Consider the following 71,173-nt stretch of genomic DNA (forward strand, 5'->3'; position numbering starts at 1 on the left):
ACACCGAACTGCAGTATTCGTTTATTTTTATAGGTTACATCGTCAATATGCAAATATAATCACATTTCCTGTTACGCAGGTCCTGATGTCTGTCTGCATGCAAGCTGTGTGTGTGTGTGTGTCACAGAGTATGTGTGTTGCAGGTCAATTTCTAAGAATAATATAATGCAAGTCAACTTCTGCGGATATGTATTTCTGTGCTGGTCTCTTGTCAGTGTCACAGGGTCAGCTTCCTGTTTCTACAGAAAACTGTCTGGTGAAATATGTATAACATAACTTTTGAAGCATAAGCAAATAAAACAATAAAAACTCCCTAACACAAAGGTTCCCAGCTCTCTCAAAAATGCCTCCAGAATCAACCCCTTTTTTGCATTACTGCTTAAAGCTAACTAGTATACAAGTAACTGGTATACTTAACTGGTAAGATAAGAAAGTTACCATTAAGAAAGTGCACTTTTGTAAGTGGAGGAACATTAACTGGACAAATCAGAGTTTTGACTTGATAATGGACCCCCCAGGTCTGTTTGATGGCCATATTAGGCCCATATATACACTAAAAGGAGATAATATACTTTTGGAGTCCAAATGTTGTATATGAATTATCAGTTCATTCCCGCAATAAATTTTTTGTAATTAAGGTAATACGCACACACACACACAAATCGGTGTTATGGTCTCAGTGATGGAGAAAACAGAAGAAAGGAGGAGGTATTCTTTATTACCTCTAAATGGTACCATTTGTGTGTGTGCATGTAATCATTCTGTCTGTAAACATGATAGCTCGAAAAGTTTTGAATAAATTCTGATAAAACTTTATAGAGGTGTAGGGCAGAGTCATGTAGACAATCCATTAAAATTTGTTTTACATCCATCAATGTTTTTAAGGTCAAGCTAACGATTTATTGGTTGAAAATCGACATTGTCAACAAATAGAAAGTACAGTGTAGGCATTTAAAATATCATCACATTTGACCCTTGACCTTTAGTTCAGGATCAATAAATTGATCTGAAGGTCAACCTGATAATAATGATATATGGAGCTATTTAAGACTGCTTTTTACTACCATTGTTTGCATTGACAGCTTAAAATTATTTAGTACATGATAAATGACGATTCTATGCATCATGTTATTTTACAATGACATTATAGTTGATGTATGACATCAAATTACGGTAAGAAGTTATAACTGTTTCAGTAAATAATAATTTGACAATGTTAAAAACAGAATAAACTTGTGATGAAAAGCTTTTTTGACTTGATATTTATTACTGGACATTTAAACAAATTAACTTAACAATGAAATAAGTGTTACACATTCACTACATCCACATAAATAACAAATAATTGTAATCAAAATTATGTGAAGTATATTAAAATGGGTTAGAACAGGCAAAATAACAAAAGCCTGCATTTTGTGCTTGTTTTAACTGGACTACAAACTTTTTTAAAAGTATATTTGATTACAACGCTCCTCCCTTAAAAGGAAATTCTTCCCAGAGAGCGAGCTAGCTTGGCAGATGTTTGTGCTCTCCAGGTGCTGGATGTTTTCTCAAGTCTTCAGAGTCTGACATTGATGTAACTGCTAATTTCTAAATTTTGAGATAATGTTGCGTCTTCTTCTCTTTTTCATGTAGCAACATAACTGAGATCAACGAGATTAATAATGGATTGCATTTATATAGCGCTTTTCTAGGCACCTAAAGCGCTTTACAATTCCACTATTCATTCACTCACTGGTGCAGGCAAACCACAGTTGCAGCCACAGCTGCCCTGGGGCAGACTGACAGAAGCGAGGGTGCCATATCATGCCATCAGCCCCTCTGACCAACACCAGTAGGCGGTAGGGTAAAGCGTCTTGCCCAAGGACACAACTACCAGGACAAAGAGAGCTGGGGGATCGAACCGGCAACGTTCCGGTTACAGATGAACTTCCCAATCCCCTGAACCACGGTCGCCCATAGACAAGACTTCTAAAAATCATGCAAAACCACAGATCTGTGTGACAGGGAAGTTTGACAAAAATGTTTTGTCACAAGTAACAGTCAGGAATTATGAAATATATTTTACATACTTTTACAAAACCCTCTTTAACTGCCCTTTTAGAACTTTCAGAATGTCTACTGTACATAAAAGAAATGGTTTAGGTGCACAAAATACAAATGGAGGCATTAAAAGGTATTCCTGTATAAAACATAATGGCAACATTAATGACCTTAACCTTCAAGCTCAGTTGCTTTAGTGTTATTGATCCATTCTGTGAGAATCCCAGCATGTTAGCAAACCACTTAATTGCTTTGAGACATTTGCATCGAGATATTTCATTTCAAACCACAAAGGGCAGAGAATAACCAGAGTCACACTTATTGTCTGGGAAAAGAAAAGTGAAAGGTTTGCCACCAGTATTAGGATATATGGAGAACTGTGCCGGAGAACAACACACAGCAATCCATGAAGTTTTCAAGAAGCATACATTTTCACTTTGCGACTTTCTAAGAACTCACAGACATTTCAATGTCAGTAGTGAATTTATGTATCTTTGCTAGCTATTCAACTGCAATAATATCACAGTCATGGCTGATAATCATCTAATGGCAGAAATCCCAGATCCGGATCACCAGGAACATTTCATCAGTTGTGGTTTGCCCACATGCCAGTAAACCCTCATCCTGTTCCTCCTCCTCCTCCCTTCTTTCCAGCCACAAACCAAACTACTGCTTGTTGTATTTGAGACAGTTATGTTATTACTCACGTTACATTCACATTATTGCCCAATGTCATGAAATACTTTTTTTTTCTAAATTTTCACAGGTTTTTCATATTTGTATGTTCCCCCCTATAATAGGGCTTTTTTGTACTTATTTCAAGCTCGCACCCTCCTGATTTTTCTACCATTGCCTTCACTATGTTCATTACCATCAGAAATATACTCTGGTTTCAACGTAAATATTTATCTTGGGCTCAAAAGCGGGGATCGGTTTCTTTATTGGGACTGCCGTTTTATAGTGTGCAATAACAAAAAGTGAATTTCTACCTCATCTGTGAGGCTCCACAGTGGGCTGCTTCAAGGAACAGCACACAAACATGAACTGAATGACAGCAAGCAAGCAGATGTTAATAAGCCTCAGGTAGAGGGCACAAGCTTGAAGGACAAAGACCACCCACAAATATATGACATTAAATAAGGTGACCTTAAAGGGATTGTGAAAGCTACTACAAAATGTGCAAACAATGCCACGGTATACTCTGTCAACGATGTTACAACATCTCACACAACAACTCATGTTGAGCAAGAGTCATTCATCTTTTATAGAGCGTGAACATACATACTTGCAATTGTTGGGATTCTTTCAGTCTGGACCAAAAAACACAGAATGAAACTGACTAACACTGGCACCCAAAAGCAGCTCCAGTGGTGTTTCCAGATAAGTGTTTTGAGATCCAGGCTCAGTATTTTCTCAGAATGACATTTCTGGATTCGTGTTAAGCAATAAACTTACTTAGCTCCCAAATTAAATCGAAGCTCCTTCAGTTTTTAGCAGCAGTCCAAACAGTCATCAATAAGCTCCTACAATCCAGCAAACCTCTCCTCAGTGTTATGCTAGCTCATGCAGCCCCCACTCTCAGCCAGCGTGACAGACGTTTCCCCTCGTTCTATGTGTCTCTAAGTCATTATCTCAGTGTGTTTGAAGAAACCAAAACAGTGCTCTTCCTTAAAAAAAAAAAAGATGAAAGGTTTTAGCCTGGGGCCCCAAATGCCATCAGCCCCTGTGAAATGCTGGGAGACTGAGGCTTTTTCTGGGGTATAATTTCAGCAAGGCATCAACATTCAGGCCCAGAGGTGAGCAAAGCTTGGACCCAGAGCTCCGGGAAACAACATGAAAGAGAAAAGGACGGCTGTGTGGGTTTAAGTTTGTGGTGTTCGATGGAAGAGCCAAGGAGATGATGGTGTCAGTATGAGCAGTCACGCACTGTCATTAACAGTGACTGCTCACAGAAAGGGACCGTTAGTCACAAGAGACGTGTGTGAGAGACGGTTTCAGTGTGACTGTAGTGATTAGAGACGAAGGCTTCAGTAAAAGGTCTGACAGGAGACTGAAGCGCAGGGCTTAAAGTGAGTTTCCAACTTAATTAATAGATAGAGGATAAAATGAACGGCAATAACAAATAAACACTACAATTTCTTATGTTTTTATACACACAAATGCAAAATCAGCGCCAATTAAACATAAAATGCCAAAATAAGGGGAACATCCCTGTATAAAAGCCCTTCATCACATGCCAAATAAATACCTTCTAAGATTTATTTTAGAAGAAACAACAAAGCTTTTCCACTCTTTATAGATAACACTCCCAGAGAAGTTGTCTGTGTTGTTACAGACCTGATTTAAAATAGCTGTTGTTTTCCAGGAGTGGATCCTTCCTCTTCAAACCAAATGCGGTGCCTCCAGTTTCCTACCAGCTTTGGCCCGATGCCATACTTAGCTTTCCATACCAGGAAACCAAACAGAGGGAAGTGGCAGCACAGATGCTGATGGGGAAGCTGCTAAGTGCTTGTATTTTCCAAGACAACTCAGGAAGATATAATTTACTTTCATTCCTAAAAAGTTGATTCTGTTCATCTGGACGTAGCGTTTCCTGATGAACAGAATCGACTTTTTGGGATTTCTTTATCTCCGTGATTGACCATGCATCAGGACAATGGACTTTCAGGTGTAGAGGATCTTGTGTTTTATGACCATGATAATGAGGATGTATGATGTTTTCTAATACTAAGGGGATAATCAAGACAACAACAAGAAATGCAGGTGATTTTAGAAAAGACCATCTTAAAAAAAATAGGATGACATTAATAAAGGATATCGTCACACATGGAATTATCGCTTCACTGTCACTTCAGCAATTAAGATGTTTTGTTCAATGATGGTTCAAATATATAAATGCACCTTCAGGAATATTTGGTTAAAGGCCCGTTACCAAGTTTCACATTGACCAGCTGATTTGGTACCCATCAACAACCATCTGCCATAATACTGTCTGGATATTTGACCACTTCTCTTGACTTTTCTTGACCTTGATCTGTCATGGACCTGGTTTTCAAGCAAAACCAAGAGTTTTCAGTAGGGTTGAGGTCTGGGCTTATTCCACTTAGGGCCATTCCAGAATTTTATCATTAGCCTGCATTCCAAAACTAGATTTGATATGTGTTTGGGACCATTGAGTTGGAACACCCAACTGTGTGCAAATTTCAACTGTCTAGCTGTTGTTGAGGAATTTGGAGACAGTCCGTCTACACTATTCCATCCACTTTGTCCAGTGATGACCATCATGCTACCACCACCATGCTGGTACAGCTGATGCAGTCTTCTTAAATTTGAAAGTTTCACCGTTTTACTCCTCCAAAGATACCTCTTGTCATTGTGGCCAATTACCTAGATATTTGTTCTTCTCCTGAAGGCATTTGGCTTGTTCATGTGGGGAGCTGAAAAGCAAAAAGGTGTTGATTTTGGAGGAGTCTTGGTCAGCACCGACTCAGTCAGTAGTGATGTAAAAGTCACTTTAGTCTGGACAATGACAATGGCATTCGAGATGTTTTCTGTTCATGGCAAGCTCGAGCCTTGGTGGCTCCTGGGTTTTTCCTAACTAATTTTCTTAACTAATTTCAGCTTTCTCCTAAGTACCATAAGTTATATCATTAGTTCTGCCATTTTTCTCAGTATCAATTTTCGTTGTTAAAAATTAAATGTACAATCAAAATAACTTATTCATTAAAAATTGTCAGTATTACTGAAATCTCTGTAGACTGTGCTGTTCTTGCATGATGAAGATCCACACTGCCACACAGGAGAAAATCACAAACCTAAAGTGGTTTTGGAGTGTATCGGGTGGATTGAAAACAGAGGGGAGATTAGCACTTTTTTCACAATTTTAAAATACTTTTAAATACAATTAGCACTCCTTTATCCCAGACTAGAAAAGATCAAGCACATGGAATTTTCCACCTCTGCCACAAATTCTGAGCATCCTACAATTAAATGTTGTTACTCTTGCTGAGTCATACAAATACCCAGGCATTTTTGTTCACAGTAGACTTTGATTCAGAGTTCATAAGGTTCATGAAAAGGTTTGATACACGTTGGAAAAACCTGCTATTCATTCCTTCTCTCAGGATTCTCTTTGTTTGTTTGTTTTTGAATTACTCATAAAATTATGAAACAGTTCCAGAAAGATTAAAGAGGTGGGGATGGCCCTACTTTTAACTGATAAACCTTTGAAACTGAGCCCATCTTGGGAGAAAACAAAAAAAGCATGACACAGCTCTCCTATTAATAATCAACTTGAAATATAATATTTAATGTTCTCAAGAAAATAACAGAAAGCCTATTGGCATCCAGTTAAATGCAATTTATTTATAGTGTGGTTTTCAGCGGTGGTGGAAATATGCTGTGTCAAGAAAGCCCCTGTGATAATGTCTTCAAACCACATTAAGTTCTTCTTTCATTTAAGTTTAAACTCATTAAAACTGGTTTCATATACCACGCACCTTTAAATGTCAACAACTTCAAACTGCCCTTGAATTGGAGATTTAGCCCCCACGTATAGGCTTAATCATCTCATGTTTTTATCATTCTTTCAACTGCATTTATTAACACATTGTTTACTCTGTTCTGCATTTCTTTGTCTGTTGTTTGTGTTTTTGTGACTCATTTTTGTTCTCAGGCCTTTCCTGACAAAGACATTAATCTCACTGATTAAAAAAAACATAGGATCAACGTAGGGATTTTGAAAGTACTCTAAAGGTTAATAAGTAAGAAATAACTTGTAAAAGCAAAGTATTCCCTCCGATAAAAATGTTTGTGTATAACAAAGTATATATATGTGGCAAACAACAACAACAAAGAGACAGGTTCTCAACTCACACCATAGCTGCCAGCAAGACCAGAGGGAAAACAGCTGGTTTACTTGGGAGGGCTGGTCGTAACTGGATTTACTGCTTTTTTTACACAATTAGCCAGAATTTACTGGTTAAGCACAAAAAACATAGTATTCAGCTAAATTTTATTATATAGGAGCAGTTCACAACAACAATCATCTGAAGGTTTTGCTGGAGTAATTTTCCACAACATTTACCTTTTGTTTGTTCAGTTCTAGCAAAAAAAAAGCCCAAACCGACAAGAATTTAACCGCCACCGTGTCACCATGTGAATGTATTTTCATATGATTGCAATTATGTGGGTCAAACCTTAGAGGGATTTCCCTACTTGGGAGTGACCTTCACAGGCTGTAATGAGAAAAGAAGACATGCCCTCTTTGGGTGACGATACATTTAAACAGGCAGAGTGGTAAAAAGAAAGACCCTTGGGGTGTTTAAATGCTAAACAGGCAAAAACAACCCTCCACGCTCCTCATCTTTTGATCTGCCACCTTTTTAAATGGAAAACAGGTCCAATTAATTCAGCATAATATAACCTAAGTCTGCCACCCAAAGACAGATTTAAAGGTTGCTGCTGTAACAGTCAAGTAGCCCCCAGTCAATTCACCATGACAGTTTTTCAGTTTTCTTTATTTATTCGTTCATTTTAAAAGATACAAAGGCCAAACACAAGGTCCTCTTAGAAACACAAGACTGGAATAATAAATTTTTTTTTTTTTTTAAAAGCTTCAAAACCAGCCAAAATTCAGAGGTCAACAGTCAGTAACTCATAATACATAAAACACATCAATATCATCAGTTTCTTTTTGATCAATCAGAAAAAAAAGCCAGAACAGGGGAACAAGATATCTATAACTTCAATGCTGATGACTATCTAGAAAAAATGTCACCAGTAAAGTGGAAACTTAAACTGAGCAACTATTAACCAATAAAACGCATGCAGACGTGGATAAGAGGGCTGCCTGCTGCCTGGAATCATCTACGCCGATAATAAATACTGTACAGTGTTTGACACCGACATCTATCCGCGACCTCTCAGTGGCACTGCTGTCCCCTCATGCATTTTTTAGGGATCCTGAATTAATATTTATTGTCATCAAAACTAACACAGTATAATATTGCACAAGCCCATAATTCATAATTCACGGGGTGGAAAGGTTTAGAATACTGTGACAGGGTGGCAGAAAGCTGATGATATGGAGGCTTGTGTCATGTCCAGTGGAAGCGTTAAAATCAGCTTTAATTTGGTATCTTATCAGCAGGGCTGCAGCTTTGAACTGGAGGCATAATGCTGGACCCAAAGTAAATGATCTGCTGCAAACATTAGCGTCTACCAATCCAGGCAGATCCCAGTACAAACGTACTGCGTATATGAATGTTAAACCCAAACCCCTTCCCCCCTACACACGCACACACACCACTTTCAAAACTCAGTTTAATCCAACAGACACTGAACTGCAAACTTGATTTCTCTGCTGCTTACCTCTACACATAACAGCAAAATCTATGTTTGTTCTTCAATGCACAGCACAGTTTTTTTTTTGGTTTTTAATACTTTCAAAACACGAACATAAAAGTGCCATAAAAAAGTGAAACTGTGTGAATATTTGGAGCAGATCTACCTTGACCTGAGACGACATCCGTTTAGTTTTAGGCTTGCATCTGGTAATACATATATTTACAGATTTAATACTGTTATTTCAGTAAAACATAAGTTGAGTAGGGGGTCCAGATCTGAGACTTTTATAACCAGAACACAAATGTGACTTTATAAAAGTAAAATATATCTGCTATAGCTAATAACACATGAAAGACTGCAATAACTGTAAAAAAACAAAAAACATTTTCTGAGTGATCTTAAATGTTTTGAAAAATTTTATCCCCTCTAATGACTGCAGCATGTGTTTGAATGATTTGCAAATAAAGAAAAAAGTGTTGTTTTTGTCTTTCATATATTAATTACCTCTTAATTATCTTAAACCTGCTGTCTTTTGTTTAAAATATCTGATCCCGGGTGTCTCCTCAGGTATTTTAGATCACAAGCGAAGTGACTCTATAGGTTTGTAATGATGGAGACTTAAACACATTTGATTCCTCTTTCTGTTCTGTGTGTCAGCACCAGTGCACCATATACTAGATTTTTATAAATACAACAACAACCTGAGGATGTGCTGGCAAAAAAATATGTGTGGATTGCATCTTTATTTGAAGCATCCAGGTCAAGAATTTACTGTTGTACAAAAAAGGAACACTATTCTGTTAGTGGCTGCTATACTAAAGCTTGGAACTAGATATTAAATAGATATTAAACATCTTAAAGCAGCCCTGAAAAGGAACAAAAGGTAACAAACCAAGAATTTAACTCTTTAAACCACTGGTGAGAAAGACTAGTACTACTCTAAGACTGACCTTGAGATTTCCAGTCTCACATATTTTTTTTTTTGCCAAGCAAAATAAAATATTACAAGCTTTTAGTTTGTTGTGAGTAAATTTGGTTGTTTTTTCAAATAAAAATACATTAAAAAAAATCTGGTTATTTGCCAATATGTTAATCATATATTAATTATTAGATATTATGTTCAGATTAAGTTTTGTCCATAACCCTCAGTGTAACTTCAAAAGATAATATATATTCTGTGTTTCTTCAGGGGAGCTCAAGGGTTCATTTAAAGGATATGTGCAAGCTGTTTTAATGGAGCGTATATACATCACCAGCTGTGGGTCTCGGAGGTTCCATGTTCCACAAAGAACAGATTTAAGATCAGAGTCCAGGTAGCACCAACTGGTACAGCAGCAGTCGTGTTACCCCTGACCTCAAACACGGGGATTAGGGACACAATAATTTTATTTATATTTTGCCAATAGATTGGATCATATCTGTCCATAGATCTGCTTCCTGAAAAGATCCCAGATTTGGTTCAGGTGGAAAAGATGAATGATCAGTTCAGGAAACAAAAACAGAGGGCACACGTGGACTTCTGGTAACACTGGTTAGGGGCAACAACTCCCACCTCCGGCCAGCCAGGGTTTAGGTCATGGTGTGCTACTCTGGTGTTTGCTGCCCTCTAGGGCTGAGAGCAAGGCAGTGCAGGTGTGGCTCAACAGGGAGAAAGAAAGGAGGGAATTAAGAGGGAAGGGAGGAAAGCAAAGAGAGAGGAAGGAGGTAGAGAAAAGGAGGTAGGGGGGGGGGGGGCAACGCTACTCGTCACAGCCCAGAAGCTCCATTCGCAGGGTGATGTGGTCATGCCACTCCCACGGCAGGATGCGGACATATCGGGCGTAGAACGGCGGCTCAAAGATGTTCTTTTTGTGAACGTTGTTGTCGCTGTTGCCTGGGAAAATCTGAAGAGAAGAAAGTGATTAATTAACACAACAGTTTCACATGTTGTTGCAACAGTAAAACCGCCTTAATTTACTGTGTAAAGTTATTAAGATCCATTAAGATATTTTAGTTGCAAAAGTAAAAAGGAACATGGGATCTAAAACCATTGTCAACATAAAACACAAAATTCAAAATGAGATCATAAAGTCATAAATGTTTTATTGATTAAATCAGAGCCACGCCTCAGTGTGACCTAATCTGGCTGTATACTGCCTGCATCTGCAGATCAATTGATTTTTTGGATGTAATGGAAATGAATACACACAGAAGACTAATCAGTCCCAGTGACAGCATAACTGGCTCCAGATGCAGACAAGTACATCAAATACAGATTTCGTTGTTATTCAGTTTTTTGCTTTATTTAATTATTTACCGATTACAAAAAACACACGGTTAAAGTAAGAGCTGTTTGGGTACCATGACTGGAAGGTACACAAGATTGGGCAGATGGTTTTAATGTTGTGGCCAGTCTAGGTGTGTTAAGTTTTACTCAGTAATTAGAAGAACATTTAAATTCATTTTGTTCCCCTGTGCTGTTGGACCGACCTTGTCTGTCTTTGTGGTCTCGTCCTTAACTATGGTCCACAACTGTCCATCATCACTGTGGGCGACTTTGAAGGCTGTGACAAACTGGACAGAGCCAAAGTCTTTGGCTCCCTGTGTGATGATTCCTGTGATCCTCTTGGTAGACTGAAGGTCAACCTGAGGTCATAGACAAAAGAAAAGAACCTTTACATGAGTAGAATGCATTAAATAAAAACCAGTGTGCAACTCTGGCCAGTCTTCTCCCACCTGTATCCACTCAGATCGGTTGTTGGTAGCAGCAGTCCAGGCGTTGGTCTTGCCCTGTTTGTCCAGCCGGGCGTAGTGAGGGTGCCAGGTGAAGGCCTCAATGCCCCAGGTGCGGAAGGTGCTGGAGGCTGTAATCTGGCGATCAGACACCAATCTGGACTTCATGCCCATTGGCTCTGAACAACCTGAAGCGTTTGAATACACTGTGGAGGTGAGACCAGGCAGAGAAGAAGAGACAAAGGAAAGAGAGAAAAGAGGAATGGAAAGAAAGAAAGAAAGAAAGAAAGAAAGAAAGAAAGAAAGAAAGAAAGAAAGCATGATAGACAGAGGACGGAGAGGAAGCAGCCCAAGGCCAGCCAGTGATGCAAAGCGACAGACAAATGAGCAAGGACAAAATGTGGGTGTTTCTCAACTCTTTGTTGCGGCTGGCTGGAATCATTTATATTTCATAATGTATTGACCTAACCCTTAGACCAACTACATTTCTTCTACAAGACAGTCTTGCTATTTAGCTGCCATTTTAGGCTAACAACATTGGGCTTTTGTCTAAATGAATGTTTTAATTTCATGGGGACATAAAATCATATACTTGGAGTGCCTGGCTCAGCTCACCAGAGCACTGCCATGTTTGTTCACACCAAGGATAAAGCAAGCTAAAAAACCCCACTACATACACTTGCCTTCATCTTCATTATGAATACTATTAGTTATGCCCACCAACCCGCAGTTTAAAATTACATGAGCTTCAACTCTGAGCATGCAACAAGATGAATGGCTTATTAGTTTTTTGGTTTTGCTGGGCCCAAAGATTTCTACTTTTCTTTGTTCTATAACGTCTCTGCTCTTACCCAATCACACCTGAGGCTGACAAACACCCACTGGATGAGGAGAACATTAGGTTTTACAGTGACTGGAGGTCCACAGTATTCTTACTTTATGTAATTTTACATGTGCAGAATAAAGACCTTAAAAAAAAAGAAAAATGCGTGGAGCTCAGTGTAATATTTAAAGGCTGTAACAGACTTTTAATGAGTGATGGGTTAGTGGAACAGCTGAGCATGCATGTTAAATGAACAGGGGTCAAAGCTGCATGAAAAATATTTAGCACAAGCACCTGAATATTAAAACAGCATCTTTACAGTTGAGCTGATTCACTCAACAGCGTTGAAGCAAGTCAGTGAATGTAAAACAAACAGTGCTAGATTAGGTAATGAGCATTTTGCATTAAAGTGAATGTGAAAGTATTAGTATGTTGTAAAGTGATTAAACCAAAAACACATGCTGGTCGGGATCTCGTGTTACACAACTGTGGAATCATGCAGAAACTGAAGTTCAGTGGAAGAAGAACACACACTGATAAGAGACAACAAAGAGAAACAGATGTCTGACAGTGCAACGAGGCCAGCAAGACTGAAGGAACTACATGATAATGATAAAAGGAAAAGAAAGATGAATATGCTTCTACTGAAATACAGAAGACTTCAAAGAACCACATGTTACATCAGCCTCCTGGGGTGACAACATTGGGACGATGAATATGATGAGTCTTTTACCAATTAGCATCCAATATGTTGCGGTATATATAATCATATGGTTTTAATAAATTCTTTAGGGAACATCTTAGACTCAGACAGCACACAGCTGCGTTCAGAGCTGGCAAAGAGTATTACCCTGCGCATGACATCGTTTGATCATAATTAACCGCTCAATGCAAAACTGAAATAATTAGTGACAAAACATAGGAGATAAATGCCAGCAGAAAAAAGGCTGTTGGATTTCCCTTCCTGAAAACTTCCTCCCACATTAAGCCTGCATGTTAAAAAGCTTCTTTCAGTCACTAACAAACCTCAATAAACTGAGAACCTAACATGTGTGCGCGGCATGTGTACAGCGGATGTTTTCTTTGTGAATTTACCGTTGAGTTCACAGCCCACCAGCTCCATGCGCAGAGTGCAAGCCTTACGACACACAACGGGAATGATGCGGATGTACTGGGCAATGATCGGGGGGTCAAAAATGTTAGTCTTGGTGCCGTCATTGTCCATGTTCCCCACAAAAATCTAGGAGAGAGGTGGGAGCAAGCAAACTGTGTCAACTGCACCATCAGGTGAGTGTTAGCAACCATTGTTAGTAGCTTTGTGACCTATCTTGAATAAACTTCTGCTTTCAAGCTGATGCAGTCAAAAGTGTGGCATTATAGTAACCGTAGAGTATTACCAGATTTATCTGTGTGATGTGTGATATATTATTTATTTGTAAAGGAAAGTCTTTTATCACTGTGGAATCTGTCTTGTTTGGAACAGTTACTGCAATTCTAACATAAAGCAATGGAAACCAGACTTTTCAACTAGAATACTGTGTGCTTTATTCTTCTGTTGCCTTACATAGTCTTTTCTCTGTCCATCTGTTCTGTACATGGTGTATGTCCTGCCGTCCAGGCTGGAGGCCACCTTGAAGGCCTTGATAAACTCAGCTGTGCCCATGCGACTGGCGCCCTGTGTCACAATTCCTGTGAAGCGCATCTTTCTTTGCATGTTGATCTGGAAATGTAGAAATGGATGATGGTAAGATGAGTCTCCCTTCCCTTTAAATCAAATAGTTTTCAAAATCTCAAAAACATAAGAGGTAAAATGAAGCAGTCCAAACAAAAAGCTCTGCATACTGTGAGAATATGTTAAAAGTTTATGATTGAAATGCATTTGTTCTAAATCTCGATGATTCCAGACCCTAATTTCTCACCAGCCTTTATTTATTATTGTCAGTCTACATGGTCAGTGTTGTGATATTTTGATACCATGGTAGCATTTACAGGATATTGTTTTATTGTGATATTATACAGAAAAGAGTTACTCAATAAGGCCCATTTAATAGTTGTTTTTCTCTTTCTCTGTGACCCAAGAATTAATGTGTAAGACTCACAGGCTGGTACCCCAAGGTCGAAAACACCACAGAGACGAGACCACTTCCTTACTCCCATCCTCCCTTTTTCTTTATCTCTTAGAAAAAGGCTCGTTAAAGGCCAGGTGGTTTGTTTCAGAATTCACTAATGAAAGAACTCTGTATTCTATGTCTAGGAGTGTATTTTGCTGGGATGATCATAAATTGTAGCTGAACTGATAAACTACACACAGGATACTTCTTTGCTCACAAGGCAGGAAGACGTTTCCTTATTTGGTCTGTACCGGTTTGAACTGAGAACTTGCTGACACACGAACCTTTTTTTCTCTATATAAGCTGTTATGTACTAAATAAACCTTTGAGTCGATTTGGGAAGACAACCTGAAGCAGTCTGTGTTTCCTTGTTCTCCCAAGCTGCTCCCGACGTCGTAACTAACCCAGCTGAATGGCATACCTGAGTGTTACTTTAAATAATTAGGAATCTTAGAAGGAAAGGACAGAACTCTGCTTATCGCTCGTGCCTTGGAGGGAAAACCGGGATGGACATTTTTTTCCTTCAGTCAGTTTTCTAACTGCCTGCGTTACACTCATAATCTACTGTATAACTATTCTCACTTGTATCCATGGGTTCTTGTCATGTGCAGCAGCACTCCAGGCATTAACCAGTCCCTTGTTGTGGAGGCGGGCAAGCTCAGAGCCCCAGCGCTGCAGGCCCAGTAGGCTGTAGCGGACTGATGAGGCTGAGATCTGTGACTCGGCAATGCCCCCTCCCTCCATGCCGAGAAGAGAAATACAGCCTGAAGAAAGAGCCTGGAGTTAGGTTAAAGTTTATTTCCATTTCATTTCTGTTTCTGAGATATGGAGCTGAATAAACATTATGTCACAATGCAGTCTTCACGTTCTTCACGTGGTGCGAAGCCTATGAGATAGTTTTACTTTTACTACGCCTCACTCCCCAGTATCATACCAGTCTTGGGGTCTGATATGTCAGCAGTGCTGCTGCCCTGCGTGGCTACCTGCTGATTCAACTCCTTCACAACCCCAGCATCCACCTGTACTAGTAATCAACCTAATTTATATAGGTGACATGTCTGTGTTGGTAATGTAATTGGCAGCTAGAGGCTCTATAGAAGATTTTCTGCTGTTGCTTTTTAATTCTTCACTTATAACCAAAATTGTGTTTTCTTTGACAACAAAACTGAAATTAGTTTATTATTTATTTATTAAGTCCAAGTGAATGTCTGTATCAAATCAGTACCAACAACACATTTCTCAAGTATCATATTCAGAAGAATTGGCTCAAGGGATGAAGAACTCCCCCCAAAATTCTGCATCTGACGGTCACCAATGGAGAGGCATGTAAAAAGTCAGTATCTGGTCTCACACACGTGATGTGTATGCATAACTTTTACTAGCCTGAACCATAAAATCATTAGGGATGCAGAGCACTGAATCAGCCTAATTGAACAAAGCATTGATTTCGCATTTTGAACAGACCATCTTTATGTTGAGCATTGATCATCATAAAACCCCAGCAGCTTGGCCACCATCCCCTATCCTCTTTAGTGTCGTGCACTTCCTTTAATCACAGTGCTTCTGTTACATTAGCAATATTAAAGCTAAGAAGATATGGAGTTTTTTTATTGCCATCTAAAAAATGTCTTTGTTTTTTAGCTATTTATCCCTCAAAGCATTTTGTCATACCAAGTGCTTGTCTGACACTTACGAAGTTGGCAGTGTTTTCCTACATAAGGGGAAGGGCAGTGGCATTTGAAATCTCCATCCAGGTCTCTGCAGGTACCGCCATTCTCACATGGCTGTCCAGCGCAGTCATTTACATCTACAGGGAGATAAATCACAGTCAGTGTTGTTACAGGACAGGTCAACTATAGGTAAGTTTAAAAGCAGATTATGGTTAGAAGTGTGAGTGAGCTGCATATCATGCTTGAGAAACAGAGTTCAATATTCAATCATCTGATTTACAGTAAGGTCACCTCATGCTGTGCCAGCAGAACTGGAGCTGTAGAGAGGTTAGTGAGACGAGCTTAGTCCTAGGTCAGAAAATGCAAACTTGACAGATATATTTGACATCAAAGAGACTACTGCACATGAGATCGTGTGTTTTAGGTGTAGATTATAAAACAAATCTCCCAGAAGTAAATGTGTCATTATAGGAAATCTCTGACTCCATTTCTGGATGCTCAAAGTAGAATAGATGATCTTCTGGAGAATCATTTCAGTGCCTTGAATGTGTTCATTTTGCTGTAATTCTTTGCATCACCTCTTGATGGTACCCTTACAAACATTATGTGTCCCACTTAAAAACTGTAACACAGAGAGGGGGACAAATCAGCAGAATGAAAATGGGACTAAACTCCTTTTCATCTCACCCACCACAACTGTCAGTGTGACTAAACCGGCACTGAAGGCACTCTATATTGACCACATTCGGGACCAAGGCACAAATGATGCTGGTTGTACAGATGACTGCACACAAAAAGCAGAATTTCAGACCAAATCTCTAAAGCTTTAATCCTGAGTGCTTGTTATTACGCAGGGAAATGCACGCAAACAACTCAGCACATTGATGTAATGTTTCTAACCAACAAACACGCACACACAGCAGCATCTTCCTGCCCACATGCTCTCTCTATAAATAGCTCTGTGTCCAAACATTCATTTTCAAACGTCACAGGAGGAATATATAGTCATTTTGAAATGTGCATCCGCAAACTCTGGATAATGAGGTCCACAGCTGTGACACTTCTAGCTCAGGGAGCTCATCACATAAAACTGACTATTTTAGCAGCTGAATATTTTAAACGCATGTTGCAAATAGCCTCTTAGATCACTTTGTTGTTGTGAAAAAAAAAATGTTAGCAGCTACCTCTGTCTATATCCAGGCATGCTGGTATTTCCTGTATCAGAGCACTTTTACATTTTACTATAACAATTTATTACAGCATAATTGTTTTTATTATTATTATTGTTTTATTTTTTTTACATGCACTGGATCGTTACAACATTCGAAACTACAGAAACAGAAAAAAGGAAAATTAAATAAAATGTGTAGGATGAATGTAGCACATGGTGTATGAATACTTGCACTTTGCTAATTCATGGGTAGAAACAGTCAAAAGTTAAAGGTCAATCTTCCATTTTTATTTACTTTAAAACTTATTTAAAATCAGACAGCTGTTTTCTGGGGCGAGAGGATTTGTGGGGACAAACTGAGTTCTTGTCACAAATAAGTGAGATGATCTGTGAGGTTTCAAAGAAAACAAACCAGACAACATTAGTAAGACAAACTCTTGTCAAGTTCTGAGGAGCGTCAGCTGGTGGCCCTCCTCCTGTAAGAGGATTGAGGACCAGGAGGACCACACAGCCTTGTCAGATCCAGGCGCTAATCCATTTATCCATCTATCTGATAAAAGGGGGAGGAAAGAAGAGAGGGAGAAAACAGGCAAGGGAAATGTTGCAAAATGTATGACCTGCATGACTAAAAGAAAAACAATACTGACTGTTCTGTGTGTAGTAGCATCCCAGTATCAGCTAACTGTTTGTACATATAGATTTTAGTGGGACGAGTGCGTGGTAGCTAAACAGGCCAGCTCTCTATGGCTGGGATCCAACAAACCCTATCACGTTTAAGGGAAACGGCACACTAGCACAATATTTAGAGTGTCAATATCTGTCTCAGCAGGAAGCGAAAACCAATAGAGATCTCACGTGGCTTGTTTGAAATCTGACCCTGATCGAAGCACAGCCAAGGTCCGCTGGCAGCGCTTTGTGGTGATCACCAAAGCTGTCTGCATCCTGGATCTGTGCTGCAGCAGAGTGGGATGAGGTGCCAGCTTGCATCTGACAGTCCAAACCTGCTTTGGAGTTACTCTTTTAAAAGTGTCGTGTTCTCCATACCTCACAGTGTGAGACTAGACCTTACAAGGTTCTCAAAGTGAGCTCTGAAACTAAACGATTGATGTGATTTTACAACAAAACACAAACCCTTCTCCACAAAGACAAAGAGTAGCAACACACCAAGGACGTTACTTAAGAACCTTCTGAAACTTATTTATATGAAACTGCTAAACTCAGTATAAATGCTAGCAACGTTCGACCTTATGATTTTTATGAAATTTAGCACAACTATTAAACAGGAACAAAGTCATTTATTCAAACTAAAGCCAACATGAAGTGACAAGATTACATATTTTAATCACTTCTCATACTGTTGCCATGGTACAGTAACCAAGAGCTGCTCTTAACCCCAGTGGCATTATTAAATTAAAAAAAAAGGCTGAAATGTGTTATTTTCTGTGTGCTGTGAACTGAACAGACTGTTATAGCACAGCCTATAACAGTCTGTCCCACCATAACACCAAAGCTTCTATAGTGAAACATTTTACTATCTATATTACTGCATCTCCACACTCTTGTATGATGTATTCATTATTCATGACTTCATGTTCTTGTGGCTTAAAAGAAAAAAGAAAAGAGAAGGGGAAGTTTGACGGATTTCAAGGTTCCCTGCAAAACCCTTCTAAAGTTAGAAGTAATCTAAAGTTAAACACCACATTATATTTACATATTTACACAAATGTGGTTGGTGTACTTTCTTGAGGATCTTGGGCAAAGCCACTCGACTCACTACAATTTCAAATAAAAACACAGCAGGCTCCTCTAATCTATCATAACTTCATGGGTGAATGCCATAAGTCTAGTTTTTTTTAAAGCCAACTCGCTTAATAAAATTTTAAGTATTACTCAAATATGTATACTTATTTAGTGGACGGAGAATGTTTTACTTTTGACAAATTCCTTTTACTTTAAAAATAACTTAATGTCAAGAACTAATATAAAAAAAATACATAATTTTACTTCACTTCATCCATCCAAGCTGTAATGTCTTTATTTTCATGGAAGCAACCTCTATGGTTAATTGTGACTACCCACCTTTACTAGTCTGTTTGTTTTTTACCTGTGAGGCTTCAGCCTCTTATCAAAACACCTGACAGCTGTGTCGTGATTCTTAAGATCATGTAGTGATTCCACATAAGCTGCTTTGAGTTCCTATTAGGTCAACAGGGTTTCTTAAATGCAGACTGTAGAGAACCAAAAAATATATGCCAGGCACAACAGAGTTCACGACGGCACAAACACACATGAAACACACACCCTGTATTCCACAGGGGGCATGTGTCCCAGACTGTCCGCACCACCACATCCTGGGAGGAGTTGAAAACTCTCCCAAAACAAATGAGAGATCAAAACACTCATACACACCCTTTTCTGGCCTCCGCACTGATTTCCAAGAAGTCGGAATAACTGTTCGGAAATGTGGGATTTAAAGACTGTAAGAAGAAAAAGACTCTTTCCCGTACTGTTTGCATTAATCTGCTTCGGTCTGAAGTGAAAAGCATTCAACATCCTTCTCTCTCTCTCTCTCTGCATCTCTATAACCCCCCACCCCCTCCCCGCCACCACACACACACACACACACACACGCACACACACACACACACACACACACACACACACACACACACACAAATTCTGTACAACCCATAAAGGCTTTTAGGCCAATTTGATAGGACAATCAGAACTGCTGCAGTCAGACCTGAGTAGTGAGTGTGACATTGTAAGGAGGGCAGACTTAATTCACTGTTCCGCCTCCATGTTCGCTTTTTCACCCGGCAACAGAAGCAGCGCTGACGTTGCTAGCACTCAGCATGGACCGCCACTTTCTGTTGGCTAGACTGGCACGAGGGATAAACCATGTGTGTGTGTGTGTGTGTAAGTGTATGCTAAACAGTCTGTACATGAGATCATGAGCTGCGTGCGGCTGTTCATGTGGGATGTGCAGCCCACACGTGATTAAGCTGTTTTCCAGTAGATTTCTTGTTCCTTTGATGTGTTTCTCAAAATAATTTTAGGCTGCGAATCTTGAAGTGGAGTTGAATGGTGCCATTTTGTACCCCCCATTCCCCGATCAGCCAATCTTCCACTTCTTTTCTGTTTCTATTTATAGTATTTTTTTTCCATGCAGTAGTTTGTGTGCGAACATCATCTCCTACATCTGGCTTCCAGTTTGCTGACACCTGCTTGTCAGGCTTTGAGCTTGACTGCTTTCTGATTAGCACCATCACTCCAATCACAGACTCCCATGCATTACCAATCCTATACAGCCTCACATTTCTGAATATTTTATTTTTCTGAAGTTCTAGCCTCATATTTCTGTCTGAATGTGCAAGTGTGAAGTGAATGTGAGAATGTTGGCTAAATGTTTAACTACACTACATCCCTGGGTTCACCACAGTCACCGGTTTTCTTCTTCCAGACTCCTTTTGCTTCACACAAACCATAGGAGCTGGCTGCCATGGTAGTTACTCCTTGCCCACACACACAGACATATTTTAGAGCACTTAAACTGTCAAACAAGTCATCAGAAGCTGTAAAATGAGGGGGACCTTTATGACCCAGCAGTCCTCAGGGGGGCTCTCAAACAGACATGGTCAAATAAATTCCACTCCTCATTATCCCTGAGGCATCATCTAATTAGTGTAAATGCCTGCCCCATGGAGGGCTCATACTCTGGCAGCTTAGCTAACATTAACTGCCAAATGACTTGTGAATGTATAGATTTTGATGAGCTGTGATTTGTGGTTTTTGAGGGGAAAAGAAAACAGAAACAGATTCCTTGGCTATGGTTTCTTAAATGAAAAAAAGAATGTCTTGAACTTAAATATACTCTGGGGACTGTAAATTAAAATAGATGAGAACTTGGAAGCAACCTAATTGACTCAGCGGGAATGATGCACAGCTTCACTGATATCTGAGCAAATGTTTTAGTATAACAAGACCCATCCCATCAGGGTGGCTGAACTGATTAAAAGTTGGTGGATCTAATGCTAAAATGATATCACTGCTGTTTTTGTGGTTGGCCTTGATTCATAAAGGACTATTTGTGCTGAGTTAGAGATAATGCTGAACTCAGCGGTTCCTTGTCTATAAGTGTATCTGTGAATGTAGCCAAATTCCTCAGCCTCCACATGCAGCCAGAGCGAACAGAGAGAAGTTGGATCCAAGAAGGAAAAGAGATAAAAGTGCAGCAAACACTCCTGTTTTCACTGTTACCTTTCTTTGAATTTAAATCTGCACCTTGGACACCTAGGACAGAAAAGCACACAGGTTCACACAAAAATACACTTTGAAGGTCTGACTTGCAAATGAGCTCTTTGAGCACGTGTGGTAACTGTCACTCTGCTGCCTTCTCCTGCAAACAGTAACCATCTGTCTGTGTGTGCAGGGGTGGAGGCAGCTGCAGGAGCGCAGCACGTTCCCATCCTTGTTTCGACTCTTTCAGGCTGACCCTGTTTAAAGCAACCTGGTCTGAGTGACGTCTGAAAAAGGATGACAACTGTCGGTCTGGTGGCCAGTACTCACAGCAGCTGTCTCCATGTTAGCGTATCACATTACACTGATCAATGTGGACGTCATTACACGTGCCAGTTAATGGCATGGCAAAGTATGTACTGCTGGTAAAAAACAAACAAACACACACACACACAATAGTAGCACAGTGGCAACACTGAGACTTAGGTCTGCTTATTACAATTTTCTCCACAAGTAAGCATCAGTAGAAGTCAAAAAAACTCTTCCAACATCCATTTTTTTTCAATTTTCATTCATAGTTGGCCTTCATTAAGTAGAGTTATTACACTACAGCAGCTCTACAAGGCCCACAAAAAGCCTGCCAGTATTTTATATTTGCAACCTACAACAGTCAAGAGGGAGCACAAACTTACTGTTCTGGCAGTGAACTCCATCAAAGCCTGGCTGGCATTTGCAGACATACTCGCTGAAGACATCACCTCGGCGGGAGTGGCCCGTCACCTCACAGATGGCATCATTCTTACATGGATTGGGGTTGCAAGGTCCTTTGGGTATTGAAAAAAGAGCCAAGTTTAACAGAGTTTAAGCAGTGTTCTATGTAATTTTTTAATGAAAGGGGTTTAACCTTGATTTAACAAAATTAAACTTGGGCTTCTGAAGTGGGGTATGCCAGAAAATGTTTAAGGAAAAACTAAGCAGTAAACTGTGAATCAGTCATCCTGCAGAGGCATAACATACCAGACTCAGTCTCATTGCAGGTTTCTCCAGAGAAGCCATCAGGACAGATGCAGATGAATGGAGACCCTGCCCCGGTCACACAGGTCCCACCATTAGTGCACACGTTCACCTCACAGAAATCACCTGCATATAGAGTGGAACGGTGGCAAGTTGAGTACTACATTTAAAATAAACTACTCTGCACAAGAACTGATAAAAAAGTACGTTCTTCTAGTGGGGAAATTGAATTTGATTTTTTTTAATGAAGCCAGCGGTGGTTTATTTGCTTCATTTCACATTTATAAATGCTTGACAGTTTACTTTTTCCCCTCAGCAAACATCTGATATCTCCAGGAGAATATTTCAGGACAGAAAATATGCTCACATACAGTAGGCAGGTTTAGCATTGGCTTTATGCGTCTTTACAATGAAGAAGCTATCCCTTTTTCACAAAGGAGTAGCTCCATATGTTAACATATTTTTAATAACAGATGCCTTCCTGACACAACCCCAATTGGATTTTTTGGTCTCGTCTTCCTTACAACAGGGATCCTTCACTGTTAGGTGTATGTGCAAACCACCACACTATGGAGCCACTATACATGTTTTTACTAATATTAAATTTTTGCTCATTTTTTAGCATTACAACTATAGTCTGAAGCCATTCAGTAAGAGTGTAACAACAATTAAACAACTAAAATGATGTTGTTCTGTTATCATATTTCCATTCTATTCCCATATTGTGTTTCTGAAGAGTAAACACCATGCTGCAGGCTGGAAGTGAGGGTTTTAAAAAGCTGAGTAAGCCATCACTACACTGTAAACACCACACAAACACTGGATGCTTCTACCAGAGTGTAACTGCTGCCAAGCCTGGACCTGACAATCTGGCTGCTCTCTGGGCATGAGGGAAATCATGTCAGTTAGTGTTCGGCGGAGGGGGAAAAAAGAAACAGAGGGTTTGTTGTGGTGTTTTAAGAGCATCATGACTGAATCAGGTCTGATTTACTCGCAGAGTTTTAGTCCAACAAAAAAGGGACGCCTCTAATTCAAACTATATGTTACGTCTATTTGAGAATTACACCAGTGAAAAAAGTACAGTGAATTAACAATGAGCAAATGGGTATTTTACTTCCTGCATGCTCTATCAAAGCGCTTTTTCCTCCTCCTAAAGCAAACTTAGCGAGAAAGCATCTCACACAGCCATCAGCCCTTTATAGGGTTTAAATAACAAACCACATGTAATGACAATTTTCTGCAAATTGATACATAGTATTTTGGAAATCAACTTTAAAAATGACAACTCTATATAGCTATTTTGACACTTCGAATAATACAGAGGAAGTCAATGATTTAGCGTCTTATAACACCCAAGAAGACAGAGATGCCTTTTTAAGCAAACACTTTATCATCATTTAGATAATTGTTAAGGAAACTGAGGTTGGACCCCTTGAGACAAACTAGTGGTTTAATCACCACAGAGTCTGCCATACAGGCTAAGAAAGGAGTTCTGACCCTGTGTTTTGGTGGAGGGAATAAATATTTTTCCCCGCCTTCTAATATAAAGTTAAAGAACTGCATTTTAGCTATGCTGAGGGTATAATTATCATAGGCCACAGGGCCATAGCTAAAAATGGTATTTTGGAGAGACTAAATTTAATGCGCAAGGCCGCATGCTTCTAATGTGATCACACACATCCTTAGTTGTTCTTAAAAACAAAAACAAAACACAGAGTAACTTATTCAGTGCAAACTCTAGCCAACGTCGGAAGCACTACTCTTCAACGTGCACAAATGAATATTGTGTAGTCTGAGTATTGCGTAGTCAGTTCCTCAACACCTCAAAGACTAAGGAACTGGTTGTGGACTTCGGGAGGTCCAGAGAAGGTCCACTGCCAGTTCAGATAGAGGGGGAGGAGGTGGAGGTGGTCAACAAGTACAAGTACCTCGGGCTGTGGGTGGACAATAAACTGGACTGGTCATGCAACACAGAGCACCTGTATAAAAAAGCCCAAAGCCGACTGTACTTCCTCAGGAGGCTGAGGTCTTTTAACATCTGCAGGAAGCTCCTGAGGATGTTTTACCAGTCAGTGGTTGCTGGAGTACTTTTCTATGCTGTGGTGTGCTGGGGGAGCAGCACAGCAAAGAGGGACTCATCCAGGCTGGAGAAACTGATCAGGAGGGCTAGCTCTGTGGTCGGCATGAAGCTGGACACTCTGGTGACAGTGGCAGAGAAAAGGACATTAAAGAAACTGATGGACATTATGGACAATGCTGGGCATCCTCTGCACACGGCCATAAACAACCAGAAGAGTCTGTTCAGTGACAGGTTGCTTCTCCCCAAGACAAGAACTAACAGACTTAAAAACTCCTTTGTCCCACACGCCATCAGACTGTTTAACTCCTCTCTGGAGGGGAGAGGGAGGGGAAACAGGAGGACAAAGGAGGGGGGAACAACTAAGCTGTAGTGCCTCTGCACCTCACTGTACAATACCTTGTGCAATACTTTTTGTAAATAGTCAACAGTGCAATAGACTCAATACTTGAAATGTGCAATTCACTTGTATTTTTATTTTTTATTCCTATTTATTCTATTTATCCCCTTTGTATATTTTATTTATATTTGTCTCTGTATTTATATATGTGTGTGTGTGTGTGTGTGTGTGTGTGTGTGTGTGTGTGTGTGTGTGTGTGTGTGTGTATATATATAACAGTTCTGTAACTGTAACTTTGGTCGTTGCTGTGCTTTTTTTGGAAGTCGAATTTCCCAGAGGAACCCACCCGAGGGATTAATAAAGTTCTATCTTATCTTATCTTATCTTAGTCACTTATGACAATATGGACCTCATTTGTTATTACCAGCAAACAGCACTGAGGGAATTGCAAGAATCAGATCCATTTTACAAACATCCTGTTTGACTGTTTATCCATGAAGTGCCCAGCCCACGAATATCCCGGGTTATCTGTGCTGCATCCAGTGTCACGGCCCTTGAGTGCTTTCACATCTCGTGGGATTCTTAGGAAACAGGCCTGCCTGGCAGCACTAACAAATCCTTATCAAACAAAGTTGCTGCCTGTTTATCTTTGGGAAGGAACACATCCTCCCTTCCTCTGGAAACCCAACAGATAAAAATGAATAACAAAATATGTTTACAAAAAATCAAATAAAGTTTGCAACAATCGGCATTTTATCTGTCTGTTTGTGGTATGATTTGACTTATTCAGCTGAAAATCTGCCTGGGTGTATTGAGGAAATGAAATTAATGACGCATCAAGTTAATGTGGTCCGCAAAGAGGCAGTGACCCAACCTGAAAAAAATCCCTACAATGACACCGTTGTCAGTAAAAGTCACTTTACTGATGAGTGAAATGAGTGAAACTTTTGTTGTTCACACCTATTCATTTTAAGTATAATGAAATTGAAGAGTCACAAAGCAAACAAGTCATGGCTCTGAACTTAACCAGTTATATAACATATTGTTATATGCTGTGCAAATGCAACCACATGAACCCCAAGCTCTGTTATACTCTTCCAAGATACTTAAATCTTAAAAATATGTTTAAGTAAATGTTTTCTGTACTACAAGAGTACAGATATAGATGCATAATATTTGCTACAGTTATTAATGCAGTGAAAAAACAAAAAAGTACACCACTTCTACAAGTACCCAACATGGTGCCCCACTAAATCTAAACCACAGTGACAGATCAGGAAGGTATGTGGAGTGATGTTTGGCTGGAAAACCCAATTCCACAGGGCATTGTTTCTCTCACTTTTTATGAGTCACTGTCTGTGCCTTTCCCATGATGCCCCAGCCCTAGATTGAGGTCCAAACAGGGAGTTGGCTTTGGTATGAGCGTCTGTGATAAGTGTTGTGTTTACTTGGGGGGGGGGACCAACAGATATTTCCCACATCACAGAAGGAGGAACCTTTACAGTTAACCAGCAATCTCAGTCAATCCTCTGTACCCTCTGATCACTATACAATTCAGATGGATAGACTGGAAAGAAGATGAGCACTTAACAAGGATGAGTAGGCTCCACAACAAGGGACTTTTTGGACTTACTGCATTTAATGTGCACCTTGAATGAGGAAGAAGACAGAGGAGTCATTTGAGGACATTAGGAATGTGGTGGACAAACTGAGGACACTTAATGAGTCCTCAGTTTGTCCACCACATTCCTAATGTCCTCAAATGACTCCTCTGTCTTCTTGAGGTAACATAAAACTCTGGCCTCCGCACTGATGTCCGATCCATTTGTATTCCAAACTTAATCATTTGTGGGGACTGCACAGAGCATGCCATTTGCTGTGCACAAAATACACATAGCCAAGGGCAAAAAGTTTCTTTCATCCAAATTACCCCTGAGTTATCAAAGGAGACTTGGAGAAAAAAAAAACAGTGGTGCACAAAACATAATACACTTAGACAGGTTAAAAAGACATTAAGGAATTACCTTATTAAATGTATTCAAAACAGGAGCTATCTGCAGCCATATGGAAGTAACTTGACTGTGGTCTGAGGGGTGATTAGTCTCATAAGCTGTATGTTAAGTGCAAAGAATGAGCGAGACCTGTCAGAGGTCAGGGGTTTGGAAGTCAATAATCTCAAAGGTAATGTCTCCATACTGTTGATATGCATGGTGAGAACAGAAAAACAGAACAGAAAAAAGAAGCGGACATGAGAAGTTGTTTTAGTGCAGGACAGAATGCAGCAAGGCACTGATACCAGTGTGTTACTGACGATATAACAACCTCATTTCTGGACCCAGGCATCTCCTCGACTGTGTGAGGCTCACAGCATTTCAACATGATGCTGTCAATGTTTCACTGTGGATATCATGCTAATACCAAACCATGCAGCAACATGAGATCATGTCATGGATCTCAGGCGTTCTCTGTGGGGTTTTTTGTTTTGTTTTTTGTGTTCTTGCCATATGCCATAAGCACTCGTCCACTGTGGACCCTCAACATGTAGTTCTATTGAGAACCCTCCAAATGTTACTAGTATTTCGTTTTCTGGCTTTGTTTACATGCAAAGTTATATAAGTGCTGTACTTTCAAAAAACAAAAACAAAAAAAAAACTTAACCTTTACATCAAAAACAGGCTCACCTTCAAATATCATACAAATCTACAAAAAACAGATTTAAATACAATCATCTTTACACGTTAACTAACTGGTTCATTTACCGTTAACGTCTCATGCCACTAAACCTAGCAAGCCTTGGTTTAGTTTACTATAACACCTAGGAGAACAGCTACGCTGATTGTTCTAATGGAGCTAAAAGAATTCAGACCATTTTTTAAACTTTCAATGGCGTCTCAGTGCTCATTTTCTATTGGGAATTGGAGGACCATTTGGACTCAGAAATGGCTAATGGTGTTGGTCTTAACAACTGGACTGAAAAGGTCCTGGGGTTTGAAAACAGCAAACATGCTGTACGCTGCTCTGACGTCCACACACTGGCATGCCAGGTCATACAGGCTGGCAGGCGAGTGTGGGAACTCAGTGTACCAGAAGGAGAAAAGCTTACATCATGTCCAAACACACACACACACACACACACACACACACACACACACACACACACACACACGTCCAACCCTTGTTAAAACAGTTAAGGATGTGCTGAACTATAATGTTACATCCTGGGAGGCTGTGGGAGTGTGTGGGCGTGGTGTTGTCTTCTCCCTCTCCTCCTCCTTCATTCTGGCCCCTCCCCTTGTCTCTCTCTGCCCCTGCCCTCTCCTATAGGCCACACCTGCTGCTCATCTGCTCTCGTTACAACCAATTACCCTCAGGGGTGATATAAGCTGGAGAAGAGCAGTGTGGAGGAGGAGGGAGAGGTTTCTGGTGGATTTCCTCTGTGCTGGTCAGAGCGTGCTACTGGCTTAGGTGTGGAACAGCCTGCTGCGTATGACCAGCCTTCTGGTGTGTGGCTCTTTGTGAGTAGTGTTTAACTGAGCAGTGATTGCCCATGAGTGACGGCGGCCTTCATTAGTTTGTGTGGCCTGCCTGGATATTGTTTGTTAGCAGCGTTGCTGTCTCTTTCTGTTGAAACCTTATTGTTGCTTTCTTTGTTGAGTGGTCATTACCACTTTGGGTTGACCTCCCTGATTTCTTATTAAAGCAGCGGTGCTGTCTCCTTTTGTTGTTGCCATTTATATGATTATTGAGGTGTTTGCCTACAATAAAGATCTATTTTATGTTAAATACCTCTGCCTGGCGTTTTTTTCATTCCACCTGGATCTAACTGTTACTGTCCCCCACCCTCATCGCCTAGACTTTTATGTGGGGACGTAACAAAGTGGGGGCTCGTCCGGGATCGGAATGAAAGGAATTGGGTTGATTACAAGTGTGAACAGGTGTTTGTGTGTTGTGTGAAGGTCGTTTGGCTAGCTGCTGCTCTCCCCGGCTAGCACAGGGGAGTGTCTAGCTGAGCATTTGCTCTTCCTTCGGACACTAATTTTTTGTTTTGCCTTTTTTATTTTCGGAGCAAACCCGGGTGGGGATTAATTCTCTGTTGGGGGTAGGCTTGTCGGTGCCTGTGGCGCTTGATGATTTGCCTTTAAAGTGGCCTCGAGCCTGGTACGCTCCAGAAGCTAGGACAGGCTAGAGTCTGAGTAGGCAGGACTGGGGGGAGTGTGGGTAGAATTTTTTTTTAATTGATGGTTGACTTGACACAACACATTTTTATTTCGCCTGTGTGTAGTTCTGTAGTGAAGGCGTTGTGTGTAGCCCTTTAGTGATTTGCTTGTGTTTTGCAGGCCGTTTTGAGTTTTCATGGCCACTTTTGATATTGCTGGGTTTACGGCAGAGCCGTCGCTTGCCCTGCTGGATGTTTGTAGGAAGAGGGATCTGCATGAGCTGGCTACATATTACGGGATCAGTGTCTCCACTGGTCTACGCAAACCCGAGCTGAAAGCCGCTCTGGTGTCCGGGTTGTTGGAGAAGAGGGTGGTTGTACTGCAGGAACCCCCGAGCACACCCGGTCCGGCTGGACCAAGTGCGGCGCCTCACGTTCCAGGCCAGGTTGTAGAACCATCAGTGTCTACACCTATGGACCAGGGGTTGCCCGAGGGGGGGCCAATGACGCTGCCCCGTTTTGATCCACTCTCCACCCAGTCATCAGAGGGTTCTAAGCAGGATGCTAGGCTCAAAATCCGTCTGGCTCATCTCCAGCTGGAGAAGGAGCAGCGTGAGAGAGAGTTCCAGCTGAAAAGGGAGATAGAGCTTAGGCGTTTGGACGCGGAACTTGCTAGGGAGGTTGAGCTGATGAAGGTGGAGGCAGAGACGAAGGTCAAGCTGCGACAGCTAGAACTCCAGCAGGCCTCCACCCCTCCTGTGGTGGCTTCGCTGTCACATACAGACGTTCAGTTTGATGTAGGAAGGAATAGTCGTCTGGTCCCTGCATTTCGTGACACTGAGGTGGAGATTTATTTTGAATCGTTTGAGCGGATAGCGACAGCCTTGCGTTGGCCGCGGGATGCGTGGGCCATCCTGCTACAGTGCAAGCTGGTGGGCAAGGCGCAGGAAGTTTGTTCCTCGTTGTCCACTGAATGCAGCTTGGACTACGACAAACTGAAAAGTGCAATCCTGTTAGCCTATGAACTAGTTCCCGAGGCTTACAGGCAGCGATTTCGGGGGCTGAAAAAGGTGCAGGGTCAATCCTTCCTGGATTTCGCAAGAGAAAAGAGTGTCCTCTTTGATCGGTGGTGTATGGCCTGTAAAGCTGCAGACCTAGCTTCGGTACGGGAATTGATTCTCATTGAGGAATTCAAAAACTGCGTCACCGAGCGGATGGCAGTATATCTGAACGAGCAGAAGGTCTCTACGTTGCAGCAGACCGCGACCCTGGCTGACGAGTTTGCACTCGTCCATAAAACCAGTGTTGTTAAGCATGAGCGACGCGACATACTAGCAAAGGCTAGCGGTGCTAGTGGTGAGCAAGACACAAGGAGAGAGGTGCCTGTGCCTCGTCCCAGGTCAGACCGGAAATGTTTCTACTGTTTTAAATCCGGCCATTTAATAGCGGACTGCGAGGCCTACAGGCGGAGACAGCCAGTTTCAACACCACGTAAACCAAAAGGGATAGGGCTGATTAAAAACGCTTCTTCTGGTAGTAGACCACTTAGCACTGAAACGCCTGACGAATGTTTTAAACCTTTCATTTTCAAAGGAGCGGTGTCACTCTCTGGTAAGCCTGGAGATGGGCGTACTGTGACCATTCTACGCGACACAGGTGGTTCACAGTCCCTCATACTGGCTAGTGCACTTGCCTTTGATGAAAAGACCGCCAGCGGCACTGATGTTATTGTTAGGGGCGTTGGAATGACTTATGTGCCAGCCCCCCTCCATCAAATTTGGGTGCAGAGTGACCTAGTAAGTGGCATTTTTCCTGTAGCTGTGTGTCCTTGTTTCCCGATTGATGGTGTGGACTTCATAATGGGCAATGACATTGCAGGCGGGAAGGTTTATCCTGCCCCAGAGGTCACAAAGACCCCTGACCCAAGCCCCTTGCCAGATGTTTTAAACCGGCAGCACCCGGATGTATTTCCCGTAGGTGTTCTTACCCGGTCACAGGCCCATCGGCAGGGAGAAGTGGTTGACTTGTCAGGGTCAGTGGTCGGCTCTATGCTGGGGATGGATGTGATGCCCTCTGAGGAGGGGGAGGTGGGTCCTGATGCCAAGGAACTGGCTCAAGAAGTGGCTGAGCCTGCTCCTGAACCCGCAGCCCCCCCTCTCCTCACACGGGAGGCCCTTATTATCGCTCAGAAAGCAGACCCATCGTTAACCAAATGTTTTGCTGCTGTAGATGAGAGTGATCATCTGACAGGAGACAGGAAGCAGACATTTGTTGTATGTGATGGATTGCTAATGCGCAGGTGGACTTCAAAGCCAGGGGAGGACTGGAGTGTAGTCCAACAGATAGTGGTCCCGGCTAGTTTGCGTCAGCACGTGCTACAATTAGCCCATGACCATTCATGGTCAGGACATTTGGGGATAACTAAAACATATGACCGTATTCTGCAGCACTTCTTCTGGCCGGCGATGAAGGCAGATGTTGCGAAGTATTGTAATACTTGTCATACGTGTCAACTGGTGGGCAAACCAAACCAAACTGTGCCCCCCGCCCCACTATGTCCAATACCTGCTGTTGGTGAGCCGTTCGAGCATGTTTTGGTCGATTGTGTTGGTCCGTTACCAAGAACACGAGCAGGCAATCAGTTTTTGTTGACCATAATGTGTTTGTCCACGCGGTTCCCTGAAGCAATTCCTCTGCGGAGGGTCACCACTGCAAACATTACTAAGGCGCTAATCAAGTTTTTCACCACCTTTGGTCTTCCAAAAACAGTGCAAACAGACCAGGGAACTAATTTCTTATCTCGAGCATTTAAACAGACTTTAGCTTCCCTGGGCGTCTCTCATTCTGTGTCTAGTGCTTATCACCCAGAGTCGCAGGGTGCACTTGAGCGTTGGCACCAAACACTTAAGGCCATGCTAAAAAAGTACTGCCATGACACGGGCAGAAGCTGGGATGAGGGTGTCCCCTTTGTACTGTTTGCAATACGCAATGTTAAGCAAGAGTCCTTAGGATTCAGCCCAGCTACACTTGTGTTTGGCCGCGAGGTGCGGGGCCCGCTAAAGATGTTGAAAGAGAGGTTCCTTAGTGGGGGTGTTCCAAAAACTAACGTGGCAGATTTTGTGAAGACATGTAAGGATCGTTGGCAACGTGCTACCTCATTAGCGAAAGAGGCCCTGTGTACTGCCCAGGCGTGCATGAAGACGTGGCATGACAGAAAGGCTGTGAAAAGGCATTTTCAGGCTGGGGACAAGGTTTTAGTGTTGCTACCGGTGCCTGGTTCTGCTCTTACGGCCCGTTTCGCAGGACCGTACGTGATAGTGAGGAAAGTGTCTGAGACAGATTATGTTCTCAGTACCCCAGAGAGCAGGAGGAAAACACGCCTATGCCACATCAACATGTTAAAACCCTACCATGATAGGGAAACCCATGAGACTGTTGCCAGTGCGGCAACCTCCAGCTCTGTCTCCGCCACCGTGCTGAGTGTAGAGGCCAGTGCTGACGACGATCTGCATATACTTTCTGAGGGACAACAGTGTGGACGGTTGGCGAATTCAGCTTACGTAGCCGAAGTAACGGCCCACTTGTCTCATCTGTCCCCTTCACAATGCGAAGATGTGCTTAATCTACTGCACTCCTACCCCTCTCTCTTTGGTGATGTGCCCTCGCGTACAAATGTTTGTGAACATGATATCGATGTTGGGGACGCAACCCCAATCAAACAGCACGCGTACCGCTGCCCTATGGGAAAGCGCGAGGTGATGAGGAAGGAGGTCAGTTATCTAGCAGAGAATGGTTTGGCGAAACAGAGTCGCAGCCCTTGGAGCTCTCCATGTTTACTTACGCCCAAATCTGGTGGCTGATGCACTCTCACGCAGTGCATAGTGATGAGTTTCTTCTGTGTTTTGTATAGTGTGGATTTAGGGTGGGGGGAATGTTACATCCTGGGAGGCTGTGGGAGTGTGTGGGCGTGGTGTTGTCTTCTCCCTCTCCTCCTCCTTCATTCTGGCCCCTCCCCTTGTCTCTCTCTGCCCCTGCCCTCTCCTATAGGCCACACCTGCTGCTCATCTGCTCTCGTTACAACCAATTACCCTCAGGGGTGATATAAGCTGGAGAAGAGCAGTGTGGAGGAGGAGGGAGAGGTTTCTGGTGGATTTCCTCTGTGCTGGTCAGAGCGTGCTACTGGCTTAGGTGTGGAACAGCCTGCTGCGTATGACCAGCCTTCTGGTGTGTGGCTCTTTGTGAGTAGTGTTTAACTGAGCAGTGATTGCCCATGAGTGACGGCGGCCTTCATTAGTTTGTGTGGCCTGCCTGGATATTGTTTGTTAGCAGCGTTGCTGTCTCTTTCTGTTGAAACCTTATTGTTGCTTTCTTTGTTGAGTGGTCATTACCACTTTGGGTTGACCTCCCTGATTTCTTATTAAAGCAGCGGTGCTGTCTCCTTTTGTTGTTGCCATTTATATGATTATTGAGGTGTTTGCCTACAATAAAGATCTATTTTATGTTAAATACCTCTGCCTGGCGTTCTTTTCATTCCACCTGGATCTAACTGTTACTGTCCCCCACCCTCATCGCCTAGACTTTTATGTGGGGACGTAACATATAATAAAAATTCCTGTAGTACTGAGTGCTCAAGGAGCAAGCAGGGGAAACCTAAACACACAGGAAGTGGATGTGTTATGGCTGCCCAAAGAAGGTCCTGTGATAACCCAAGCCTTTTCAATATTAAGAATCAGCGGGACTCCAGCTGCAGGTGAGGTTTCTGTAATCTGCATTTGCTATTCTAGAGCACAGCCATCTGCTACTGCTCCCAAGAAAACAACAACGAAGGCCAGCCGCTAAAAATACACACTCAAACACACAGGCACACACGAGTCATGCACCATCAACAAAACAACACGCTCGTCTGTAGCTGACTACAGCTGAAATAGAGATAATAACTCCATAGTAACAACAGTCTTAACTGGATTACTCATTGGAGATGTAACCTTTGTGGCAATACCGTCAATAATTTGGCGTTCTTTTCTCCGACCATATGAATACAAAAAGTTTGTATAAACAACTCCTGATCTTGGATGCAAATCCCATCAATTTTCTACTTGGCTCCAGTGCTGAATGCACAAAAGACAGCGTGTAAAATATTCAGCATGGCAGATTGGAAAGTGGGGCGACAGACACTAATAACGTGTCCCGAATTAGATGATATTCCATATTGTTATGAAACATTGATTAAGGAAGCTATTCAAAATTCATATGGAATTTAAGAAAGAAAGAAAGAGCCTGTCCTGTCCCCAAGGGATTTGGTGGGAAAAGGAATAATAAAGTCGTCACATGCTGAAGCAGACAGACGCCCAAGGGGAAGACCCAGAACGCGCAGATGGTTAGACGGAGCTTTGATATGAATGAAGATTTCCGTCACACATGGAGATGAATAAACTCCAAAAGCAAAAAAAAAAAAAAAAAAAAAAGGACATAGAATATATAAAATCTGACAGATGTTGTCCTCCAAAGCTCTGTGTTGGACCAATGCACAGCCATGCCAGTCCCCCAAGACAAAGGATGTGTATAAAACACGGATGTAGATTGTGAAAAGTGAACCAAACTGAACTGTCTTAAATCTGTACTTTTTCATGGCCATCAAGGGAGAAACTGATGAGTTTTCATAAATATTCCCAGTCCTATAGAAGTCTATGGGAAACACTTTCCTGGTGAGTTTATATTAAAAAGCAAAAAAAAAAAAAAAAAAGAAAATAGTCCATCTATCCATCCAGTAAATTTAGTTATGCTCATTCTAAAAGCCAAAAAGTTTATCCAGGGTATGCTCACTGGGTAGCAACTTTTCAATCACAAGTTGTTAGCCAATAACAACAACAACAACAACTAACTACTAAGTAAGTAGAACCTTTTTAGCAGAGTCAGACCAAAATATATGAAAAGGTAATAAATCCAATGTGCACTGTTATGAAAAGCTGTTTCTTTTATATTACTATTATTATTTCAACACAACCATGCAGAAAAAGTGAGAATGGGCTGGAAAAAGATACTTGGGTAAAAGTAGTAATGATGCAATCAGAAAGTGTGTAAAGAAGTCCAGAAGGTCAATATACAATAAAAGATATTCCATGGGTTATATGTTCTTTAATACAAAATAAGATGTTAATTAATATTAATAGCAGAAAAATATTGAAAAATTAAAAAAAAAAAAAAATAAATAAAAAAAAATATATATATATATATATATATATATATATATATATATATATATATATATATATATATATATATATATATATATATATATAAATACAATCCTAACTAAATTATTCCGGAAAATCTCTTCGTGATTTTTTTTCTGCAACTTCGAAGAAGGAACATCATCACTTTAACAGGAAATTAAACTCCTTGTTGAGATCAGATATCTCACATTTAGTAAGACCAATATCTACCTGATCTATTAGCAATTATCTCAGACTCACAAGAAAATTTGTAAAAGGAAATTATTCATACACACCTGCCAACATGCACAAGTTATACACATACACACACAGTGTCCTGACTATATTTAGCCCTGGTTCCGTCAGCTATCCTAAGTGGTCTTGTCATGAGAAAAAGATTGCCTCAGCTCTGACAGAACTCAATTTACCACTTGTCTTCCATCAGCAGCTAATGAAGAAGACAACCAAAGCACAACCTGCTGAAATGAACCTAATCAGGTCAAACGCAGAGTGGGAAAAATCCACTCAGCTCTTATTATGGCCTCTAAACATTTTGCATGACACAGCAGCAACAAGTCCCCCCCCTTCATTGCTGTCTGTAGCAGAGATTTGAGCAAGCGCTGGTGTGGGTGGAAGTTCGCTGGCACGCTAGGATCTGGAAAATTGACTTCACATTGTGGTTGGGTTAACTACACCTTTTCTCCGCAGCTGTCCTGTCTGTCAGTCTTGAGGACTAAGAGAACACGGAGATGTGCACTTCACTTCATTCATTTCGGTTTTAGCAACAGACGTAGAAATGTTCATGAAACATTTGTGCAATACTGCACCTGGGATAAGTAAGAGGAGTTGCTTATTATCCATTAATTTCACTATCCTTCAAGTCAGAAAAAATATGGTTCTCTTAACTACCAAACAGAACATATCTTCAATTATGTCTTGCTTTTTCCACAGCATGTGTTTCCACACAATTGATGAGCGAAAGCACTAAATCTACAAAACAATACAATAAAACTCACTAAGAAGCACTTAAGCACAATGTGTAGTTCGGATGTTATATTATAAGCAAAGCATAATGCATAAAGTATCTATTATAGGATTCATGTTGGCTCGTCACCAAACACAAGCACCATAGACACAGCCAAGGCACACTCTGTTTCTTCTGGCTCAAAACAGCTATTTGAGGGGAGACTTACACATAACAGCTAGTTCAGTCCACCTTCAGTAAAGCGAATGAGTCTTTGCTACTTTGACAGGAAACAAAAGTGTAATTTCCTGATATTTCTAACTATCTTACAAAGAAAAGCATGGTTTATGCATTAGTAAACTGCAATTTAAAAAGTACAATGCTGGTGATTTACCTCTGGCTCTGAACAAAATCTCTGGTGGGTGTCAAAAGGCAGGAAAAACTCTTGACACAGAAGCATTAGGCAGATAGTGAAACCATGACAAGTACAACAGTCATGCTATACTGTGAAAAAAGTAGCCACTTCTACGCTTCTATTTTCAAATCAATCTAACTCTGTTCTTTATTAGTTTATTTTTATGCTTTCCAACATATTTTCAAATACATCTGTAAAGAAGAAGAAACTGCTTTGACCTGCTCTGATACTGAGTTTCAATCCCTCAGGAGGACTAAGCCAGTGGCTCACTGACAGCTGAATAGACTATAAATCAAAATGTTTAATCTGGAAAGCAATGTACTATTACACAACAGTAATCCAAGTTATGAATTTCCCTTTTTTTTCAATATGCAAATGGTGGAAAATGATCCTTTTTTTTTCTTCCTTTTTTCACATTTGGAAAATACACCATCATACCAAGGAAAACACATGTGACTCCTTTTCCATTTGTGTGTGAGCAGAAATGGAGGCAGTGGAAGTCAGGCCATTTCAGCTTTTGTCCATCGGCCTAAATGTATTTGATGCGTGGAAAAGCAAACAAAGACAAGCGCCAATGGCATAAGGTTAACACTGGATAAGTATAATAGCCACCGTAAGTGTGTGATGCTTCTCTTTTTAATAAAAAAAAAAAAAAGGGGGGGGGGGGGGGTTGTCAATGCGCACATGAATGCCTCCAAGCGTTGACTCTGTAAACCATACAAAACCTGGAACACATTTAGATCTCATCAGCTACAGACGCTTAGTTGTTTTTATGTGATTATCCTTACAACTGCAATCCTCCCGTTTCACAACCAGCCAGTGTCCCACTCACCACATTCCCACACGTCCTGTCCACTTATTCAAGGATTGCTTGAACTTGCACCTACAAATGCCCACAGCTCCATTATTCTGGCGATGAAGTGAAGGCACCACTTGATTAGCGCGCGCACACACGCACAAAAAGGGGGGAGATAGGGGAAAAAAACTGAGGTGTCAACAACTAATTTATACTGTGTAAAATCAGAAGTGACGAGAGGGGAAGCAAGCAACCAACTCAACTGAAACAGTCACGGTACTGGACACTGTGGGCTGCGGTCTGAGCAGTAAGGACTGTTGACAGTAAAGACTGGTAGTAATAGAACAAATGTTAAAACAGAGAGAGGTAACTTACCGTTTACCCCAAACACCAGACAAGCTGTAAAAAGTTGCAGCCAAAGGAAAAACCGCGTCTGTTCCTTCATACTTCTTGTTTTTGTCAGCCGTTAAATAGCTGTAGTTTGTTAGTTTGATGGACAACTGTACGGTTAGAGTGCAACGACAGTCTGGACGTTGTTGCTACGGCGGCTCGAGCTTGTTGTTCGGCTCTTACTCCCAGAGAGCAGGCGTGGAGAAGGAGCACGTGTACCTTGGCTCTCGGCCAATCGCAGCCTGGCATTTAATTGTGACCCCGCCCCCCGTTTAAAAAAAGTCACTAAGAAAAGTAAATTGATCTGCTATGGAAACAAAAGAAGCTATTATAGCTAATGGGCTGCACTATATCTAAATTTGATTTCATTCAATTTTTCAATACCCAAACCTTGAGGAGAAAATCATTGTTTACATTTTAGTAACATTTATGTATTACGAAGGTGAATAGGTCTGCCAGCCCTTGTAGTAAAATGCTTTTCTCTGAGTTTGAGGGACATCACAGCACCAAGAACCACGCATCTTTATTTTGACTTCAGATACCAAGCCAACAGCAGTAGTGAACTTCAAGAACCAACTTCTGATAGCATCACCTTTGGCCACCAAAAGGACGTCCTTAAACTCACACTCTTTCCTTGACAAACAGTTTGATTACATTTTCACATTGTATGAGAGTTACAGCTAACAGGGACAAAAACAGCAACGCGTGCTGACAGAAAAGTTCAGGATATACTCAAGAACTCAACTCATTATTACTGCTGTTGGACAGAAGTAAGCTCACTGACCCTTTGACCCAAATTAGACTTCATCAAAACGTTTTACAGCCTCCTCCAGAGTAAATAAACATGCACACATATTGACCGCTAAGCTAAACTGTAGCTACGATGATCCAATTCAATTCAATTCAATTTATACAGTGCCAAAAAGTCACACAAAGGTGCTGTGTATTTTAAGATAAAGACCCTACAAAAATACAGAGAAAACGAGGTGACTTCCTATGATTAAGCACTTGGTGACACTGGGAAGGAAAACCTTCCATTTAACAGGAAAAAAAACCTCTGCCAGAAACCAGTTTGAGGGAGGAGCAACCATGGGTTGGGGGTGAGTGAGGTGAACTGGGAGGTGTAAGAAAACAGAATGTATTTTACTGTAATCTACAATCTGATGAACTCTAGTGGTAAGATTTTACTAACTTTAACAGTTCAATCAGCATGCATTAGCATCATTTGGTTGTTTTATGGCTAAAGTCAGATTTGCTGTATGTGAATTCATTATACATACATAACAGCTTTATATGATTACAACAGGATGGATAACAGATGGGAAAAGGAGCTATAATCATGTAAGGCCTAGACCACAGCATTCAAAAAAATCCATATGAGTTTTTGCTTTAATTGTAATGTATATATCATCTATATATGATATATGGTCTAAAATGTCAGATTTACTATAGCATGTGAGAGAGTTCATTGATTCTTAATGTTCTGAATAATGTTTCTTGTATCCAAAAATGTTTGAAACACACTGAAATATTTTATAAATATTTGTAATATTTAAATGAGTCCCATTTTTCTTCTAAAACAGAATTTACATGCATTTAATTTGCGTCATCATCGTCACCATCAGTACAGCTTTAGTCCGTAATGTCACTCTTTGATGGAGCCCTGTTGATGAATTGCAAGTCTATTCACAAAAAGTTCTGGGAAAATTTCCATGATGTGCCATGCATGAAATTCTCTTCTGACATGCAGATTAAGGCCAGAGATTTATTGTATCAAGCCATCTGTGGGTGTTTCTGGAACTGGGATCCAGCAGTGGGTCAGAGTTGATTTTTGAGCTGTCAGAGGGAGTGGTCGTGAGACAAATAATTGGTTTTAATAGGTGTGAGACTAAGAGTGATGTCTAGGAGTGGTGATTCTATCAAGCTCCCAATCTTTCACATTTATCTTGTGTGGATAAATGTAACTTATTTGTGGCTCTTTGGGCGACTAATGCAACTACATTTGTTTATGCAACACTCCATCTATTTTAGAACTCCAGTGCCTGTAATTGATTTTTCGAGGGTGAACTGAGAGAAAAAATAATAATGAAGGAGATTACATTTCTCTTTAAGAGGTAAGTAAATGGGTGGGGGGGGGGGGGGGGGGGTTAATAATCTTTCCCCTTTTCAAGTTTTAATATGAATTGCAAAAAATTACCACTTTTCTCTGAAAACACAGATGCCACTGTATCATGTACACATCAGGCTGACTGACATTCATCAGTGGTCACTGTGGTGTGTGTCTCAGCAATGACAGATTTCTCAGATGTTCCTCTTCCATGCGACAAAGCTTCTTCACATGACTGACCTTCAGTTAGTATGAGCTGGGTTAATCGTCACAAGATGACAGTTAAATGAAAATTTAATGTGACAGGACCCTGTTTGATCTTAATCCGCATTGCAGAGAGTAGCATAATCCTGTAAACTCAAATCTTGAGAACATGTGATACCCTTAAAGGGAAATGCTACTTGGCGAATTTGGCACAGGATTCATGAATGTATAGCTGGTATGTATCAGTGATGTTTCACTTCTGTCTCCCACACAGAAACAAGAAAAATTGGCCAAGATGTCTTTCACTTCTGTCTCCCATTTGGAAATGAGACTGAGGATTCATCATAAACAGCACCAGATATAAAGAAATGAAAATAATTGATAGGAGTGGAGATGAGCAGAGTTTCATTTTTGACATTCTTAGTTTGTACAGCTGTGTATGCTCACAAGGCTCAATGATTTTTTTGCCAAATGGGGCTTTCTGGTGTATGTTGGACTGTGGAAGATATACACATGACAATAATTGATGAATGTATATATTGCCAAAAGAATTCTATTAATTTTAGTTGTTTAAGTTTACATCGTTGCATCATTGTCGCATAAAGTATGCTGAAAATCCCATTTCTTAGAATTTATTTGAAAGAGTTAAAGATTTGGGAGATGTGATGAAATGTATGCATAAAGTATTGAGAGTGTGTATGTTACCAATCTGTAAAACTATACTTTTTGATGTCAAAGTTAAAGCCATGTCATCAACACATTAAAATAAACAAATATTCACTTATTATACATGGATATATTATATATTAGTAGAAACAACATTTAAAGCATGGTTAAGCCGCTATGAGTATACAGTCATTGATTTTGACCCAGTGTTTCCAGTTAATCAATGGCGCCCTCTTGTGGCTAACACACTCAGTGCAAAGTTTAGACAAATCGCTTGAAAATGAATGACATTTAAACTAGAGGAATAACGTTTGTTGGATTTCGTTTTTCTGTTTGTATTATTATTATTTTTTATTATTTGTCAACGTAAGCTAGGGTTTCAGTTAAGTAGGAAGTAAGTGGCTATGTTTGCTGTACTGACTGCTGATATAATCGGAAATTTCAGTTTCACAAAGCGAAGGAGGAGACTGTGACACCGAAATGGAGAGTTTCATGTATTATATTATGACTATACATGACAGGTCTAACAAGTAGAACGTAAAATAAGATGGACAAAAACGTGAAAATAAAACGTTAAAAAATTTGAATATACATATTTTCATTCGCAATTGTAAATTTATCATTTGGTTGCATTTGGGATTGCAAAAATTCGGAGCTTTTTCAGGTGGCATGAAGGCATCCTGAGCGAGCCGCTGGTCAGTCAGTTTCTCCGCTGTAAACAGGCGGTGTTAGAGCGTCAAACTTCGGGTGGGTCCGGGAAAAACCTAGTGAAACTTCAGAAAGTGTAATGGTAAGACCATACATTTTAATTTTATGCTCAACGCGTATTGCGTTCTTTACGTAAAGTGCCTGTTGTGTTTGGTCGACATCTGACAGAAAAAGTTTTACCTGAGTGACGTGACAAAGGCAACAAACTGAGGCACTTTTAAGCTAGCAGGCAGTTTCTTCTAACCTCCCTATTTCTCATTTTGTGTAATCCATATGCGTCACGTAACCGCACCGCAAACCACATATTGCAAATTACTCGTGTTTGTGTACTCTTTTGTTGGTTTGCCTTGGCCATTTAATTCAATGAGATGTTACTTGCGTGTTTTCCCAGCTCTGAATGAAATACTTACTTCTGGCAGCAAGGTGAGTAAAAACCGTCAACATTAATAGATGGTGTCACTCCTGGATAACTCTATCATGTCTTCAGTGGATTTTTAGTTATTTATTTAATTATTTTGAGATTTCATACTAGACTCTACTGAAAGATCAGATCCCAAATGTCGCACAGCTGCCTATAAGTTAGAGCACCATGTAATTTTATGCTGTTGTATGTGAGAAGCTGCCGTTTTAGCAGAAATTTACAAACATATTTTATGTTTTCAATATTTCAGTTTCATTTATGAAATTTGACTTTTGTAAATGTACTGTGTAAAAATAATCCATTTGCTGTTGGCTTTTTGCTTGTGTAAATTATATGTTTATGCACACACAGCGGATCAACTCACACATATAAAATGACCACCACGGAGGGCGGTTACGTACACACCTTTGGCCCAGAGCTGCCTGCCATGTTTGATGGTGTGAAGCTGGCGGCGGTGGCTACCATCCTCTATATCATTGTCCGCTGTCTGAACCTCAAGAGTCCCACTGCACCACCAGAGATCATTTACCAGGACACCCTGCTCAGTCGCTACCTGCTCAAGACCTGCCCAATGCTGACCAAAGAGTGAGAGATTTTAATATTATATTAAAAGATCTGTGATGGCACTGAGATGACTGGAATGTGGACTTAATCATGAACTCCCGATTCTTACCTTAGATACAGGTGCACCATAGACTCATCAGGCATAACATTATGACCACCTGCTTAATTTTGTGTTGGTCCCCCTTTTGCTGCCAAAATAGCCCTGACCCATTGAGGCATGGAGTCCACCAGAACTCTGAAAGTGTGCTGTGGTATCTGCACCAGCAACAGATCCTTTCAGTCCCGTAAGTTTTGAGGTGGGGCCCCCATGGATCCGATTTGTTTGCTTTGTGGCGTTATCCTGCTGAAAGAGGCCACAGCTGCCAGGGAATACTGTTTCCACGAAAGGGTGTACAGGTAAGCAACTCACGCACAGCTGGCCATCCACGTGATGTGAAAGAAAATGGGATTCATCAGACCAGACCACCTTCTTCCATTGCTCCACGGTCCAGTTCTGCTGCTCACGTGCCCATAGTTGGTGCTTTTGGCAGTGGACAGGGGTCTGACCACACGGGCCAGCCTTCACTCCCCACCTGCATCACTCTGTCGCTTATTCACCACCGTTACTTTCTTGGAACACTTTTGATAGATACTGACCACTGCATTCCAGGAAAACCCCATAAGAGCTGCGGTTTTGGAGAAGCTCTTACCCAGTCGTCTAGCCATCACAATAATCAAACTCGCCCAAATCCTTACCTTGGCACATTTTTCCTGCTTCTAGCGCATCAACTTTGAGGACAAAATGTTCTCTTACTCCCGAAAATATCCTGCTCACTAACCGGTGCCATGATAATCAGTGTTATTCACTTCACCTGTCAGTGGTCATAATGTTATGCCTGATCAGTGTATTTATAGTGTGAGCACAGTGTATGATATACACAACATACAAAAATCTAGAAAATTTAACAACAAAAGCAAAAGAATCAGAAAACAGTCATCCTGAAACTGTTCCAACTCTGTTCTAAGACGTGGTTTGCATTAAAGTTGGTCATTTACAGATTTTGGCTTACGTAGATGTGAATCCCACTCTCACAGGTCCTCGAGTCCTATGTTGAACTGACTGAACCACTACTTGTGTGGACTTCTGAGGTCTTTATTCGCCTTTATGTGACTCATTGTAGGGGGGGTTGGAAAAAAGCTGTTATTGGCCAGAGTCTCCCAAGAAGGACTAGATTTCCTAAACACTGTAAACAGAGCCTAGAGGAGCAGCAGTCTTTTCAGATACGTTGTAAGGGAGAGATCCATTCTCTCAGCCCAGCACCCACAGAGGCAGGCAGTGGCTGAACTAGGAAACATAAGAAAACCATGCAGTGTTGTTGCATTATAGAAGTTTAGGGGGATTTCAGCTGTTTGGAGACATAACATCCATTCACGAATGTACTTTCATTTCTCTTACTCTGACCATAATGTGAATAAACATGCCATTTGTTCTCTGGTGGAATGAGCCAGGAATTACAATTTAGGCTGAGCTGATCCATTAGTGAAACTGTAATTTTCCACATACATGGTAGGAAAAAAGCTTCCCGGGGAGAAAGAAAACTTTAGAAATATTTTTTTGGAGGAAATTTACCAACCTTTCTAAGCATTTTCAATACATTTGAGTCAATATCTATCTATTGATAGAGAGACAGGCAACAGTGGATGGATGGATGGATATCCTCATTTATTTAGATATTGGCCTTAAAATAAATGCCCCACTAGCAGCCATCAAGTGCTGCTAAGTGGTTGATCCATAGTATCCAGATTATATCAGATTATATCAGAGATAGTCCACAGCTTCTTCTGCGTTGTAAAAACCTGGGCTCTACATTACTTTCAGGGCTGCCTTCAACCCTGAAAGAACCCTGAAAGAACTTACAAAACATCCTGTCCTGTTATGTAAGTGTTTCACCTAGAGCAGGGGTGTCAAACTCAAATACACAGTGGGCCAAAATTCAAAACTGGAACAAAGTCGCGGGCTAACATTAATATTTATTGAAAAAAAAATCTTCCTCCAGATATAAGAATGAATCTTTTCTTATGGTCTCAAATACGTTTTGCTGGAAAACTGAATATGGAACAAGCAAAGCTTAATACTAAACAATATATATATTAGCTGTATAATACCAGTAGGCCAGCTCTAATAGTAATTTGGTATGGCTTCGCGGGCCAAATGTAATTAGGCTGGGCCAGAGTTTGACACCTATGACCTAGAGTGTGCACTGGCCATGATAAAAATCTAGCTAGTGGTTGGGTAACAGTTCTGACTCACTCACCAAAGATGACAAAACATACCTCACACCCCTTCCAATAATGTTGCACAACTATTCAAAGAAACATGTCATTCATTAGAAGGAGTGTCCGTGGATGGGCTAAGCTAATGTAGCCCTGATCCACAATCCATCCTAGTGAGGTTTGGCGATTTTCTCCAAACCTCCAAGTTTACTTTCAGTTTTTTTAGGTTGTTTTTGTTTTTCTGTAAAGATTCTGTTTGCACAGTGGGTGTGCTGTTTTTTAGTACACACTATGAAGTAGATAAAGATAAGGAAAATTCTCAGCTGTTTGTTTTTGGACAGGAAGGAGCGGTATGTTGGCCAACCGCATACCTGATGTGAACTTAATTTCTGCTAAATGTTATTTGGCTTCATATTTTTGGCACTCTTCATATTTAAGCACGCTGGAGTCATGTAATTTGAACACCTAAAAAAAAAAAAGCACTCTCAGAGTGTGCCTGGCTTGTCAGACTGATGATCTTCTGAAGCATCTTCCAGTTACATAATATGGGCCTTGTCCTTCTTTTCAGATACATTCCTCCCTTGCTGTGGGGGAAGAGCGGTCACATCCAGACGGTGCTCTACGGGAAGATGGGACGTGTCAAAACTCCAACGCCCTGTGGGGTTCGCATGTTCCTCCCAATGCAGGATGGTGCTACGGCTACCTTTGACCTCTTTGAAGCTATTGGAGCCCACACCACTGGAGGTCAGAGGCAAAAACTACTTTGTTCCTGTTAAACCACCAAATCAGCTGGTTTTCGGGGTATTTAATTACACAACGGCTGATGTGTTGGTACTTAAAGAGCTTCCTGATTGTTGTTTAGTTGAGGTGCTTTTCTTTTCATTTCATTCCTCCTGAGTTTTATGTGCTTGTTTGGACCGAGAGAACATCAGTCTCATGTAACAAGCAGCTCCTGCTACACTTTGAGCGACTTTAATGAACTCCCTCGAGGAACGATGCCAGCAATGTAGTTCAGTGGGGTTAAATCCGCACACACACTACAGTGCACATGACATCGACTTTTACACAAGCTCATGACTCCAATTTAAATGTAGTTGCACATCCAGACTCTTTTGTGTCTTTGTGTGGGTGTCAGATGACATTACCATGGTAATCTGTCCTGGGATTGGTAACCACAGTGAGAAGAACTACATCCGGACCTTTGTGGATTATTCCCAGCGGCAGGGTTACCGCTGTGCTGTCCTCAACCACCTGGGAGCCCTGCCTAATGTTGAGCTCACCTCGCCACGCATGTTTACATACGGTAAAAAGTTATTGCCACATTGTCTGTTTTTATGATATTTTTTAACATTACTTGGATAAAAAAAAGAACCTTATAATGTGCAATCCTGCCAAAATCAATCTTTTGACAAATAAAACCAGATTCCCAAGAAGCATAATGTTATAAATATATATTAATCTGTCATATCGAGTATATATTACTGCTATACATTTGTAAAAGCAACTCTTTTACTTTCAGGTTGTACCTGGGAGTTTGGAGCTATGGTGGACTACATAAAACGCACTTTTCCCCAGACTCTGCTGGTGGTCGTGGGGTTCAGTCTGGGAGGAAACATCGTCTGTAAGTTCCTGGGGGAAAACCAGTCAAACCAGGACAGAGTGCTATGCTGTGTCAGCGTCTGCCAGGGTTACAGTGCCCTCAGGTTGGTAAACTGACTGAAGGATTAACACAATTAAGACTAATGGGTCATGTTGTTGTCGCCGTTGCTCTGCCATCACGAGTGAAACTGAGGTGATCATGTTGAACTCTGATAAATACTGAAACGGGGTTTATTTACTCTGAAACACAGGAAAGAAAGGAGACTGAGAAGACTCTGTTATATCAGGACTATCAGAGCTTTGAAAAGAAAAAGAAAAAAGCTTGTGAAAAAAGCATCCTAGGTACGGTTCCAGTCAGAGACTTTGTTAGAGAAGAAGACAGCGCTCAGTGAAACCTAAATTGAATCTTAGGGAATTCTGCAGCGGCAAAGATGGTGATAGAGTTAATTTCCAAGGGGGTAAAAATGTTAATAATGCCTCTTTAAGGGGAATGTCAGTAAATTTCTTAAGCAGTTTTTATCAGCTTTGACTAGTGATCTTCTACATGCAGGGACCAAAGAAATGACAGTTAATTTAGCTGTTCTTTAAATCAAGTTCCCAAATAAGTTCCTAAAGTTGTTTCCTAATGGTTCTTGTGAGATTTGCTTCAAGAAAGTATTACACGTTGTCATGTTGCCATTCACCCTGCTTCACTGAGTGAATGGGTTAAATGCAGAGAGGAATTTCCCCACGGGGATGAATAAAGTAATAAAGTATACATTATTCAGAGGGATTATTTCTGTGGTAAACAACATTCAGTGAGTGGTGATCATTTGGCAGCATTGAATTCACTTAAGCTTTTTTGGCGATTAGACCAATGAGCCGTCATAGCAGGCTGTCAGCGCTGATAGGCATTACGAGTCTAGGCCCTGATGGGATTGAAGATGGAGGATTGGATGGAGGTCTGAGTGACCAGGGGGAGGTGGGTTCCACCAATCAGAGTCAAGAGGCATCAGAGGAAAGAAGATGATTGGATTAGAGTAATGGTGTCAGCAGTGGATTTGAAAGCGTGGAAGTGATGAAAGAAATAGACTAACAGCCAAACATCCATGGAAGCAGGCAGATGAGTGATTACAGATCTTTCTTATTGAACTGAGGCATAAGCGTCATTACTGCGCTTGTATATGATCGTATTAAGCGGACCCATTACATTTGTTTTGGATTGCTTGGAGGTAGTGAGTGCAATATTAGGTTGTATAACTTAACTTAAAGTTTTGTGTTAAGCAGCACCATAATAGTGTTGGGGTTAAATAATTTGCAGTGTTGATTTTTACAATAGTTAAAATATAATAGTGATATGATGGATCAGACTACTGCTGTAGTGACTTTAGTTTGTAATGTGGTTCCACAGTATGTTTGTATTCATGTGCATTTGCTTGTGTGTGTTTAGGGCTCAGGAAACTTTCCTTCAGTGGGACCAGTGCCGGAGGCTCTACAACTTTATGTTGGCGGAGAATATGAAGAAGATCATTCTGTCGCACAGGTGGAGCAACACAACAGTTATTGATTAATGGTTACAGATACGTAACACTCTTAAATTTGATCAGAATGTCATTTAGTCATAAAGTACTGCAGCTTTTTGCTTTTCTGTAGCTCAGACACAAGCATGAATCTTTTCTCTGCTAATTGTTGGAGTGGCTTTCTGCAGACACAAAATTTTCTCGATTATCTCTGTCTGATAGAGTAGAAATTCTTAAATGTTAGCGTAATTCTGAAAAATTTGCCAGAAATTCCTAAATCTGTTATCTAAAATGTAGATCTGTGAGTCATTTGTGGAGAATCAGATGAAAAGCACTTCTCAGCCAAACAAAGACACAGTCTCCCGCGTTGGTTGTGTCTAAATGTCATATTATTAAACAGGGACAGTTTGCTGGCCATGCAGTGCAGCAACATTGGCGATGGAGAGCTGAACAGACTGTATGCAGCCACATCTTTGATGCAGATTGATGACAGCATTATGAGGTGAAATATTCTGGGCTTTGAATATGATGGGTTGCTCTAAATTCTGTGGGCCATCTCTTTAACTATGTTATCGCATCATTTTTCACTTCAGAAAATTCCACGGTTATGACTCACTGAGAGAGTACTATGAGAAGGAGAGCTGTGTGCACTACATCCACAAAGTGAGTAACAAGTACCTATCCGTGTATGTAACAGAGCTCAACACATCTATCCCTCTATTACTACTTCTGCAATGACTTCATGTTTGGACTACTGTTAAATACTGTTGCTGCTATATTTATTGTTCACCTGATCTAGCATACTTGGATAGCAATCATACATAATTAAGTCCAGGTGTGGTTGAATACTACTTCTCTTATCACTGTTATATTATTCTGTTATAAAAGTGTAATGGTAGACAATATAAAATGTGGGCGTAGCTTGTGTGACATTAGCACAGAAGTGCCAGTGATGGTTACTTCTATCTTTTGTACTGTCTGCACTAATAATGTGTAAGTAGGTATTCTAAAAAATTAATAAATAAACTGGACTACTCTTTTTTTACAGATCACTGTCCCACTCCTCCTGCTAAACTCCTTGGATGACCCACTGGTTCATCCATCACTACTGGCTGTTGCACGCACTCTTGCAGGTTTGTGGTTTTTGTCTAAACTCCTTCTGCAGTGTGAGTCAGTGGTAGTTAAAGGTTGTCTTTGTAACAGGCTAGCTTAAAGCTGGCTGCCATGATAAGTAGCTACCAATTTGCCCACGTTAGCAGGCAAACAAGAAAGATAGCTCGTGGTATGTTTTAATTATAGATAGCTAGCAGTTTATTAGAATAGAAGAATTGAATAGTCACTTGATTCTATTCTATTCTGACAAGCTAACAAGGATTCCTCCTAATAACACCTGTAACTGTGTCTATGTTTGATATTTGGCATGTATGGTTTTATTTAGTGAACGTGGTGAAGTCTTGGCCAGTGGGCATGTTGAAGTAAAACTGGGTAGGGCATTCACAGAGCAACCTTTGTTTTAATTTTGTGGAGTTCCTCAAGCTAATTTTTTATCACTGTTGTTAACTGTGTAATGTTTTCTTAGCTACCTAGCATATGTGGCTAGCTGGCTATTCAGATTTCTTCCTGCACAATGCTTGAAGAAGCCAGGTTTGTTTGTTTTTTGGGAGGGGAGTTGTGATTGTGTTGTGTTGTACTGGAGGCAGGCTGTTGGCGTGTCTAACTTGATGTTAGCTAGTTATCAGTCAGTAGTTAAATTGTAACAGAGAAGAGGAAATATGCACTGTAGTGAATATGAACATTACAACCTGTGGATTTACATGGAACATTTGAGTCTTCAACATAGAAAACATGTTGTTGAAAGGAACTGAGAAAGTCAAGGAAAGTATTTTTTTTAAGTTGTTTTACACCAAGTTTAAAATATGCTTCCATACAAACCTTTAATAACAAATATTAAAGATATTATTTCATGGCATGCAACACAGAGGTGATGTAGAGTCTGGTGAAAATGCTGTCCTCACAGTGGTGCTAACTCAGAGCAGCATGAAGCGAGTTAACAGGACACTCGCAACACAGTCTTAAGTGTTGATAAAGTCTTGATGCAGCTATCTGCTCAACACACCCTCCCCAGACAGTCTTGTTGAATTTTTCAGGGCCATGTGATCCACCTGAGCTGTTGGGTTATATACAGGGACCTGTGTGTGTGTCTGGCCTCAACCTGCTGCCTTGTCTTGCCTCACATGGGAGATTCTTGTTTTGTAAAAGTCTTCGTATTCATGTAAAGTTTTTACGCTTCAAGTAGTCATGAATTCTATTTCTTTAAATTTTTGTCTACTTTTCTACTGGTTCTGTATCAAGATTCAAGTTATAATCTGTGCAGTCAGTTTCTTTTGAAAAACATGATCATCTTCGTGGTTGGATATTTGGACTCGTCACAGCTTTGGCGTCATTTAGCTTCTTAAAAATTGGTCTTTGACGGGAACAGATTTTTGGTGAACTGAAACTTTATACTTCTCTCTTCCTAACTGTCTTCCCCTTTTAGAGAAAATGCCCAATGTGGTATTTGCCCTGACTCAACATGGGGGCCACATGGGCTTTTTCGAGGGAGCTGTTCTGTTCCCTCAGCCCCTCACCTGGATGGACAAGGTCATAGTGGAGTACACCAACGCCGTCTGCCGCTGGGAGAAGAAGCAGTCGGTCTGTCAGAGTAGCAGCGAGTAGGACATGAACTTTTTGTATGGAAGCACGCAATACCACTCTGCGAGTTGCACTTACATACAAGTCCAGAGACAAACGCACAAAGACAGCTTGCTGTACCTGCTCAGCTTCAGCACTTTTGGCCTTACAGCTACATGATTCTGGAACTTGTAGATGATTAGACAAGGCAGCCTGAGTGGAAGTGGTTAAACCAGATTAGAAATAAAAACCTACAGAGGTGATCGCACAGGTGAGTGTAATGTGATCCCAAGCAGAAGTGTTCTTTCTGCTTTTGTTCTTTTTATCTCTCAGGTTAACAATAGTTTGCCCTCTGCTGGTTTTTGGCAGGTACTTCTTTCTTTATTCTCTAAAGCAGGGTGCGTAATTTGAATTCTGCCATAAGAAAGAAAAAAAGGTGGACTTTTTTTTTCAAGTTTTCAAATAATATTTTAATGATGTTTTGGTTCTGTCCTGTTCTGAAGTCCTTTAATTGAAATAGTGCATTTTCACTAAGAGGATGTTGCTGTTTATTAAAGAAAAACATCTGATAAGAATGTGATTTAATCTCTCAAATCAGGTAATGTTTTACAGATATTTTTTGGTAGGTTTTCATGCTCAATTTTCTCCAGTGGACTCTGTCTGCATTTAGGGTAGACAAAAACAGACCCAACTGAACATTTCTGGTTTGTTGAAACATGTACTTGTAGATCCAACCATTCCATGAATCAATCAATTTACTGTAAAGCCTCCTGGTGTAGAACTCTGGTTACCCAAAACTTATAAATAACTAATAACTCCCAGCGTAGAAATAATTTAACTAGAAGTGGCAGGTGTGGTGGTATAAACGGCTGTTTACGGTATGTTTCGAAGGTGATAACATTTTGAATGTGTCTCTTCTTGGTCACGATTATGTTCCATATACCAGGCGTGGCTTCAGTTTAAACACTGTAGTGACTTAATATTAAACTTTAGCATCGATTACCTTTTGGGGGAGGATGTTGTTGTTGTTCATAGCTGTTCATTGCTGCCTACTGGATGGTGGTGTTTGCAATATAAAAGGTAAAGACAGCTAAGAGTATCGCTCTATTGAAGATGATTAGTGTCACTGACAAAAAAGGACAGGGGGGTGGATTTTTATATTTTTTATTTTCTGAATTGTGAGAAAGAAAGAAAAAACACTCCTGTACTGTCATGGTACTGTAAATTTCCACCAGAATTATGTGATTTCAAAGGTTTCAAACACCAGCTAAGCTGGTGAGGGCACAAATGCAATGTTTTTGCTGTTTTGGTTTGCTTGTTTTTAATATTCTGAGCTCTTATTATCATGTTAAGGACTTTTGAGGTTGGTCAGTTTCCTGTGAGTTACATTCTCAGTGGACTCCACCCAGTCTATGTAGCCTCCAAATTATGCAACTTATATCTGCTCTGCAGAAGTCAAATGTCATGCAACAGCACCACAAACATGTCCTGACTTTTTCACTGTTTGCTCGCACTTTATTGTCTTCAATGCACTATGTAGAGTCATTGACAATTAAAAGTAAATGAACACATTTTTATTGGTGTGATATTATAAATTAAGACGTTTCAATTGTCTTTTCTCACAATCATTTTCTGATGGGGTATTGTGCATAGTGTAAAAAATTACTCTTCATTAACTTGTTCCTGGATGAATGAGTTTTTTCAAGTTACTTGACAAGATTTTTCTTTTTAGTCTCATTTCACATAACAGGGGCTTGTCTGCATTGTTGAATATATGATTATGATGTAGAAAATGAAGGAAAATGTGGGTGTTTTCATGGTGCGCAGCCTGTTTACAAGTGATTTTCACATATTGTTTCCTTTTGTGTATTTCTACATCAACAAAGTCACAACACTTTGCATTTATTAAGTTTATTGTACATGTATTGACATTGTTATTGGTGCACTGGGTAGCACAATGGGTCAAACTTTATTATACCTTACTGAAGAAGTCTTAAAAAAAAAAAAAGAAAGAAAGAAAAGCAGGAAAGAGAGGCACTTGTTGGAATACCAGCCTTGTGCAAGAAGATGATCAGGGATAAGAGGTTGGGTCCTGAGAAAGCTGGGGCCTGCCAGTAATAAACCATCTGTGTGGTGGGTGAATTTAAGTCCAGAGAAAGCACAGTTTGACAAAACGGAGACATAACATGTGGTGTTCAGAGCCGGTCAGGATTGGCAGTGTTTTTGCGTAATGGAAAAACACTGTATGTGATAAGATAATCACATATATGACTTTTTATTTTATTTTATTTTATTTTTTTGGTCCATAATCATAAGCTTCTGTACACTTCACACCAGTACCAAACCATGCTGCTTCTTCTGCTTCTTCTTCTTCTTCTTTTTCTTTTAAGATTGACAACTGCCTCCAAGGTAGCCAGTCATTCAGTCCATGTACTTGGGTTTGGAATGAACTAAAAGTGATTGTCACAGCTAATCCACCACTGTGTACATTTACTTATCTGCATTTATTTATTTATTTATTTATTAATTTATTGGTTATGGTTCTAGTGATAAAAAGGGGAACCCTGTGACAAGATTGATGCTAATTGGACTAAAATTTATCTTAATTGCACCAACGAAAAAAAGTCCTGGCCTGAGCGAGATCATTTGGACTGGACTGCTTATTCTGCTAAAAAAAAAAATACAGAATTGGCAAAAAGTAAATAAATACAAACACTAAAATGTTCACTGTAATGAGTTAGAAGTAAGTTTTACTTATCATAGGACTGACTTTCAAAGAAAGACAAGCAAATACATGAAGTGTATGCACTCTGTAGTTATTTGGAGCATGTATGGCACTTTTGATGGTCATCAACTAGAAAATTCAAACTATACGGTGTCACTGGGATGGCTTGTCTAGTTTTTGTCTTGAATGTGCTTTACCAGGACCTGTGCAGTACAATATCATTTTACCTTCTAACACAGTCACGACTTTCATTCATAACTTTAGTTCCTACAACCACACAGCTAGATTGGGCATTGATTCTTCACAGTCTATAGGGTTTATAATACGTAAAGGCTCTCGACCTCATTGGCAAAAGGACTGAGGATGTCTAGTCAAACAGCTTGGCTGCTGTGGCCTTGCCGTCGTACTTGGGACCTTTTCCGTCAAACTCGGCAGGGAGAATTTCGGCATCAAACTCCTTGTAGTAATTTTCCAACTCGTCTCCGTGCACGAACACCTAAAACGAACATCCGCAGCTGTTAGAGATGCTTAAAAGTGTGTGCTATCCTTCAGCAGCCAAATGTCAAAGTCATAAATTAATTTAATATCCTTGTATCGAATATCCTGACAGACTCAAACGTATTGCTTAAGCGCACCATAAAACCAATTTTTAGAGTGGCATTATGGTTATTAGATTCAGCTCTGTTAATCAGAGTGAAACACACATCAAAATCCTTTCAGAAGCAAACTGAAGGATCCAGACCAACACATTATTGAATTAATACAGTGGTACTTGACTGTCGAGTATGTATGAAAGTCTTGTTTTATTAGAAAAAATGCAAAACTGTTTTTGCTACTTTTTGCCAAGCAGGTTCATGTCAAGTCAGATGCTGTCACGTTGCATATTACAGCTCTCCTGCACTCAAACCAAAATATAAAGGATATCTTGAGCTTGGCTGATGATAGGTTTATATATCAGAGACTTAAGGGGCAACAGTGGTCACAGTTTGAATTGCAAACCCCCTTAATGTCTGCCATTAATGCTCTCTACAAGGACTAAAACCAATCTATGTTGTCATTGAATATGATTCATTTGACTCACTCTCTCCAGCAGCTTGCTCTTCATGAGAGGTTTGACCACATTATAGGTGGTAGTGAAGTACCAGGGCTGGTGGATGAAGTGCACAGCTTTGAAACGGGCAGGGAATGAGTCCTGGTGGAACACAAAGAGCAAGATGAAGGGCAAGGAATCTAAAAATCCCATCATAAATGAATGCCAAGTCAAAGTGTTGAAACTTTATTTGACTACTCTATTATACAATGGTTTTTGAGCTGTGGACGCTCTGCTTCCACAGACGAAAAGCAGAGCGTCTGTGGAAGTCCACCGGTCTGACTGTCCATCGTGAGCACTTTAAAGACCTACTTTACCTATATAATGAATCAGTCAATGAGGCCAGATCCTCTTACTTCAATAATCTTATAAATCGTCATAAAAATAATTCAAGAATTCTATTTGATACCATCAACAGTATTGTTTCTCCTCCAACCCAGCATGCTCTGTTGCTTTCTGATGAAGATTGTAATACTTTCCTTAATTACTTTGTAAATAAGGTGATGGACTTGAAATCCAAAATTTCCTAAAGTGCCTCCCCTTATGAAGATACCCCTTGCTGTCTTGGATCATTTACCTCCTTTTCTCCAATCACACTAAATGACTTAATTATAGTTTTAGGTAAAATGAAATCCTCATCATGCTCTGTAGATATATTACCTCACTCTGTCCTGTCTGGGTCTATCACCAGCATTGGTCCCACATTACTATCCATCATCAACAGTTCACTGAGGCAAGGCTGTGTTCCATCTTATTTTAAACACGCTGAGGTAACTCCTCTGTTAAAAAAACAGAATCTTGATCCTAGCTCTGCTAGTAATTACCGACCTATTTCAAAATTGCCATTTGTAAGTAAATTACTTGAAAAAATTGTTGAAAATCAGTTCAGGTCTCTATTATGTAAATTACACATTCTTGACCCTTTTTCAGTCTGGCTTTCAAAAGCAGCACTCTACAGAGACCGCTCTCTTAAGAGTCTATAATGATCTATTAATGGCATCTGACGCAGGGAACTGTTCTGTGATCATTTTGCTTGATCTTAGTGCAGCCTTTGACACCTTCGACCACAAAATCCTACTTAACAGGCTCAAGGTTTTGGCTGCTATATCTGGCTCTGCCCTAGACTGGTTTTCTTCCTACTTATCAGATAGGACCTTTTCTGTTAGGACTGACAGGTTCACCTCTGACATTGCTGCCCTGACCTGTGGGGTCCCACAGGGCTCAGTTTTAGGTCCATTACTATTTTCTTTAGCTGGTATCATTCAATCTTTTAGCGACCTGTCTTATCATTTTTATGCTGATGACATTCAGCTCCATATGTCCTTTAAGCCTCATCAGCTGGATAGGCTGTCCACCCTAGTCCAGTGCTTAACCCAGGTTTCTGATTGTCTTTCAAGCAACTACCTTGTTCTAAATACTAACAAGACCGAGACCATGATCATAGCTCCTCCTGAGCTACATTCTAAAATCAGTCAGGTTCTTGCCTCTTTCTGTCCATCTGTCAAGTCAAATATTCGAAATCTTGGAGTAATATTTGACTCTTCTCTGGGCCTCGACTCTCATGTAAAATCCTTGTCTCGTTCCTGTTTCTATCATTTAAGAAACATATCTAAACTGCGACATATGGTTTCCTCAGCTGAACTGGAAAAACTAATTCATGCATTTGTGTCATCACACTTAGATTACTGTAATTCCCTTTTTACTAGCTTGGATAAATCATCTCTCTCTCGCCTCCAGACAATACAAAACGCAGCAGCCAGATTACTAACTCGCTCTACCAAGCGTGTTCACATCACTCCCATCTTATATTCTTTACATTGGCTCCCAATAGAGTTTAGAATTCGCTTTAAAATTCTTGTTTTAACATACAGAGCACTAAATGGCCAGGCTCCAGATTACTTATCCAAGCTTCTTATAAAATACACTGCTGCTCGTCATCTCCGCTCACAGACTCAGAGTCTCTTAGTTGTTCCCCGTACACGACTGAAGACAAAAGGGGACAGAGCCTTTCAGTCTGTTGCACCAAGGCTGTGGAACAGTTTACCACTACATTTATGTTTGCTTGACTCTGTGGATTCTTTTAAAAAACTGTTAAAAACTCTTCTGTTCAAACAAGCCTTTTGTTGATCTACATATTTTATATTTTTTACATTATTTACATTTGATCTTTTACATTGTATATAATGTCTATTGATTTTATTGTTTATTTTAATATTTGTGTACGGCGCTTTGTGATTGTCTGTCTGTGAAAAGCGCTTAATAAATACAGTTTACTTACTTACTTCTCCTCTAAAGTAATTCAACCAAAATAATGGATTTTTTCCCCCCCACCTGTAACATGTCCACCATCTTTTTGAGCTCAGTGGGTTTGATTCCTGATGCCTGCTGCATGGTGAAGCCCTTGAAGTTTTCAATGATACAGAATCCATTGATTTGAGTTTCCTCGTTCTCTAGAAGCTTCTCAAGTATCACACAGTAGGCGCGCAGGATCTGAATGCACACAGACAAACATGTTTTATATTTATAGTATCTTCTAGTAAGCTCCTGTCAGAGATGGGACAAAAATACATAAGCTTCCTGTGTAATAAAAGAAATGAGTCACCATACCTCGTCAAAGGTGATCTCCTCGTAGTCCCAGTTCTCGATGTTGAAAAGCAGGACCACACGGCCGTATTTGTCTCTGCTATGCAGGATGCCGGGGTAGCCGGCCTCGATGGTGCTGCGCACGGCCTCAGGGGTCAGGTTCTCGAACAGCTCAGGGTAATCCTTCCTAAAACGCACATAACCTGAGTAGAAGCACAGGAATCCTATTAGATTACATTTCATCTTTGAAAAATGCTTTTTTTAAACTACAGGTGGTAGATTTTTTTTTTTTTTAATTTCTTTTTTTAACCTGGATCCTTATGATAAAATCATATGTTTGTGAGGCTACATGACTTTTCAGAATTGATACCATAATGACGCTTAGATGCACAGAGGAAGAAATGATGTGCATGTATTTAGATCTGCCACTTTCAGCCGCTCATTTTGAACATTTTACCCTTCATAAGGTCGAAAGCCTTGGGCACGTCGTACTTCCTGGCACGAATGAAGCGGGTCAGCATGTTGTCTGGTTTCTCCCCGAAGGTGTCCTGCACCCCCTTGGCCAGATCATCACCACCTTCTGCCTTCTCCTTAATAATTGCTCGCAACTCCTTCACTGCTGACACCCGCTTCTCATCGGTCTCATTCAGCTCATCCTTGGCCTGCAGAGAGGAGCCAGTCCAGGCAGTTAGTTCACAGATTATATTTGAGTGGTCCTGGTTGTATAAGGGTTTATTTTCATAAATATGGTCCATGTTTCATTTCACTTATGCCCTTAAAGTTGGTCGTACTGATCAAACCATTGTGTTCTACCAGATACAGGGTGATAATTTAGATAGGATAGGGTAGTGGTCTAACCACAATTAAGAATGACAAGCCAGCTTTAAGACCCGAACTCTTCCATGGCATGCATTTTTAATCTTTGATATTTGGGCTGATTGGAACCCGATGAACGTAAAAACAAAGAATCACCAGATTTTTTTTTTTTTTTTTACTTGATTTCTTTTCCAAGAAAGATGAGAGCCACATATGAGGATATTCGTTTTCAATTTTGATAAGACAGAGGCAGTATAATGTCCTTGTAAGTGGATATCAGGCCCTTGTAGAGCAAAATTTAGTATTTTGGTCTAAATAACCCAAAATGTGATGTCCACATATGTGGATGCCAGGTCCTAGGAGGTTAAAGTCACTGCTTCCAATTTGTAACTTAAGACAAACAATTGGAGGGCTACTATCCCAAGTTTTACATTTCTGGTGCCACCTATTGTTGTGAAAGGGTATTGCACATCCTAATGAAGCCTTAATGTTTTTTCCCAATTTGGAACACCAACACAAAGATGTACCTTCAAAAAACTGGACATTGTTAATAAGTAAACCATTGAAAGTTGTATATTCTCAAACTTTAATTTTATTTATGAAAACAAACTTCAATTTAGAGTTATTTATCTAGCGTAAAATGGGGTAAAGACGCTACAATAATAGAGGGATAATGCCAACAATCAGATGACTCCCTATGAGCTAGCATTAGGCAACAGTGGGAAGGAAAAACTCCCTTTTAACAAAAGGAAACCTGGAGGTTTTACTGGGGTTGTTCTGGCATTGCATTACAATTCCTTTGCTTGTTAAAGAGTTTTTTGTCCTGATGTGACTCTGATGAATCTTGATCTTATTCCAAAGATTTCTTTGATCACCTTCTGCATTGTGTGGTCTGGCACGTTGGTGCAGGGTCCAAAAACTGGTCCGTGGTCCTTGACGGTCAGACGCTCCAGCTTGGCCCTGAGCGCCTGCTCCTCCTCTGACACCATACGGTAAGTTCCACTCTGAGGACAGAAGATATTATTACAGCTTGTCATGGTTGCTTATAAATGTTTATTTATAGTGAGAAAATCTATTGGTCCTGTAATCTCAAATTCCTCAGAAACATTTAAAGACACTTAATCAGGGAAACAAATGGACTAGTAAATCAAACGACCTCCCAAAGTCCAACTTCCAGTCTGGATTCGGGAGACAGACACGTTGTCTTCTTTTAAGATTAGGCTTAAAAATGTTCCTTTTTGATAAAGCATATAGTTGGGACTGGATCAAGTGACCCTGAATCCTCCCTTAGTTTCTTAGTTATGCAACAATAGGTGCACATGATGCACAAAGTGTTTCTTTTTTATTCACTTCTTTAAACTCACTATGTGTTCATGTTTATACACAACTTTGCATTTAATCTTACTTCTTAGCCTGCACCTATCCACTCGAACTCTGCGCTCCTCCAGTCAGATGCTTTTATTAGTTCCACACTCCCAGTTCAAATCTAAAGGTGACAGGGCTTTCTCCAGTGGCCTTGACTTGACTAATCTCTGGCTCTCTTCCACAGTGTGTCTTTTGTCCTGTTTTCCTGCCCTCACCCACCACCCTCACTGAGCATGGTTCTGCTGGAGGTTTCTTCCTGTTAAAGGGAGTTTTTCCTTCACACTTTTGCCAAGTGCTTGCTCATAAGGGTGGCCTGGTTGTTTTCTCTGTATTATTGTAGGGTCCTTGCCTTACAATGTTGAGGTAAATGTTGTTGTGATTTGGAACTAATTGAACTGAACTGAAGGGCAGCGGGTGGCGCAGTGGTTAATGCTGTTGCCTCACAGCAGTAAGGTCCTGAGTTTGACTCCACCATCTTGCCGAAGTCTTTCTGTGTAGAGTTGGCATGCTCTCCCTGTGTTTGGGTGGGTTGTCTCAGGCCTCCTCCCACAGTCCAAAGACATATGGTGGGACTTTAGGGTAATTGATGATTCTAAATTGGCCATGGGTCTGAGTGTGAATGGGTGGCTGTTTCTCGGTGTTAGCCCTGTGACAGACTGGCGATGTGTCCAGGGTGTACCCTGCCTCTCACCCTATGATTGCTGCGATAGGCTCCACCACTCTACACCCCCAACACCACCACCCCACCCCACTGCAAAATAAGGATAAGTGGAACTGATCTCAATTCAAAGCTACTCTAGTTGTGGTCAAGAAATGAATATGAAACTGAGCATGCTATATCCACTTTAGTAAAGATTAAATGCTTTAAACCAACAGACAAAGTTGTGCTTTTGAACACAAACCCCAGTCGGCCCTGTTCAGAGCAAACATTTTATCATAGTAAGAAGGCACAGGTATGATTACCATCATTAAAAATGGATGCATTCCACTTAGGTGTGCCATTTCCAGGATCTTGACATTATGGATGTTCACTGGCTTAGTGGCACAGGTGAATGAAGCACATTCATTTTTAATGGCAGCAGTGTCACCTGTCAAAATTGCTGTAATGGGGGAGACTAACTAAAGATGTTGCAGTTTGTTATAATGGCTGATGGAAAACCGTTTCCCTGTGAGCACAAAGATGTTTATGTTTCACGTGTCTGCAGGAAAACTTTTAAGTTGCGCAGCACTTTGGATAAAAGCCGAGTACCTCGTCATGTCAATTTAACTCTCTCACAAGACTGGGTTTTGCTGTGTGAGCTTTAAAACACGTCTAATCCACGTGAGACAGGATGCCTGTCCACCAGTGTTGCAGGTCCGCAATCAATAGACTTCAGTGTTTTGGTTAATCTCCCTCACATGAGTCCTGCAAAGCTTGTAAATACATGGTGAGGACCACTATTCGACCTGAAGCAGGGATCAGAGATTAGCAGCTAAAGAAACTGTGGCTATCGCTGGTGTCTGCAACAATGGGCCTTTGGGAAGTTTTGAGCTGCAGCTGAATCCATCTGAGATGGAGAATAGATGTTTGTCCTTATGAATGCTGTCCTGTTTGTCTGTTTAAGAGTGTAAAAGTGGAGATACTCACGACTACAGCCATGTCTTCTCTTTAAAAATGTCCTTGTCCTGTCTGGAAGAAAAGAAGAGGTAACTTGTGATTCTTATCAATCCCGCTTAAATCTTAAAAACTGACACACTGTAGTCCTTCTAAATCCCTTTTATCCCATCCTCTCTGCTCTCACATGGTACCTTTTTGGCTATATTTAGCTTTTGCCAATCCTGGGTGACTTATCAGGAGAGTTAAGCTTGACAGCCTTTTAGTTTCATAATCATCAGGCTCACAGTGGGTGTCGATGGGCAAAATGTTAGATATAGAGCAAGAAAATCTTTAATTGGTACAATGGTGCATACATATAGGCATACATACAGTATAATACAGCATGCAACCACTTGATGAAGGAGATTTGAACAAAAGTTGAATAGCTAACCTAGTTGCGGTCAGTTATTTACTTGAAAGAAAATGAAAGTGCAGTCTAATAGTCTATTAAGCACTTATAAAATATATTCATAAAGACCAGCAACATCCATATGTCTTTATAATACCATGCTACACAGCCCAAAGCTGTGGTATTACGAGTGCTTGCATTTTTATGACTCTCGGTCTCAGTGGAAACGCCTCAAACCTAACCACTGTCAGCCCCATGATGCACCCACTGCACAAGATTTGAGCTGGAATGATCTGCTTTTAGATACCTCGAGATAAAAGAGAAACAAGGCAGCAAAACATCCATAATTTCATCCTACTACATAAGATGAAGTCTGTAAAGCTGAGCCAAATCCACTGCCTGGTAACAACAGGAGTTAAGGAACTGAATACAACTGGAAGCATCATCTGAGCAAAGAAGGCCGATTCCTACCTGAGGCAGACGTGAAGTAGCTGGCGGGGAGTCACAGGGTCTGTGCTGAGAAGTTTCGATGGGAGCTATGATTTGTAGTGTTGGGATTAGTCGCGTCACAGCAGATTACACCCAACAGGCTCCTTTTTCTTTTCAATCAGTATAAAAGAGGCAGTGAGTGTGGAAAGGGGGGGGGGGGGGGGGGGGGAAGTAGCTGTGATGGGGTTGCTTTTTTAACCAATGGTGGACGAGCTCCGGTGATGAAAGGCAGGGCCAGGATGATGTAAAGTTAAGTGTACCCTTCAGTTCAGAAGTGATTTAAGGAGAAGAGGGATTTGATTGCATTCCGAGGAGACTTGAACGGAGTGAACAGAGACCATTGTGAGTGCTGAGTCCCCAGGATGAACACACTGTGTTCAAATGCTCTGTTTCACATGTTTGGAGGTATAATTGAGAAGACGTGGTTAGTCTGGTTCTGCAAACTTAAATTGCATAATTTATCACATTTCATGCAAGTTGTTGGGGTCGAGCAGAAACCCAGAGAGCTGAAAAATTAAGCCACCGCAAAAGTGCAACTAAATTACAATTTCTCTGTTGGCCAGTCGCTGAACTGAACATCTCTGTGTTTGTGCTGTTGGTGGCTTCTTGAAGAAATGTTAAAATAAATTATCTGACAAATCACGAGACATGCCCCATAAACCTAATAACAGGTTGAGCCACTCTCAGCAAGCATTTGCAATAACTGGAAATGAATCTTTTACAGCGCTGTCGAGGAGTTTTGGCCCACTCATCTTGGGAGAATTGTTGTAATTCAGCTACACTGGTTTCTGAGCCTGAGCTGCCTTTTTAAGGTCATGACACAGCATCTCAATCAGATTCTGGTCAGGACTTTGACTAGGCCACTCCAGAATTTTCATTTTGTTTTTCTGGATCAATGGTAATGAAAATATTAATGATCAAGAAACTGACCTCACAGCCCGTTGTTTGCCAGGGAGCTAGTTTCAGTCGTTATGCAAATATTATGTTTATAAGGTTGGGGAAACCTGCAGTCAGCTGAGACTGAAGAAGTCACTTGGATGGGTGACGAAACATTTCTCCCACTGAAAACTCTACATCCAGATGAACAGAATGAACTTTATGGGAGTTCTTTGGAAATCCCAAAACCCCCCGTAAACCCATGACACCTTAGAATATGGGGTTCCATGGTGCTAATGACATTTAACTTTATTTAAAAATCAAGGGGTTGCTTTTAATTGAACTCTGTGCTATCATCATACCAAAACCTAAAGAACTCTTAAAGGCCTTCAGACAAAACATTTTAATGTCCATGAATTAGTAAAATGTTTTTTAACTACTATAAGAAAGATCATCTACAAGAGGTTTATCTTTCAAACTGCAGGCAGTTTGATTTCCCATCCCAGTAATTTTATCCCTAAGTGCAGATCGTCTGATGGAAAACAGTCTCCAAGAACCCAAAAATTATCTCGGGGTACCTGCAGGTAACTATTACAACTTTTGGTCTCAAAGTACATGTGTTCACGATCAGAGATTGCAAAGTTTGAGGTGCATTATAGGTGTGCCAAGAAAAAACAACAACCTTTCTTGTACCAAAACACACTTTTCCACTAAACATACAGTACGTGCAAAGAATACACATTTTGGAAAATAATGTGCTGTAAAAATAGTAATGCATGGGAGTGGAAATGTGTCTCTAGTTGTTTCAGTGGCTCAGCAACTCGAAATAGTGTTTAAAGGTCATGGGAGGCCATCTGTGCACGCTCTGAAGCCGTCTTGGAACAGGATAATAAACTCAAGTGCACTCGAAACATTATCCAAGGAAGTGAATTTTATATAGAAGAGTGGTTACTAATCTGAGGAAGTTGATGCAGAAATTGCTGGCCAATTTTGCATAACTCTGTGATTGTATTTTCTTGCGATGCTTAGTGTATCGCCTTCATCTGTAGGTAACATTTCAAAAAGGTTCATATGGTTGATCATCCTCTGAATGTTGCTTTTACACGTGAAATACTCAGAAAATCTTATCGCTATAACCGAAAGATGACCAAGAGCAAAAAATAAAAGCAAAAACTGTCAGACATCTTTTCTCTATTGGGTATGTCACACGTATGGAATAAAGGAAGCAGCTAAGATAATGAATAAGGTTCAAAATATACACCATTTTCTTGCATATCTGCACACACAAGCCCACAGATCTGCCTGTAGACATATGTGCGGCCACAGAAGATCTTAAACTTTCCACACTGCTCTGTGATCTGATTAGTTCTCACGCACACAACTTTGCATGAAACAGTCACTTTCTTCATTTTGCGAGACCAATGTCTAAAGTTATCTTTATGCAGCACAGTGAAGCATGATCAAAAAAAATTATTGGCGATTTCATTTCTCTGTTCAAACATGAATAATCTTGTGTTTTAGCTAAACAGAATGACCCCGACCGTGTTAACGTCACTGATGATGCTATGACGAAGGTGCAGGCAGCCAACCAACCAGTAATCTGCTAATTCAGGTCTGATCTGCTAAATAAAGCGATTTGTGGAGCAAAATTAGATGGATTGTGCAAACAATGCTATGCTCTGTTCTTCCCTTGTTGCCTGAGCTTTAGGGCCAAGTCCAGCCTTTAGGTGTGTGCATTTGTGTATGTGTGTGTATAAAGATGCTTGAGAATTAAAGCATGAGATGTAAAAACATATGTACAGCTCTACCTGCAGCTTAATGCACTCGCCTACATAAAGTAAATTGTGCACATTAGTTAAATCGCTGTCTGGAAACAAGTATGTTTCCTTTTGTTTGGCTTATCCTCTAAAAACAGCTTTTGCCAAGTTAAATGAGGATACTGGGCCAGGTTATGGAAGGGGTTTTGTAACCTATTTGGCCAGGGTGCCATCACATCGTTTCACATGCTGAGCCTGTATTTGTGACACTTAATAGTAGGTCTGAATGATCCCCAAATTATTTCCCAACACTTAAAGTGAGATTTCATTATGTAATGCTACTGGTGCTAACAGAAACCCACAACCTGAACTGATATGACACAGTGTGCTTAGGAAACCAACCTGAAAGAAGAATGTACAGTAAAGGTCTTTCATCATCAGGGAATGACTTTAGTGAGGCTGGAGGTGTCTGCATTGTGAACTTCTAAAATTATCCTCACAAGCACTAATATCAAACAATGGGACTTTTTGTTTTTAAACATGATGCAGTTTTATTAGGACATTTCAGAGCAGCTTACAATGTGAGATGATCAAAATACTAACCGAACCCTGCTAAAATCAGTCCACATGACCAATATCAGCTCATAGTAATATTTGTGATTTCCAAGTTTTTCTATCAAGGCAGTAACTAACATTTCAAAAGCAGTCATTCATCTTGTGTTTTCAAGAACAGCTACATTTATGTCATCTTTTCCAATTAATAGATGAATTTTTCAAGGAAGAGCAGATACTTGTTAGAGAACTGCAAACCTCAAACACAAGAGCACCAACTCTTACTTTATAAATACAATCAAGTCTGGAACGACTAATTTGATCAACCATTTCTACAGACAACCAAAAGTCTTTTGTTAGAAGCTCTGAACATGTTTAACATGTTAAACGCAATAAGTTAGAAAGTGTTTTTGTTCCACATTTTAAAGGCATTTCTCTCCAAAGTGATTCAGGACACCTTCAATTTAACATTTCTAACATTCATTCAGATCGGACTTCCATTAACTCTCTGAACCTGCTCTGATGACTACGAACATCATCACGCAAAAGGAGCCTGCTGAGGTATTTCCCACTGTCCCACCATTACTTTTCTCCTATTAGCCATCAGCAATGATGTCATCCGGCCAGTACTCGTCCTGCATGTAGTGCTTTGATGAGGAGAAGCTTGGCTCGAGTGGAGCGTCGTCATCCCTCAGCTTGTTCTGCACCTCCTGCTCCCACTCCCCCTCCACCAGCTTGTAGAGGTCGAGCGCAGCCTGAGCATCCTCCACTGAACAATGACCTCGCTTCCCAACCTGAGAGAGTGATAGGATCCACAGGGTTACAACAACAGTTACACGAGCATATTACTAAATCTAGTCTCAGATACCAGAAAATAACTTCAGTGAAAAATGCTGTGACCTGAAAGGAACAATTTTCCAAAACAGCCGCTCATCACTTGTTTTGGAGCGTCCTCTCATCTCAAGCTCTCACCTGTATGCTCCTGTTCAGCAGCTTATTTGCCAGCGTTCTGAGGGAGGGACAGCATTTACTGGGGAAACCGGCCAACCGGCTGAGGAGACGCGTTGTACTCGTGTCCCTGACCATGTGACAGGGATGAACCATGTCCAGTGCCTCAAAGTCATTATAGATGGAGTGGCCCACGACCACTTTGCCTTCAAGTATACTGAGGATCTAAGGTAGAGAGTGAGAATCCATGCAAGGGAACAAGGAGGAAGACAATTTACTTAACATTTAATTTTTTATTTTATTTTTTTTTTAGACTGTAACAGATTCAAATAAGTTTACTGAAGTAATTCCAGAATTCAGGGGTTAGATTTCTGCTGTCATGCATTTCATTTGTAATCTAATTTGCAGATTCAGTCTCTCTCGGCTCTAGCTTGAAGTCTTCATACTTATGTCCTGTGACAGACTAAGGGCTCTAAACTCATCATAAAGTCAAGTGACAATGTTTTAAGTGCCCGTGCGCTGCAGCAGTGCTGTTGTGGAAGGAAAGCTCGACTACACACAGTCTGCATTTAACTTTGTTTTCTGTGAAATGCTTTTATATTTTTTAAAATCTGTTTCAGTCCTCCTGTTTTGCAGTTCGCACTACGTTCTTCTTCGTTAGTATTGAGCTTAGTCTTGGCAGACGACATAAGCGGTACTGCCCCGATTAGCTTCCAGTAGTGCATTGCATTTCCACATTTTTTTAACATGTTAAAATAGACAAATAAAGAGCAAGACCAAGCATGCTTACACTTTCAGCCTGGTACTACACAAAACAAGGAAGAAAAAAAAAAGAAAAGGGATGATTCATCGAGATTTAAACTTGGCCAAGAGTTTTAGTTAATGCATCTATTGTGTTCATTTGAGCACCACCCTATTGCACTGCCGGTGGGGTGACGATAACACCAAGGTTATCGGCTGAAGGGAAAAAATTAAAAGTTAGGATTCCACTTTCTTCAAATAAAAACTCAAGTTGGGCACATGATAGAACGAAAGTCTGATATACAGTCCTCCTCCCCCCATGATGACAGAGTGTCCTAAAATGATTAAACTGAAGTTTTTCTCCTCAATCCACCAGATTATCCCAGGAGAACAGTCTCTATTTTAGAGCCCAGGTTAAATCTTTCATCACTGTTGTCTACAAACACTCAGACGTACCTCTTCTCTGGCTTGAATGAAGGGTGTGGCGTTGAGGAGATGATGCCTTCGGATGCCGCTCCAGCGAGTCCTGAAGTCTGTGACAGGCTGACAGGGTTTCACGTATTTATCATACAGCACGTTCCCATGATAGTCCAGGATGCTGCAGCGGGCCAGCTCGCTGCAACGTCCTCCAGACCCTGTCCCCACCATCTCACAGTCCAATGCCACCACTGTAGTCGGGCAGGAGCTGAAACACGGCGAACTTCGACCACTGGCTGGAGGACTGGCTTCAGAGGAGAAGCCACTGTCCATCTCCCACCGATCTCCAAGGGCCGCAATGACAGAGTGGTGGTTAGCTGTTCCAGACACTGATGTATGTTTGGATAGATCAGTGCTTTCAGAGTTCAAAGTGCTTTGATTTTCCTGTTCTGGAGCGCTCATTTTAGACCTTTTGATCAATACGTTTGTATCAAGTGATTCATGGTGGGCGTCCGTTCTTTTCATCTTCATGTTGGCGATTATCCTCTTTTCCTGATGCCTCTTCCTGGCTCTTGCATTCTCCATGGCGCAGAGCACCATGGCTTTTTTACAGAGATACCGATAATTGCTGAGAAGACCTCGTGAGGAGGCTTTTCTCCTGTTTGATGACTCTGCCATCATTGATTCGTGGAACAGTTTTCACAGTCATGTCTGAGGAAACAACACAAAAGTCAGGATAGTGATGACCCTTATTAAAAATGTGGCTCATCATGAACTGCAGATTATTGAAATGATGTGAAAATGATTTAAAAAAAAATTGTTAATGAACTATTCCTGTACAATACACAGTACATGGGGATTGACAAGTCATTAGCCGGTTAGCATATCCTGGATAACCCAAGGAATACACCAGGCACAAATTAGCACCATGTTTCACATGCAGTTTAGTTTCATCCTTTGCACAGCTTCCCTCTTTATCTGCTTTTTACACAGCATCAATAGAACCAGCAATATGAAGCAGGTCTGGTGGAATCACAAGCACCATCTTAGGAGGAAATGATTGGCTAAGGCAGGACCACACCCAGTGTAATTCCTAATACTAATACAATAACCAGAACTTCAAATTTCATCTGGAATGACCTGAAACTAGAGACTTTGAGATTGCGGTTTGAGCATGAGCAGGAGAGTGAATATCTTGGAGAAGATGAAGCTGTAAGGCAGGAGGAAAAGAGAAAGACCACAGAGTAGATTAATTATGTAGTGAAAGAGGACATGCAGAGAAAGGTCTGAGGTGATAAAAGAGGATCCTAGGAATTGTGTGAAATGAAGGGAGATGTGGTGATCCCTAAATGGACCCGATCAAATAAGGGATGAATGAATTAATAAATGCAAATGTAAGGCATTTTGCGCACTTGCTCCACTTTTCAGACCCATAGGCTGTATCGATGTTCTGCAAACATGAGGAATTCTTCACGTTTTTAGGATTGGAAAAACACCCAAGGAGGACTGTCCCTGCATAGTCGCATTTTTGGTACACCTGAAAGGGAATTTTAGCCAATGCGAAAGTAAATCACTTTGATATAGCCCCGTTTTTTACTTCATGCACTATGAAGACAATAAAGCAAAAAAGTTTGAGACTAACGTATTTGGTACCACCTGAACATCGTAATTCTCCAGCCACAATAATCTGGACACGTGGCCATACATACGGGTGCCTTTAAGGGCCACATACCTGACACTAACACATTACAAACACCCCATAAGTGCAGAGTTTGACTCTTCTTAGTGGCATAAATATGATGGTGGTGTCAAGTTAAAGTTTAAAAACTTTTTCCTCGCCAGTCTTCATGTTGATAAATAATAAATCCAGCATACAATTCAGGCTGTATATACAAAGCACCCATCATCCAAACATCATCCGCCTGGATGATCCGGATATGGCGAGGCCTTGATAGATTGTAAAAGCTTACAGTTTTGTTTTGTTTTTTACAAAAAACGCGCTTGGCACTTTTGAAATCAAACACTAGCCGGTAACATTTCAGAAAAAAAACTGAAGCTCATGTAAAACGAGTTTGCATGTGACTAAATTCAGCTGGAAATTCCACGTATTTAAACACAGTTTGTCTCTCAGTTTGATTATAAAAAGAAAAACCCCAGCGAGCCGCAGAAAGTCGCGTTAAAAATAAGACAACGCCCCTTGAGATCGATTACAAGCATAAACGACGTATTTCTGAACGCTGACAAACACGAGAACAGAAATGAATTGAGAAAGAGTAAAAATATCTTACGTTACCTTCTGAAACAGCACGTGTAGGGTCTGAACATGCCCGGACAAATCGCCTCTACTCTTTAATCCCATTGGTTCAATCTCTTCTTCTTTAGTTTACTCAGACAAACTCACATGCGGAGTCGCCGCCTATTGGTTGGGTGCGTACCCGTGCGTTGTCTAATATTAAACTTTGTTTGATGATGTAAAACATGTAAGCGTGACAAATATGAAAATAAATAAATACACAAGAAAAGTCTGAGAATCCATCAGCGTCTTCATTTCCTCCAGAGACTCTAGGTTTTTGCTATATGCAGCAACATCAGCAATCAGTTTTGTATGGGACTGTAGTTGCTCTCTGATCTCCTACGGAGATGATAAAGTGATCTCATCTTGTATGTTATATACAGTCCGTAATTCGGACCGCTGCCAAAAACACATGAAAAAAAAAAAAGAATAAAGATTTTAGCATTAGCTACCTGTAATATAGCCTAAGGGTTTGGAAATGTCCCATTAACAAAACACCTCTCTTTCTTTGCACTCAGTGGAGAGGTACTAAAATAAATCTCATGTGAATCCCACATTATTAATTGTAGGACTATAAATGTCCCCATTTACAAAAATGCGGTGGCATTTTAGCTTCTAATCAAGGTTAACATCTAGATTTCCAACATGTGAACTGTACCCCCCCCCAAAAAATAAAAAAAAGCTACAGATCAGTAAATATCAGAAAAATGATGTAGATGCACTGATTATTTGGCTTATATTTATAGTATTTTGTGATTGGGATAACTTTCTCCAGCCCAAGAGAGGCTGGTTTAGTGATATTTAAGGTAAATATAACCAAATAACTCAAATTTGTTTTTGAAGATGTTACACACACACACACACACCTTGCTTAAGTCTCAGTTTCACTACAGATACATTTTTTTTTTTAAACTATTTAATTTGTAAAAATGTGTATACACACACACAGGAAAATATTTAGTATACACATCCAGAAATGCATACACTATTATATATTGTACATATATTTATTAGTTTCAGGTTGGCCATTCTTGTATTTTGCTCGTTTGTGTTGTTGTGTTTGCACATCTCTGTTGCTTGTGGGGCTCGCACACAAGAATTTCACTCGCATGTGCTGTGCCAGTGTGCCTGCACATGTGATGTGACAATAAAAAGTGATTTGATTTGATACATCAGTTGTTCACATTTAGCCACCAAATATTAATTTCCAATTAAAATGATCAACTATGTCTAAGTGTGTGCCAAACAAGCGTTTGAGTTGATAGAAAAGACTTCAGAGTTCATTTTGGTTTTGTGGGCCTTTTTATTTCACAATCCTTCCAAATGTACAAAATCAAAGGCATGTTACAAAAAAAAGAAAAGAAAAAAAAAAGAAGAAAATAAAGAAAATTTCACCATTACCGTGATTCCCCTTTGATGACAACAACAAGAAACTAAAGCGACAGATGACAGACTGTATCAAACCAAAGTGCATCAGCCTGAGGTGTAGTAGACAGACCAGGGGAAATAGAAATCTCATGTTTTAAAAAAAGTCATCCCATCTTCCCTAAAAATTGGTTTGTTTTGAAATATTGGGCAGACCCTGGCCAAAACCTCTCCACCTTCCACAGCATTCCCAGTGCAATGAGGACCTAAAGGAAGGGCCACGTCTTTGACTTCAGACCATTCGGTAGTTCACTAAGAGAGAGGAATATAATTTAGTTCTTTTTCTTCCCCAATCCTCCTGTTGTGGTGGTGGAGGTAGGGAGGGGTGCTACTGAGTTCCTGTTTGGAGCTTTTATAGCTCTGACTTCTTCTTCTTCTTCTTCTTGGACTCCTCCTGCATCACCAGCGGGTTTGAGGCCTCCCTCTTCAGGTAGGAGATGAAGTCACTCACCTCGCGACCTCCCTGCAGCAAAAGCAGAGGGTTCATCAGCAAAGCACAGACATCACTTTGCCACTGTGAATGGCACTTTAACAGACACTCACCTCATATTTCTTTGGGCTCAACTTGTGTCCAGCTGGAGAAAAGTAGATTGTAGGGAATCTAGAACAGAGGTTGAGGACAAAGATTATGATTTCATGTATCAAACTGCACAGGTAATCACACATGCATGTTAACCTGAGTTCCTTCACCTTTCCCAAAGTCAAGCTTCTCACATAGCTCACAGCTAATCATAATCAGTCTGTAATTAAGCTTCAGGATGTCTGCAGTTTCATGTGCAGTGTTCTGCTCCCCCCCTTTTATCAGTGATGAAGATATGTAGCTGAGAGAATACAGGAACAGTCTCCAAGTTATGTTGAAGGGAACATACTGTATGCTCTGTCATCATGGCAGACAGATATGGTCTTTAAATTCACTCTAATGTCACATACAGGACTCAG

General features: G+C 40.6%; 5 protein-coding genes across 6 annotated transcripts in view; 1 reads left to right on the plus strand and 4 right to left on the minus strand.

The window, feature by feature from the left end:
• Window positions 1-8,320: 8,320 nt before the first annotated feature.
• Window positions 8,321-37,646, minus strand: mfge8b (milk fat globule EGF and factor V/VIII domain containing b). Its single transcript, XM_085359448.1, has 11 exons — window positions 37,467-37,646; window positions 22,135-22,257; window positions 21,810-21,941; window positions 21,139-21,171; window positions 15,731-15,844; window positions 14,620-14,801; window positions 13,491-13,646; window positions 13,022-13,166; window positions 11,107-11,291; window positions 10,861-11,016; window positions 8,321-10,274 (listed from the first exon to the last, which is right to left on the minus strand). Exons 1-11 carry the CDS (start codon window positions 37,534-37,536, stop codon window positions 10,131-10,133), a joined length of 1,440 nt encoding a protein of 479 aa, XP_085215574.1. The 5' UTR covers window positions 37,537-37,646; the 3' UTR covers window positions 8,321-10,130.
• A 3,542-nt stretch (window positions 37,647-41,188) lies between these two features.
• abhd2b (abhydrolase domain containing 2, acylglycerol lipase b) lies at window positions 41,189-50,279 on the plus strand. The gene is made up of 11 exons (XM_085357689.1): window positions 41,189-41,248; window positions 41,558-41,589; window positions 41,939-42,172; window positions 44,973-45,148; window positions 45,540-45,707; window positions 45,924-46,107; window positions 47,433-47,525; window positions 47,903-48,004; window positions 48,096-48,165; window positions 48,551-48,635; window positions 50,039-50,279. Exons 2-11 carry the CDS (start codon window positions 41,564-41,566, stop codon window positions 50,215-50,217), a joined length of 1,317 nt encoding a protein of 438 aa, XP_085213815.1. The 5' UTR covers window positions 41,189-41,248; window positions 41,558-41,563; the 3' UTR covers window positions 50,218-50,279.
• A 2,985-nt stretch (window positions 50,280-53,264) lies between these two features.
• On the minus strand, window positions 53,265-60,390 carry rlbp1b (retinaldehyde binding protein 1b). The gene is made up of 7 exons (XM_085357690.1): window positions 60,379-60,390; window positions 58,262-58,390; window positions 57,028-57,232; window positions 56,595-56,773; window positions 56,319-56,477; window positions 53,979-54,089; window positions 53,265-53,393 (listed from the first exon to the last, which is right to left on the minus strand). The coding sequence occupies exons 1-7, from the start codon at window positions 60,388-60,390 to the stop codon at window positions 53,265-53,267; spliced, it is 924 nt and encodes a 307-aa protein (XP_085213816.1).
• Window positions 60,391-64,805: 4,415 nt separating this feature from the next.
• isg20 (interferon stimulated exonuclease gene) lies at window positions 64,806-68,857 on the minus strand. Of its 2 annotated transcripts, none has more exons than XM_085357692.1 (4): window positions 68,810-68,857; window positions 66,556-67,227; window positions 65,383-65,583; window positions 64,806-65,204 (listed from the first exon to the last, which is right to left on the minus strand). In XM_085357692.1, exons 2-4 carry the CDS (start codon window positions 67,195-67,197, stop codon window positions 65,007-65,009), a joined length of 1,041 nt encoding a protein of 346 aa, XP_085213818.1. In that variant the 5' UTR covers window positions 67,198-67,227; window positions 68,810-68,857; the 3' UTR covers window positions 64,806-65,006. The 2 variants fall into 2 exon arrangements, with proteins under 2 accessions (XP_085213818.1, XP_085213819.1); XM_085357693.1 differs by lacking the exon at window positions 68,810-68,857 and adding an exon at window positions 67,929-67,990.
• Window positions 68,858-70,108: 1,251 nt separating this feature from the next.
• Window positions 70,109-71,173, minus strand: part of pdia3 (protein disulfide isomerase family A, member 3) — a 9,600-nt gene continuing 8,535 nt past the window's right edge. The window contains exons 12-13 of the mRNA XM_085357694.1: window positions 70,778-70,835; window positions 70,109-70,697 (exon numbers count right to left, since the gene is read on the minus strand). Of these exons, the coding sequence (XP_085213820.1) occupies window positions 70,587-70,697; window positions 70,778-70,835 (169 nt within the window). The 3' untranslated portion in view covers window positions 70,109-70,586. The remainder of the gene's footprint in view (window positions 70,698-70,777; window positions 70,836-71,173) is intronic.

The sequence above is a fragment of the Diplotaxodon limnothrissa genome, linkage group LG7 (genome assembly GCF_057381915.1).
Source record: "Diplotaxodon limnothrissa isolate DT_005_m linkage group LG7, D_limnothrissa_male_GT1.1, whole genome shotgun sequence".
NCBI lineage: Eukaryota > Metazoa > Chordata > Actinopteri > Cichliformes > Cichlidae > Diplotaxodon > Diplotaxodon limnothrissa.

Bases quoted from the DNA above. Each gene is read 5' to 3' on its own strand.
- isg20 (XM_085357692.1), bottom strand. From the start codon at position 67,197: ATGATGGCAGAGTCATCAAACAGGAGAAAAGCCTCCTCACGAGGTCTT. The intron at 65,584-66,555 runs GTACGTCTGAGT...TCTCTACCTTAG, and splicing joins TCATTCAAGCCAGAGAAGAG to ATCCTCAGTATACTTGAAGG. The intron at 65,205-65,382 runs GTGAGAGCTTGA...TCACTCTCTCAG, and splicing joins TGCTGAACAGGAGCATACAG to GTTGGGAAGCGAGGTCATTG.
- abhd2b (XM_085357689.1), top strand. From the start codon at position 41,564: ATGAAATACTTACTTCTGGCAGCAAG. The intron at 41,590-41,938 runs GTGAGTAAAAAC...ATGCACACACAG, and splicing joins TACTTACTTCTGGCAGCAAG to CGGATCAACTCACACATATA. The intron at 48,166-48,550 runs GTGAGTAACAAG...CTTTTTTTACAG, and splicing joins GTGTGCACTACATCCACAAA to ATCACTGTCCCACTCCTCCT.
- mfge8b (XM_085359448.1), bottom strand. From the start codon at position 37,536: ATGAAGGAACAGACGCGGTTTTTCCTTTGGCTGCAACTTTTTACAGCT. The intron at 11,292-13,021 runs GTAAATTCACAA...CAAACGCTTCAG, and splicing joins GGTGGGCTGTGAACTCAACG to GTTGTTCAGAGCCAATGGGC. The intron at 10,275-10,860 runs GTCGGTCCAACA...TCTTCTCTTCAG, and splicing joins AGACCACAAAGACAGACAAG to ATTTTCCCAGGCAACAGCGA.
- rlbp1b (XM_085357690.1), bottom strand. The intron at 56,774-57,027 runs GTAAAATGTTCA...GCTTCTACTCAG, and splicing joins GGCTTTCGACCTTATGAAGG to GTTATGTGCGTTTTAGGAAG. The intron at 54,090-56,318 runs GTGGGGGGGAAA...GTGTTCCACCAG, and splicing joins AGATGGTGGACATGTTACAG to GACTCATTCCCTGCCCGTTT.